Source organism: Nothobranchius furzeri, chromosome 10 (assembly GCF_043380555.1).
Source record: "Nothobranchius furzeri strain GRZ-AD chromosome 10, NfurGRZ-RIMD1, whole genome shotgun sequence".
Classification (NCBI taxonomy): Eukaryota; Metazoa; Chordata; class Actinopteri; order Cyprinodontiformes; family Nothobranchiidae; genus Nothobranchius; species Nothobranchius furzeri.
The window spans coordinates 56,894,273-56,965,906 of record NC_091750.1 but is presented as its reverse complement, the minus strand read 5'-3'; the positions used below and the strand labels follow the sequence as shown (position 1 = coordinate 56,965,906).

At 41.0% G+C, this 71,634-nt stretch overlaps 3 protein-coding genes and 1 long non-coding RNA gene across 6 annotated transcripts; 2 read left to right on the top strand and 2 right to left on the bottom strand.

The window, feature by feature from the left end:
* Nucleotides 1–17,371: 17,371 nt before the first annotated feature.
* Nucleotides 17,372–48,603, bottom strand: septin8a (septin 8a). 3 transcript variants are annotated; one of them, XM_015961385.3, is made up of 10 exons: nucleotides 48,446–48,603; nucleotides 40,049–40,163; nucleotides 39,684–39,879; nucleotides 37,139–37,325; nucleotides 31,584–31,745; nucleotides 30,959–31,055; nucleotides 24,550–24,718; nucleotides 24,245–24,377; nucleotides 23,957–24,126; nucleotides 17,372–17,643 (listed from the first exon to the last, which is right to left on the bottom strand). In XM_015961385.3, the coding sequence occupies exons 1-10, from the start codon at nucleotides 48,473–48,475 to the stop codon at nucleotides 17,475–17,477; spliced, it is 1,428 nt and encodes a 475-aa protein (XP_015816871.1). In that variant the 5' UTR covers nucleotides 48,476–48,603; the 3' UTR covers nucleotides 17,372–17,474. The 3 variants fall into 3 exon arrangements, with proteins under 3 accessions (XP_015816871.1, XP_070411454.1, XP_054586701.1); XM_054730726.2 differs by lacking the exon at nucleotides 17,372–17,643 and adding an exon at nucleotides 22,515–23,153; XM_070555353.1 differs by lacking the exons at nucleotides 37,139–37,325; nucleotides 39,684–39,879; nucleotides 40,049–40,163 and having other exon boundaries at nucleotides 48,446–48,579.
* Nucleotides 48,604–49,016: 413 nt separating this feature from the next.
* On the top strand, nucleotides 49,017–57,036 carry LOC139072107 (uncharacterized). The gene is made up of 4 exons (XR_011521714.1): nucleotides 49,017–49,112; nucleotides 52,557–52,646; nucleotides 52,829–52,879; nucleotides 56,906–57,036. It is a non-coding gene; the product is annotated as an uncharacterized lncRNA (long non-coding RNA).
* LOC107386773 (ankyrin repeat domain-containing protein SOWAHA) lies at nucleotides 49,368–50,975 on the top strand. Its single transcript, XM_015961384.3, has one exon. It carries the CDS (start codon nucleotides 49,476–49,478, stop codon nucleotides 50,823–50,825), a length of 1,350 nt encoding a protein of 449 aa, XP_015816870.3. The 5' UTR covers nucleotides 49,368–49,475; the 3' UTR covers nucleotides 50,826–50,975.
* shroom1 (shroom family member 1) lies at nucleotides 56,611–66,311 on the bottom strand. Its single transcript, XM_015961382.3, has 8 exons — nucleotides 63,592–66,311; nucleotides 63,310–63,493; nucleotides 62,849–62,901; nucleotides 62,089–62,709; nucleotides 61,403–61,906; nucleotides 60,891–60,999; nucleotides 59,994–60,266; nucleotides 56,611–57,094 (listed from the first exon to the last, which is right to left on the bottom strand). Exons 1-8 carry the CDS (start codon nucleotides 66,165–66,167, stop codon nucleotides 56,840–56,842), a joined length of 4,575 nt encoding a protein of 1,524 aa, XP_015816868.3. The 5' UTR covers nucleotides 66,168–66,311; the 3' UTR covers nucleotides 56,611–56,839.
* Nucleotides 66,312–71,634: the final 5,323 nt, after the last annotated feature.

Genomic DNA, 71,634 nt, shown 5'->3' with positions numbered 1-71,634 from the left:
GAAACAACAAAAAGGATTTTTGGAGGTCACGGTATGATTTAAGGGATAAGAGAGGGCAAAAACAAGAGGAAGGCTAGATGTTTCCTTCATCCTCTACATCGAGGTAATTGCCCTCAGACATGTTTTGTTCCTACGAGTGTGCATTTGTACGTTCATGTGTGTACTGAGTGTACAGACAACACAAAATAACAGGTTGGGGACTATAAAAATGTCACCCTTGGTTTAAAGGACCATCATAGAAACACTAATTAATCGTCTATGACAATTTATTTAGATGAAATCCCCCAATGCAAAACCTCTGACAGGTTTAAAGCATGCGTGTGAGTGTGTGTTTTAGTCCAAGATACAATTTGACTGAATTACTGCCTTGTCCTGCTGCTGTTGCATTTGATTCCATCTGGGAAGTTTGAGTTTCCAATATCCAACTTGGTAAAAAAGGATTATTAGAAGACCATTCTTTTTTATTGAGTGACTCAAGTAAAACTTCAGAAACAATATGTATCTTGTGCAAAAGTGATATGCAATTTTACGTTGTCTGTTTAGTTTTCACTTTTAGCAACATCTGGCAACTAAAAGAAATAAAAAGTTGCTGTAACCACCCATTTGCAGCCAGTTTCCAGGCTTTTAGTTATTTTATTTCTGCAAAAAACTTAATATTCTTCAGGGTCTGCCTTGCATTTCCTGCTTAGCTGCAGTCCACCCACATATGCTAAGTATTACAGTAACTCATTATGCACTTTGACTTATCTTTTTTAATCTACTAGAAAACTTTTCTGTTTGAACTTAAATCATTCTTCAGGATTTGTTCTCCAAATCCCTCAGAACATAACTTAAAAGCAGCCTCCCCCATAGACATGAATACGTAGATGCCCCATTGGGTGCTGAAGGGCGTAACAATGTAGCTGTCATATTAGGTGGGTTCCTCACTCTCCAAACCCAACTGGAGTCAACACAGAGTGAGCAACTTGTCATGGTCTGGGGGATACGTCTAACCCAAGACATGCAGAAACAACAACTCACGGATGGATGGTAAAAAAAATAATATTTATTTTTAAAGCGGGAGCTGAAGGTGCACTGGTAAGTCCAGTGGGGATCGAGAAATGGGAGCGCAGCGTCTGAGGAGGGGAGAGCAGATACAGGTGAGTCCAGGGAGGTAAGTCTTGACCTGGTGGGTGCAGAGAAAAGACTTACTGGGAGATGGGGAAGCACCGGATTGAGGGAGGGCAGGTAGAGAGCCGGGGTGTATTCAAGTGAGGGGCCCATGAGAGGGAGCGTGAGGAGAGCAAGAGAGCGGGTCGATAGGAGTAATGGAGAACGGTTCAGAGCTGCGTCCAGAAGTCCTATGGGGAACGGGTGAGTAATCCTGAGGGGTCGCTGAAAACCAGAGACGTCCAAAAACCTGGAGACGGGTAATCACAAAAAATCCAAATTTACGAAGTCCAAGAACACGAGAGTACAAAATCCAAGAATCACTAGGATGCTAGAAACTACCAAGCTGTAGTAATCATCCGGCGTCGAGGTGTGTTCTCCATCCTCCGTATGTAGCCAGGCCTGCTGATTGCAAACCAGGTGCAGCTGGGAACCTCCCTCTCCTGCAACACACAGCTCAAAGGTGGAATGTTGAGAGGAGTACTCATCCCGGCTCATGACACAACTATGCCCGTTTGTGGTGCAGCGGGAAAATGGGGACCCATCCAAGAGGGTGGCCCGCTGCTACGCCAGCTCCAGTAGGCAGTGCCAGCCCGTGAGTTTGTCTATGTATATGATGTATGTGGCCTCCCCTCTCTAGAGAATATTCACACCAGCACATGCAGAACTAAAGTAAAGAACACAATTGATGATGGACCCCACCCATTCAGTCCATGAACTGTTGACTCTATGTCCCTCAGGCAGAAAACTGAGCAACATCAAAGCATGGGCAACGAGTCTGAGAAGTAGCTTAACCACTGTCATGTTTTGGGTACCTAAAGACATTTTAGTTTCGACCTGTTGCTTCTTCTGCTTTCTGCCTTCAGGGGGGTTAGGGGAGGGCCGGCACAAGCCTTTGTAAGGCCCTAAGCAGGCTTTCCTTTAGGGCACCCCATACCAACAAGTCAAAACCAGATGATTTATCATTCCTATACTTCACTACGTGTGTAACACACCTAGTATCATTAACATCCAGTAGCTTACATCATACCGCAGTTATTATGGCTATTGATGTTAACTTTTCATTAGTTGCAAAGAAACAAACATGCTCTAATTAATTAGCAGTTTGAGATGTAGCGAGATTATTTCAATGTGGTTCATTACTTCAACTATTTGAAAGCAACATTAGTAGCAAACATTGAATTTGCAGTAAAAAAGTTAAGCTAACTAGATTTATTCTTAAAATTTGGAAACATTTACAAAGTAAAAACAAGACACTGTAAGACACAAATGACACAATAGAAAATAAAATATAGTTTTCTATGTGTGATATCATTTTGTTTGTATTAAAGTTATTAAAACATTTTTCTCATGCTATGGGGCCCCCAACCAGTTACTCCTATATGCCTAGGGCCGGCCCTGGTTAGCAAAAAAAAGACTATTTGTTGGAACTCATCTTAAAATTGATGTGATGTCTAGTGAGCTCATGTGATCTCTTGTCTTGACCCAAAAAACTTTTAAATTTCCTCCCTCCAGAAGAGCACCATCTCACACTCCCATCAATTGGAAGGAGTGCAGCTGGTTCTTTATATAACATAATTAGGCAAAGCAAGCAGATGAGAAACTGTCTGAGGGGGTTCCTGTGCAGCCTAAAAAATCTAAGCTACTCCTCCTTTACCTGAGTTAAACAAGATCAAAGTTACTTTGATTTTTCAGTTTGGAGATACAGCTCAAGGAATCTAAAAAACTAGCACCAATCATTTAAATTTATTGGGTGTTTTAGACAAAACGGTCCAATTGTATTGTCCATGATGGATGATAAAACTACTAACAATTACCATAATAAGTATTTCCTATTTGAATCTGCAGTACAGAAGGCCCTGGCAGGTATCATGTCCATAATGATACATACGGTGGTGGAAGATTAGCTGAGCATGATTATTATACAGAGGGTGGCTTCAGCAACACCATCTTACGGCATAAATTTTAATTTGTTTAATGTCTGAAGTAAATCCACACTCAGTACTGATTAGTCTTAAATATATTTCTTCACCAAAGGTGCCATACAACTGAAAAGTGATTTAAATGGAAATTTGCTTATTCCATTTTATGCATGAGTCTGGTGATTAGAATTTAATTTCAAAGTGAACAGGTATTCCACCAGAGGCTTAGTCAATCAGAAATAAAAGACAAACCAAATCCTTTTTCTGCTGGAAGTGCAAAAAAAGAGTGACTTTACTGGGGATGTTTGTGATGAGGTGAATAAACCGCTTTGATGCTGTAAATAATTGACTCTGCTTGCACTGAAATAGAAAACGGTTAGAAAAAAACCCCTCTGATTACAAACTCCGACGGCAGCGAAGAGACAGCAAACACAAACTAAACATAGTAACCAGAATAAAATGAAAAGGTTTCATTGTGTTGAGATGCTTCTAATATGATGCTGAAAGGCAAAAAAAAAGAAGCAACACAATATTCAGAGATGGAAACTCAGACAATAAAAAGTTATTACATTTCCAGAAATTCTTAGGCGAGTGCTGCTCTGCTCCCACGACGATTGTGTTATATAATATTTTCCTGTCTTTGTACTCCAGAGCTTTGTTCAATGCTCCCTTATTGAAAACAGCTTTGCTCCTGTGAGATCACACTGCCCCCTATTGATCAAAAATGAAAACAGCAACACTTGCTGCTCCTTTGATCCTCTTGAGGGGCATGCATTTCATAAAATAGAATATCATTATCAGGCATCCTATGCTGCAAAAAGAAAATGTGATTCTTACATAGCTTGGGAAAGGGAAGGACGTGATAGATCGTTGAAGGGAAAAGTAGGGAAGACTTAAAAACCCATGAAAGGTCAGTTTTCACACACACAGTCAATCATACAACTGAGGTGGAACATTTATAGCCGACAAGGGGTAAAAACGCTCCAAGATGTAACCGATTCTTGACTGCAGGGAGTATTTTCTATGTGCTGTTTTACCTTCTAGGTCTTGTTCTTCGATAGCCAAAGAAAATAAATATTTGGATCATTGGAAATAAAAACCTGTTTGCTTAGGATTTAACAACATGTGGAGATCTGAATGAAAACTGGCTCTGGTATTGATTGGGGTAGCCTGACTGCTGTTATCGTGATGTCCTCCACCTTCAGTGCAGCAGCTCTTGATAATGGCATGAAATCAGAGGGAAAGGAACAGGGTGTTTTGTGTTCTTCACACCTGCTTGGGGATGATGGTCAAGCTCCGGGATGCTCTCCCTGCTCCCACCTCCTCAGCACTTTCTTTCATCTCACATAATGTGAAGTCTCTCCCTCTGGAAATTATGCACCAAAGCTTGTCAAGGCAGGCAGGGGTGAAATTCGTCATCTGAGAGGAAACCCAAAAAAAATTCTAAAACAAAAGGCAGGATGCCTCGGGAGAGAGGAACAAAGACAGAAAAGAAATATGGATTTTTTTTAATGAGGAGAGAATGGGTGAGCAGTTCACTCTTTTTTATCAAAGGGACGATGGGGACGGTGAAAAAGCATGACTGGAGTTTAAAGAAAGCTGCTGAGTGGTCAGACGTTTGGATGAGATGGTATGGCCTCTGTCTCCCTCCTGTGGGCACTGGAGGAGCTACGTCCACAGGAAGTGAGCCAGACACCGTTTCCAGTAGGATCTTTATGAGCAACTTCCAGTCAGGCTTTTTGAATGTGCATTATCAGTGGTCGATGAAAAAGTGCAGCTTGCACATCCAGGCCTCCATCTCCTCTAATCCTTGTAAACATTTACTCTTTGTGAGCAATATCTTGAATGCTGAGCAGGAAAAAAATAGATTTAAAAAATGCAACTCCATACAATGCTGCAGGATCAGGGCCCACTTAGACTGTATATTAAAATGTGAACTTAAAGAAAGTCTATAACTGTGATTTATATTGTAATGATGAGACAAGACACAGGGCAACTTGGGTACAAATTACATTGAAACAAAATTGGCAACGGTTTTCAGAACTTTTCCTGAACTGACCCAAAAAAACTTATATTTGTGTCTACAGCACAATTAGACATCCATTAATGTATTTTATCAGCAAAAAAAGGTTGATTTGACGTGACTCGCTCTTTAAAGAAACATTATGGCAAATAGCTGAAGCCAGTTTAATGCATGGCTAAAAATCAATTTTCCTATATTGAGTTTTTACTGAAGATGAATTCCCATGAAATGAGGTGAACCCTTTAGTCTCTTCAGCTGTTATCTATGAGGATTTATTCTGTGAGGTCTGAATTCACACAAAAAATAATTCAGCAAGGGCAACACAGAGGAGACTCTGCTCTAGGGGGCCCTCGAGAGATAAAAGAAAAAGAAAGGCCCTTTGAGTTCGCCCGACAGGCGGTTATCAAAGTCAGAGATTAGATGTGACTTTAGGAGCGTAATGTGCTCGGCCATGTGCACAAAGCTCTCCTGACAGGACAAAGTTGGTTAAGGGTTGACATTAATTTACGGTGTGATGGAGAGCATTCTTTGGTTAGGAGGGAAGAGAGGGGTCATGGGGGATTTGCAGACTCACTGTATGTTCTTGTTAAACTGATCAGAGGCGACTGCTCTCCGACAAGCCCAACATGTAGATTCTCCCTCCGGGCTTCGCACGCAGGATCTGAGGAGCTGAAGCCAACATGGCCCTGAGGCGATGTGAGTGTTTTCATTTCACGTGCAACCAGTCCTGCTTTAGCTCCCATGTGAACATGAGGAATCGTAAACAGCACCACACCATTTGTGATTATTAGATCATTCAGTGCAGCAACAACAAACATGTTCCTAATTTAAAGCTAAAGACTTTCTGTACATTTATAAACAAATACAAAGTAAAATATAAAAAACACTTAACTGAAAAAAGACTTTAAAGTTACACTGAGTAGTTTCCTGCCCCTCTGCCCTGCTGGTTAAAGGTGGAGTTACAACTGTCGTAAACAACCGTGCTGCAGCCTGCTGTAGCCTGTAGCTAGTGCTAACAACAAGCTAACACTAACACGAACCAACTAGTAATAAACCACAAAGTAAAAAAGATCCACACTGTTGGACAAAAGATATTATCACTTACAAGTCCTGTGGCAACAAAGCACCATCAGTCTGTAATTTTGTAGCCTCCTTTAGCTCCCTCAAACTAGGCTGTGCCGAACTCAGGTTCAGAGACTGTCTTGGTCAGCTTGCTTCTCACACCAAACCTTCTGTCAGGAATCTAGGTGTGACCTTTGACCCAGCACTCACCCTGGATTCTCATGTCAGTTCTCTTGTTCGTTCTTCCTTCTTCCATCTCAGGAACATTGCTAAGCTGAGTCCCATTCTGTCCCGCTCTGAACTTGAGACAGTTATCCACACCTTCATCTCCTCACGCTCAGACTACTGTAACTCTCTTTTCACGTGTCTGAGCAGAACCTCCCTGAACCATCTACAGGTGGTTCAGAATGCCTGTGCTCGGCTTCTGACCAAGTCCTCCAAACACACCCACATCACCCCGCTTCTCCTCCAGCTTCACTGGCTGCCAGTCAACTTCAGGGTTCATTTCAAGATCCTGGTTCTGGTCTAGTGCCTTACATGGACAAGCACCATCTTATATTGGTGATCTTCTTAGTCCCTACACCCCCAGCAGGTCCCTGAGGTCCAGTGATCAAAGCCTACTGGTTGTGCAGCACCAGGCTAAAGACCAAAGGTGACAGATCATTTGCTGCTGTGGCCCCCAGACTCTGGAACTCTCTCCCCCTGAGCCTGAGATCAGTGGACTCAGTGGTCTCCTTTAAAAAGCAGCTGAAGACTCACTTGTTCAAGCTGGCTTTTGTGAGACCTTCTTCACCCTCTCTTTATTCTGCTCTCCCCTTCTACCTTCCTCAGGATCCACTGATTTCCCTCTTTCCTATTCACTCTCTCTCTTTCTTAACATTTTTTTCTTTTAAATCCCAATTGCCTATTTTTGCTCATTTTAAATATATTTTTAAACATTTTCTAAATGCTTTTTTATATTTTAACATTTTTTTGTTTTTGTGAAGCGCCTCGTGATTTTTATCTTGAGAGGCGCTATAGAAATGATATTTTCTTCTTCTTCTTCTTCTTCTTCTTTTTTGCTTCATGTCCAAACACATTACTCTCTTACCTTTACTTCCAGGCTCTGCCATGTTGCCAAAAAAGCTAACTTATTTTTCTTCTTTTTGTGCTTTTTATTGACAGTGAACTGAAAAAGCTAACTGCTGGCATTACAGCTAACACAAAGGCACCTACCCACGCCACAAAACTGTTACGTTAGGGTGACCATATGTACTTTTTTCCCCGGACATGTCCACTTTTCACTCTCTGTCCAGGGCGGTTTCCTATACATTGATCAAAATGTCCGGTTTTTCATCCAGGAGAATGGATCGAATTATGGGGGGCCAGATATGTTTCAGGGAAAGATCCAGTTTCTGCCTATATTACAATATTTATGGACTCTCAGACACGCCGTCTCATCTGCTTCTTTTCTAAACTCACAAAAATCTGTCAGTAACAAAACCATTTGAAAGTCACTATTTGTGGATTCTCTGAAAGTTTCCATGGAGTCCATGACAAACTTCTTTTTTTTAAATCATTGATCCTATCATCTAATCTCACAGCTGAAACCAGCATTCTTAATAATCTGTACACGGGAAGCTTACCGATGCTGTTGTAAAACAAAAGGTATACTAATTTCTTATTAATAAAACGTTGTTGCAGCACTAAAGCAGAAGAAAAATTAGATTTTGCAATAAATATTTACATATTAATTGTTTTAGAGCCCTTTTGTTGGCAGAATCTGATATCAATTTTAACTCTTCACCTGGGGAAAAAATGGGTCCCAACGTGGTTTGTGTGGTTTTGCCATTGTGTGACGTAGAGCTGAGCAAGAAATCGAAAATGTATCGTTATGAATATGACTCTTATTGAGATACTTTTTCCCATGCCAATATATTTGATAATAAAAAAATGAAAATATGTGTTGGCAACATTCATGTCCCTTTAAGAAGCTGTACCACCTTGAGTCACGTAAAAATGTGACTCAACATAATACATGTGACAGCCCCGTCTAGTGGACAACCTTTGTCTCTGCACATACCTGTAGTTATCATCCATTTATCATTATCGAGGTTAAATCCTCAATATATTGTGATATTGATTTTAGGAAATATCGCCCAGCCCTAGTGTGACGTCATTGGTAGACACAGATCCTCTTTTTTGGAAATGGAAATATGGTCACCCTATAGTTAAGTGCAGTATCTGGCCAGCAGAGGGCTCTAGAGAGTGGTGTCAGATATGAAACTGGTCAAGTTTCTAACTCAACAATCACTGAGATCAAATTTAAAAACCTGTTTGCGTTCAACAGAAATTTTACTAACGTCTACTTAATTTTTATTTATTTTATTTATACAATTAATCAACTTCTGACCATAAACAGTTCACTTCTTATCAAGTGATAAAACAGTGTGTATAATCATTACACCACATAATTTCATTAACAAATGGTTCTAAAACTTTTGTCATTCTTAAATGTTGTTGTTTTACACATTTACCTCTTCACTTGTTGCCAGTGATGATAGGGAGTCTAATGTGTTTGTTATTTTGCTAAAGTTTGCCCTTCCCAGGAAATTTTGACCCTAATGGGCATCCGTTGGTAAGGTCTTACCCCAACACTAAAAGTATCTACTGTCCCCTATCACCAGGAAAAATATGCGCTGTCACTTTAAAAAGCATAAAATGGTTTGTTTGACTTGCTTCATGGTCTTTTACATCTCAGAGGCTGAATTTAAATAAAAATAAATGTAAAAATGCAACAAGAGCATGAATGTTCAAGGCGTTTTTTATCATGACTCCTCCGTATTCAAATTACAGGAACCAAGGGCTAAATAAAAAAAACTTCAGGAGAAGCCAAAAACAGCCCAGAGATAAAGATAAGACTTTGAAAATCAACAACTCTCAGAGTGAGGCTTCTGTCAGTGATTGAGCCACAGATACACCTGTTCCTGTTTGCAACACAAATTTGTTCGCTCTGGAGAATCAGCACTAGCATTTAGATGTCTGCTGAGGTCTCTTTGCACCATCCTCTCTTTTTTTCCTGTTTGTGTCTCTTTGTGGTCCTTTGAGTCACCATGGTGGTTCTGAGTCAGAATGTTGATTTATTCTGAAACAGCTTATAGATTTTTTTCCTACAAAGTGTTACAACTTTTTAAGTACATTTATAGTCTAACTGTTGGCATTTTTTGCATCCTCATTGAAAAACATAATAAATCCTGGAACCTTTGACTCAGCTCATCTTCTGCTGGTTTTAAGAACAAACTATCACGTTCATCTTCAACAAAATATCCAATCAGATGAAGACTTTGTGCACGTGTGTGCACAGCCTCCTGATCTTTAACTTTTGAAACTATAAACTTTCAGCACGTCTCCAGAACAAACAAGATTTTCTTAAAGCAAAACACAACCTGATCTCTCATGGAACGCAATCACAGCATTCCCACAGCGTTGTACACTCTGTCAACGTGCAGATACACTACTGGGACTGTCGTTTCTTATCAACATTCCTGCCTTGACCTTAGCTCACACGTGCTGGCTTAAAGCTTTTTTTATCTGTCAGCTGAGAGATGACCGAGAGAACAAACACCTTCTCATGTCGAACAAACTCAGATATACTTCTGAAACATTCTCCTGACAAATGCAGGCAAAATAAAAAATGATGATGATAAAACAAAAGCACTAATAGGACACTCTATCATAATGACTGCTGTTACATTTACTTTCTGTCTATCAGATGTTCAGCAAACTGGGTGATATTATGACAGGACTGCTGTACAGTTTCCAATCCAACAAGTAATTTAATCCCTGAATGTGCATCTGTATAAAGAAGCATGAAGCAATCTGTTTCTGCAGCAACTGACAGGTCTTTAACTCCAATTAATAACCAGAAATCAGCATAAATTAAACACTTAGGTTTGAAAAGTCACATACTAACTACAGCAAATATCCAGTGCTGTTAGAGTGTTACAGCTTAAATCTAAATTGAAGCACTTTTGTGATGTTGGTATAATGGAAATGTCACCTTTTCATCTAAAAATTTAGCACCTTTGCATCATGATTTTGATTTATGACTAAATTAAACTGATACCTTATATTAAATGTGTTTACATGAACTTTGTAATATTTACATGAAAATGTAATAATTAAATTATGAAAATGCACAGAATGGAATGATTTTTTTTTCTAATAAAGTAGACACAGAATTTAATATTTATTGACCCTTTGACATTGCGGTGAACCATTTGGTTGAGCAAATCTGACTCCCTTATACTTTACTGAAGCATACACTGAAAATGCTGAAATGAAAAAGATATCTAGGATGACAGACAGATCGGGTTGGAGTCAGGAGAGGCAGAGATAAGGTTGAAGGAGAGATGCTAGATCTAACCTTATTGACTTTGTCCACAAAGAAAGACAAAGTTTTCACAGTCTGCAAGAGAGTGGATGGAGAATGTAAGAGAGGCAGGAGAGACAATATTGCAATGGTGTTAAACAGCCCCTTGGGGTTCCCTTTGCTCTGGAACACCATGTTGGAGAAATAGACAACCCTCGTGTCTCTGACTGCAGAGTTAATGAAGGTCAGAAGATCCTTTAGATGCAGCAGATGAACGTGGAGATGGGTTTTCTTCCACAAGCGCTCAACTTCTCTGCATTGTCGCTTCAGGCTGTGAATGCTGTCGTTAAAGCAGGGCGCAGGGTTCACTGCAGGAACTGATCTGGTACTGACAGGACAGGTGACGCCCAGACTAGCTGTTTGCTCATCAATCCATAAACGTTATCTTTTAGGAAAAAATGCTGTAAATAGATGTATAATCTACAACTACTGAGCTAAAAGGATTTATTATGTCTTCACATAAACATGTTTTATAAATGGTAAAATGATAAACATTTGATGAGGAATGTCAGCAGTGAGTTTAAATGAACAGCTGCCTGTGTCAGAGCAGGTTTTATTAATAGAAAAGCTCTTTTAAAGACACCAGCTGAGCAAACAGCTCGCTGTCTGGACACAGAGACAGCTGAACTCTTCCATTTTCAGACAAAGCTCAGCCATTTCGTGGGCAAAGCCCTGCACGTCTCTGCTCTGACCCACTAACACAAATCTGCAGACAAAAACGCCGGGAAGGGGCGGAGCCTGTGATTTGGGGGCGGAGCCTAGCGCGTTCAAAACACAGCCGACCTCAATTCTTCCTCCTTGTTTTTGCGCTTTTTTTTTGTTCTCGTCCGTTTTTTTAGCTTGTTTCTCATTAACTTGTATCTGTTTGCTCCAAGTTTACTTTTTTTTACTCATATGATGCGGTTGCTTTCCTTGCATCGTCGGAGAGACACGTTTTGTTCCGAGATTGTTTTCCCAGCAGCATCCCGCTGTTTTGTTTGTTTGTTGGCGCTTACGAGGAACATGGACTGATCCGTATAAATGCACTTCCAGCCGAACATACTTCGTGCTTTTGCTATTAAAAAGGTATGATTCCTTTTGTTGTGACGGGGGGGTTGAACTCTGTGCAGGAGCAGCGGCTGCAGGACCGTCCGTCTGGATCTGGTCTGTTTCGTGTTTCATCAGCAGGATTTTTGCAACTGCCCAGTGTTAGAGTTGCATTATCTGGTTATAATGTGCCGAAGTCTGCGTGCAGAAAGTCGGAAAATGGCGTTGTTGTTCTACAAACTGAATGCGCAGTTTCACTTCCTGCTGCGCTCTTGGTTCAGGAGAGTAAAAGTTTACTGCCACTAAAGCAACCAATTTGTAAAAAAAAAAAAAAAAAAAAAAAAAAAGGTTACCTAAGTCTAAGTCGATCTTATTAAATGTATTGGCTGTTTTGTGTCTGACATTGATCTGAGAAACCAAGCAGTTGAAAACATGCCAAACCCTTGGTGGTTTAGTTTAAATTGATTAGATTTCATTGCACGTCCTCCACCAGGGGTGTGTGTCCTGGGTGCAGCCTGGCCTGTGTTGTGGAGGAGGAGAAGGTGATGAAGAACCCAGAAGCTGCAGAGGGTCGAAGGCTGGTTGGCCTGCTGGAGGCAGCTCTGGTCAGAGAGGCTCGCCTCTGGAAGATCCCTATTTTAAAAAATGGATGCATACAGGTATGATGATGATGATGGAGGTAAACAAGCTTTAGGAAAAATCGCAGCATTTTCTTTAAATGTGGATTGCTGTGGTTGGAAAGCAGTCGCATTACTTCATGTGTATTTATAAACAAAAGCAAGTAATGGTGTCTTGTTAAATCCTGGTCCTCATGGGCCAACATCCAGCATATTTTGGGTTTCTCTGATTTTGAAGACTTCTGCAGATTCTGACGTATGTTTATTCAACCATTGAATCAAATGCTGGAAAGCAATTAAAACATGCAGGACGGTGGCCTTGAGGACCAGAATTATTATGAATGGTTGCCAGTTTAAATAAACTGGCAACCATTTTCTGTCTCCTGTAACCAAAAGGTTTTGGTGTTTTTTTATCTGAATAAATTGTGTAGGTTTCTCCACAAAACAAAATTCCATAGCTGTGAATTAATATTCATAAAGTCTTTTTGCTAACCCCGCAGGGTACTGACATCTCTTCACTCCAACACCAGCAAGTGATCCTTTGGCTTGGAGAAATGAGCCGACTGTTTGTGTTCTGTCCAGAGACATATGCACTGGGAGTGTGTGTCCTCAACCGAATGTTGTCCACTGTCAAGGTAAAATGTACTTTTGAACTTTTTTTTTATATTTGGCCAATTTCAGTAGATAACAGTAGTTTCCTGGGCTCATTTTTCTTTTTTTTAATCAAGGCTCAGACAAAATACCTGAAATGTATGGCTTTTACCTCACTGGTCCTGGCTGCCAAAATCAACGAGGAAGATGAGGTAACATGATTTGATTTTTTTTTTTTTCCCCAAAAAACATAAAACAAGTGAAAGCAGGAGAAAAAGTCACTTCCACACATTACTGCATCTCTAAAACAATACATTTTATTTGGCTTCTTGTTTGCTTCTGTAACAGGTCATAGGTTCTGTTAAAGACTTGGTGGTTCAGAGCGGATGCAACTTCTCAACAGCGGAGATTCTTCGCATGGAGAGGATCATTCTAGACAAGCTGCACTGGGACTTGTACACGGCAACACCCGTGGATTTCATTCACATTGTGAGTCACAGATCGACACACTGACAAACAGAACATTTTTATCTTTCCCGAAGCATTTCAAAATGAGTTTGACTTTGAAAAACTTCAGGATCTCGTACATCACAAGCAGTGCAAAAGCATAGAAACCGTCATGCTTCAGTTTTAACACCTCGTCCAGCTCCTTTCTGACTATAGAATTGGTCCAAGGATACGTTGTGCGTTTATTTAATTTGATGTGCTCATAATAAATTTTCTAAACGGCTATTGGTTTTTAATAATCAGTTTGAAAATCTAAATTCAGAATCTTATTGTTTGAATTTAGCTGCACAAATCCCTCAGAGCAACGCTGGCAATTAACAAGAGTGTTCATTGAAATGACTCCAATGTCTTATTTGTGTTTAAAACCACATAAAATCATCTGTAGTATGGTGGATCAGCTGAACTGGTCATTTCTCAGTAGTTTGCAGCTAAACAAGTCAATTATGTGATGGTTGAATGATGAAGAAAAACAATTCTCATCAGAATCTGATAATCTAATTTTTCTTGTATGAAAAAAAAATCTGCATACAAAGCATCCTCAGATTCATCTGAAAGACGTGGGATTGATTTAGTGAGCTAACCAGCTGCACATCAAACCAAGGCACTTCTATCTGAAGTCTTCCTGTAGAAACATAAACCAGGTTTGGTTTTTGATGGTTAAACATTAAGAGTAACAGCAAAATTCAAGCTGCTGATCGTTGCTTCTCGTTCTAACACAAACAAAAGGGGTTTGTTGTTTTTCACTAAACTCCTTTCTGTTCTGTTTACAGCCTGGATCTGTGCACAGTCGCTTAATTTACCAAAACCCTCAAATTCTTTCCCAAGGCAGTAAGCACTGATGGAATTGCCACCAAACAGACACACATGACACCATTTAGTTCCCAGCATGCACTTGGGCCTGGGGCGGTATTCATAAAGCCTTTAATGAAAACCGGGGTCAAGGAGGCAGCACACCTGAGAAGGTTTTATTGAGTTTTTTTTTTGGAGGGGGTCTGTGGTTATTAGTTTTTGTGGAATGATGAATTGAAATGTAAAAACTGGGCTCCATCTGCTGTGTTGATTTGTTGTAATGTGAAATTTCTGCTCCACGTCTAAAAACTGGTTGGATTTGCAGCTGCTTTTTGTTTAAAACAAGCTACGGTAGCACTGTTGAATTGGGTTAACTACGCTGGTCAGGAGCAGATCAGCATCTAAAGACTGATTTGTGAGTTTAATTAAAATCCATGCAGTGGTTGATTAGATGCAGGCAAAAACACTGTTGCATGACCTCAAAGTATAAATTCAGAGTTTGTCTCTCTCAGAGGCACCTTCTAGAGGCAGAAAAACGTACTGCACCTTAAGCTCGTTTCCCTACTTCTGTGTTTTGTTTTGTTTTTTGTTTTTTTGTTTTTTGCTGGAAGCAACGCCTCTCGTTGGTGAACGTACCTCTAGTCGGCCAACTAAACTAAAAATTCTTTCACATTTATCCTTACATTGTGTGGTTTATTCATATGAATATAATTTTTTTTAAGACTTACTTGTCCATAAGAAATGTCACCAAATCTGCATCAGTGGGTACACCCGCAAACACTTGAGATTGACTGTGCGTAATCAGATGTCTAACGCTATTGGCCAATTCTGAGCAGTGCACAATTCAAAATGCACAGGGCCCTGCGGGGCGGGCTTTAAAAAATTGATGTATTGCCTACACAGTACAGGGTACTATCGCATTTACGGATTTTAAAAAAAATAACTCTTAGTTGCTTCTTCAAAGTTGTGGAACACTGAAAAAAAAAATTTTTAAATCTCATTTCAGATTATTTAACTTCCAGGAATCAGCAGAGAACATCTTGACTTGAAGAAGCTAATTGTTAGCATTAGCAACTCCACCACGCAGCAGAACTTCTTCAGGCTTGTGTTATTTGTGGAGATAAAACTGCGTTGCAAGTCAGTGGTTCAGTCATGTTGCTGTTATCCAGTCTGGTGCGAGATGTCTAAATATCAGGAAATAAGACTCCAAATCCTATCGTCTGAAGCTCTGCCATCACGTGACTCACTTCTAGTTCCTGGAAATGGTGCACCGGTGTTTTTCTTCCCCAGAGTACGACTTGCAAGGCGTTCACTCCTACTAGAGACCACTGGAAGTTTGATTAAATGAGTGTTCGACCCCTTTGATAATAAAACGAGCCAGCTGCTGCTTTATGAATACAGCCCAACATTTTTTTCTAACAAGTATTTACCACAAGTCGGATGAAAAAAAGCTTTCTGATATAAATCCCAATCCCCACTTTGTGTGATCTTTATATATAAATCCGTATGCTGCTCCCTCACATCACTAGAGTTGTAGCTCAGCACAGGATTTAGACTTTTTTTTTAAGCCACAAACTAAATTCTGTCCCAAATAAATGTCCTTTTTCCTCTCTGTTACAGGTTGAGTCCATATAGTGTTTACAATACTATTGATTCATTTCAGGTGTTACAAAAATTCAAGAGCTTTAAAATAAAAATACATAATGTAAGAATAAAACTATAGTCAAATAAACACATTTCTCATTATATTCAAATAAATATATTTCAAATAAATACTTTCTCTAAATATCTCAAATTTGCTGTAAATATCTGCCCTGTGTTTCCTTTTTTTTTTTTTAAAGAGTTTTACAAAACAATAATTTGTCACAGACTTTCCACCATGACTATATATGAATAAATGAGGATTTACAGATTCTCCCACTGTCATCCTTCAGTGATTCTGCATCAAGTGAAACTGAGAGTCGATGCGTTGCTCCACAGAGCTCAATCCACCTCTCAGCGCACTTTGGCTTTCTTTTAAACACATGGCTTGTTTCTGCTAGTGAATAAAACACAAAATGCACAGATGGGTGTTTGCAACAAACTACGATGAATGCGGCGTTGGCGAATTTCTTCACCAACTTGTTGAACTAAAGTCTGGTGCAGCTTAAGCCAGTCGTGCTTAACTGATCGGCCTTCTGAATGGATGTATGTCGCTTTAATCATGTCTCCACTATAAGAGATCCATTAAATTTCTGGGAGGGGAAAAATGGCTTGGTCCTCTCAGGCATTGTGTCTCCATACAAAATTGGCGCTTTCCTTTTGTGACATCACTGATCGGCGCCAAAAGGCAAACAGTTATTAATGTCAATGTTTTATTCAGTCACAGTACGCCGTTTTAACCCGTTTAGGGAACTGATTGTGACGTAAAAAACGTTAACGACCAGATGGGGAAGATGGATTCGATGTTCTATCAGATCGTATTGTTAACTACTTTGTACTGCTGCTATAAAATATACTGCAAGGCTTCTGCCTTATACCTGCAAACTTTTGGATAATTTGTGATTCCGATACGTTGCCATCTGTTTCTATGTTCTGTAAAAAAAAAATCAAATGATCAATAAAACCTGAGTATCAATAAGTTAAAAAAAACATTAGCGACCACAAGAAGCAGTTTTTTATGGTGTTCTGTAAGAGATCATGAGGGGGTCACAACCACAGCGTTGTGGGGGATTTCGGCTTTGGTAGTTTAGAAATGGCCATTTTTAAACAACATCAATGCTTTTTTCTTTCCTGTCCATTCTGATTCGCCTGCAACTTCTCCAGTTGTAGAAACAGTTGGCTGTTTTGGCGGCATCTGCCAATATCGTGAGTTAATGAAACATCCTGTCAAGCGGTCCTACCAAGCCATTTTCAGGTACATGCCTCAGTTCAGGAACTTGGGTGGTCCCTGAAAGGGCCCGGGAAATGGTTGGCGCGGTCTGGTGAGCTGTGGGCACACGCATACCATGAAGGTCGGACAAGATTACCTGCAAGTTCTGATAGTGGAGACAGGCCTTTTGTAAACAGTGAAACTTTTTTTAACATCAAGTTCTCACAGACAAAAACTTCACAGATGATGCAGGCGAGAGCTTAATGAGACAAAAACACTTGGGAATGCTCAAACCACTAACCACACAACATCTTGACGGATTTGTCACAGACGTATGTTTGAACACACGTGGGTGTGATGTGGTAGAAGTAATGATTCAGGGATGGTCGTGGCATCACTATGCTAACATTTTGGCCTCGTTTCTCCAGTTCCACGCCCTGCTCGTCTCTGGACACCCCCACCTCATTCCATCCCTCAGTCTACACTCCGGCGTCGGCTCGGCAGCGGGTGCTGCTGATCCCGGGATTCAGAAGAGGCCTCCGGGCCTCCAGGTGTCGCTGTGGACCAGGCAGGTGCAGCACTGTATGGCCTGCCACCAGCTTTGGCAGTTCAAGGGTTCCACATTAGCTTTGGCCATCATCACTTTGGAGCTGGAGGTGGTGGTGGCCGACTGGTTCCCCGTTTTCACCGACCTACTGAAGAAAGCACACGTAAGAGGCCGGCGCAACTTTATTTTCCTGTTTAATATTTTGTCAAATAAGATGAGTTTTCTAATATGTTGTGTTCTCTAATACACAAACATGGGACTCTAAATAATCCCAAATAAGTGTTTGTGCATACTTGCACCGTCCCCCTTAGAACCCTCGACCCAATTCCTGGCCAAATAAACACTTGGATGACATCAGAAATCTTTCATTTTTGAAAGAACAGACCCAGACTCCGGTCTCTTTCCACAGGTTGATAGTGCCGACTTCATCCACTGCAAGGAGATTGTGGATGAGTACCTACACAGCCTGGAGTTCTCCCTGCCAGCTAACGCTGTTTACATCCTGGATGGTTCACAGATCCAGCAGCAATTCTGGAGCCCATCGCTGCACCGCAGGCTGGCCAGAAGGGGGCATGGAGGCGAGGATCGAGGAGAGCTCGACTACTATGATGGTTTTAAACGTTTGTACAATGAGGAGTCAAACCCAGAGTCCGAGGCTGTGTTTGAACCCAAGCAGAAAGGCGTCTCATGTCCACCGCTGCACCCTGCTGTCCACTAAGACGGCTTTTGTCACCGTCCACCTTTCAAGTGCACAGCAGGGTATCTAGATGTTGCTGATTGTTTTTCTGTGGTTAATTGTAGGTGTTTTAGGACCTTTGTCCTCGTGTTTTCATTCACCTCAAATGTTTTTTAATCTTTGTGCTCGGGTTCCTCCTCAGAGGCACAAGGCACTTTAACAAAAACTAGCTTTTTGCTAGGAAAAAAAAAACTTTTTCTACATTTATTATATAACTTTTACTAATGTTTTATTTATCATTCATTTACCAAAAGCTACATTTTACCTAAAAGCTTTACTTTCCTGACTAAAATGATGAAACTGTTTTTCAGCATATTGTTGATTTTTTTTTTTTTTTTTTTTTTTTTTACTTCAACCGTAGTTACATATGCAACGAGAGCACCTTTTGGGAAATTAGTTCAACATTAGAGCAGAATGACAACATTGTGAGATTGGCCCATTTGTGGTAGTGATCTAATTTATTTTTGCAGTATTTTAAAATGAATCACAGGAAATGTGAAATTTGGGATGAAAGTTTTTATTTAAACAGATTTTTTTTTTTATCATGTAAAAACTAGCCAGCCTTGCCAGATTTACAGGATCGTGGTACATGTGAGTGGATGGCAAAAGGAAAAGCGTTTGATGTTAGCTGAATAAGCTCAGCTTGTCCCCCTGGGGGAGGATAAAGCTTCGCTGCCAAACTGCTGAAGCCCAAAGACACGTAAACTGTCTCTACAGTTTTCTCTAATGTGAACTTGTTACGGTCAGTTTTCTAAGATAAAGCTGGACCAAGCTGCTCTGTGACTATTTTTATTGTTTATTTTTCCCTTCATCTACTAAAGGCAGCTATGTCATACTTTGTTCGATCACAGAAATAAAGCTACACCTTAAAACAAATGTGTTTTCATCTTGGTTGCACAAATTTTCAGAGCTGCACCATTATGCACTATATCTGCAAAATAAAACACCCCTGCATAGAACATATCTCCCCTCTGTAAACACTGTACACTGTAAACAATGAAATGTTGAATTAACTTAACCAAGTTACGTCAACTGGTTCTACTCGTGGTTTAAATGTAAAGAGTAATAATTTTTTAAAGGGACTTTATGGAGTTTTGAATTTTTATGCTCGCGATTGCCCCCTCAGGCCAAAAGCGTAACGGCAGCTTCAGTAGTAGGCTTGTGCACGAGGCGCGCATGCTATACGTGTACACTCAACGAAAATAACAGCTGAGACAGTCCCATGTGTGTGTGTGGCCTGGAGGACAGGAGAAAGTGCAGCTAATTAAACAATTTGGTTCTGTACCTTTCTCTTCAGCACAGCCGCCAAAGGTTTAAGATGGGTCAGTCTCCCTGCATGCTCAGATCATTCCCTTCCCTTGCTTGAAAAATTGGTCCAAAATGAAAGTTGAACCCACATCTTTTTTTATCTGTGAATTCAATGCCGTTCGGAGAGTCTCAAATAAAAATTTGGGCATCTTACTGTAAAAAAAAAATATACCATTAATGTAGAAAAATAAACTAAATAAATTATGCTCACATTCAGAATTGATCCCGGGCCATCTGCACGAGAGAGTGACGTCTTAATAGGTGAGCTGAAGCGCCAGTGACATCTGTTGTATCTGTAACTTTTATATCCTTGATGACAGCTGAAACAATGTTCAAAGAACGGTTCGGAGCGAAAATGGCTATTTTGTTGCTAATTTGCAGGAAATATCTAGACGAAAGTAGCTAAGGGTCCTCAGAAATGTAGCTAGGTTCATCACTAGGCGTTAGGAACAGCGACAAAGTCGCTGAGTTGGCACTGCCTCTCTCTCTGCTGCTAAAGCTACTGATAGCAAATGCTACGGGCGATGCCTGAGTGTGAACGCACATGAAGCAGCCTGCTCGACCCGAGCAACTCTTTCTGTGATTTTACAGAAAAACAGGCAATCACAGTAAAAATGCCAGGGCTCATTCTACAGGACCAGGGCATTGCAGGGGAATGTATGAAGAAGAAATTTATTTCTATACATGTTTTGGCTGTCAAACTTCCATAATGCCCCTTTAATGTTCATCTAAAACTAAGCAGTTTTCGCTTATTTTAACACCCTCTAGTGTCCATTTGTAGAACCAACATCAAAACCCATCTCCTTGCTGTGCGTTTTGTCTTTTTAACACCTTAATCGAACAGCTGACATGCCTCCCTAGCCTTCCTTGGTGTCTATAGGAGTGGTTCATCACTAAATTAAACAAATATGCTGTGTTCATAACCTGAAACGTGTTGGAACTAGGCTGCAGCACCAGGTATGTAAGCTCAATTTTTTTTAAGTCCCAGCAGAGCAGACTGCCTGTCTGAAGTTGCAAGTGGAATATTCTGGCCACAGGGGTGAAAGGGGCTGGGTGGCCTTTTATTAACCCTGTAAAGGGTTGTTTTAGCACATTCCGGTTCAAGAAAATGGTTTAAAAATATGAAAAAGTTTCAAAGTATCCCTTTAAAGCACCTAGATGAAATGGCACAGCAGGTTTGGAAGAAACTGGACCAAAATGGTATTTCTAACATAAATGTGGCTTTAAAAGGTTGAGATCTGTAGAATTTATTTCAGAAAAATATAACCTCCAAATCGGCTCATTGCTAAAATTTTCCCTTGCCAGTGAGTTATTTTCAAGGTCATATTTGCACAGAAATTCATCTTTCTCTCCAGAAGGGGTTTTTAAAAAGACATGATTGTATTCCAAGTGAGAATTTGCTTCCAACGGCTCGGGTTTGTAATTTGGTTTGTAGGTGTTCAGAAAGTTTAACAACTTGGGTTTTTCATGGTCATGAGAAATCTGCATTTCTACCTGAATATTTAAGGTCTGAAACATCAATAGATTCCTGAAGGTCCCCATATAGGGGCAACTCTTTTGATTTCACCTGTGATTAATTTTTCTGCAACGCTCGAGATACCTTGCAGCATTGAAGAAGAGCAGCTGCAGCCTGCCGGAGAGCGATTATCATTCAGCTCTGTTAGCACCGTGTGTTCAAGGACAGAACAGAGAGCTCTGAACATATTGTGCTGCTGGAGGAGATCCAGCCAGCTCCGCAGGTGGTGGACAGAATGATAATAGTGTTGGCTCAGTTGGCTCAGGAAACGGTGAGGAAGGATCTACATTACAGATTTGTGACTTCCTCCTGTTGGTTTCTAAACGTGCTGAAATAAATACCTCGAAAATAAAACTGTACAGCAGCGGTGACGGGGTACTGGCAAGTCCAAACCCAAAAAGAAGTCCTGAGCTCCAGGAAAGGTTATAAAAAAAATTCAAGGAACTGGTAATTAATTATAAAATACGTAATAAGAGGAACGTTTTTTTCTGTTAATAGAACTGATACGCTTGCCTTATGGGTTTAGGTACAAAACAGACATGATTTCTCAACAAATGTATACAAAACTTACAGAAAAGTCTCACTAGAACCTTAACTGAAAAGCTAATTATGGGGGTCCTGCTATGCAAAACTCACCTTTTGTGCTGCCATATGGGTCTCTAGAGCCTCTATAAATAATCCAAGTGTGAAAAACCAATCTGCCCGTGCATTTTCTGTCCCCGTTTTGTTCTAGGAATGATGTGCCTAAACGAGCCATTTCAAAAAGTTCCCGTTTGTGATGTCACAAACAGAGAAAGTAGAATAAAACCATCTCTCACGTACAGGAGAGACCAGAACCCTTAAACGACTCATTCTGGAAGGTACTGAAGGACTAAAGCTGCTGAAATTGCTTCATGTGAGGACTTGATGCAAAGAATACGTTTGTATTGACCACAGAACTATTATAACCTAAGAAAAAAAAGTCACAGTATGTCTTCTTTATAATGCAATTTACACAACTCCTAAACATCACTTTCTTTTCGCACACGCACACCTGCAGAGATGGTCATAAAAGCCTCTGGGTTAGACACCGTTAAACAGGAAAGGCCTCGTCTCCAGCTGACAGATGTTTTGCTACCTGCCCGTCACTCACAACAACAAACCAGGGGAGAGGAGGCTTCAAAGTCAGGAGGAAGAGAGGGGTTTGTGTTTATTTGCAACAACAGACAGTAAATACAGCTGCTCTTTTGTTTTGTCTGAGTGTAAACTCCTCTACAAGCAAGTGGAGGCTTGAATCTTTTCCTGAATCTTGTTTACTGGCTTCATAGCTGATTCCACAGTCATAAAACATCAATGTTTACAATAATGTTAAACCACTAACAAACATGTACAGCATCTTTATGGCCTTCTTATATTTATGTTCAATATTTAAAAACTAGAACTGTTTTTGCATATTACTGTAAGCTTAGTAAACTCTAGGAAATATTCACATACTTTTATTGAATTGCAGCACAAGAATGTTGCATCGATTATTGAAACGAGCCTAGATTTTAGGTCGTCGGTACCACAGGTACTCGGTTATTTATTTAAAGGTTTTATTTAGGCTTAATCTAAACGGGAACTAATTCTGCTATACTAGATTATAAAAAACATCTGCGCTATGTACTCCATTACAGACGTTAAGGACAGCTTTTATTTTATTAACATCCTAAATCCAGAATTCAGTCCTATGAAAATGAGCACAATTTATGTTAAAAATACTCAATTTAGCCTGCTGTAGTATCAAGAAGGTCCCATGGATGTGTGGAGAAGCTGATGGTGAAACACAAACAAAACAAAAACATTTAAATCAGAAAACAAAACACACATTTTTTTTAAGTGTCCAAAACGATTCCTGAATGAATGAGATGGCCACTGATGGAAGGTGAATCTCTGCTGTGGCTTCACCATCATCATCATCATCCTCAGTGTGTTTGGTCCATGTGCACAATGGCAAAAAGATGGAATGTCAAAAACAAAATAACACGAAACAGAACCAGATGATGTCGTTGCTATGGTGATGGAGGACAAATCCATGGCCGTGTGTAGATGGATGGGTGTGCTGCGCCCCACAAATTAACTGGAAAACAATGAAACAATAAACAAAACACAAAGTGAATCAATGAGTGATTTGAAAGAGGAAATGAACGGTTTGAATTAGGAAGCCATGGGGGGGGGGGGGGGGGGGGGCAACTTTGTTAGAACATTAAAGGCAAAAAAAGATTTCTGCCTACAGCTGATTCACAAAATGGAAGCTCCATTTCTCAGCAGGCTGGCTGCAGTGTGTGTGAATGGCCACAAGAGGGAGCCACACGTCTGCTTTTAGACTTTGAAGCCCTCTCAACCTTTACTACTAGGCAGCCCTGACTAACCTGCAAGACTAAAACCTGCAGAACAACTCATTTGTGGATTGGATTTGAACATTTTGACAACAGTTTTAAATGTTTCCCTTTCCTGGGCTGCATCACTGACCCGAACGCTCACTGCTACCTGGGGAAGAAGAAGAGAGCTAACTGCCTCCTCCCTGGGTATCTGGAATAACTGGAGCGGAAGGAAGGAGTGAAAGCACAGGAAATGTTAGGGAAGTTTCCACACCACATGCCAGGCCTTTATAAAAACTGATCAGTCACCATCAGCACACTCCGTTAAAGGCTCATTAGTGAGACGCTTCGCTGCCGGACATAGCAGAACGCATTCTTCCTTCTAATAAGGAACGGGGTTAAACAGCAAAGCAAGACAGGAAATGAGGAAGAAATCTTAAAAAGATGGTGTTTTAAGACCAAAGGCACACAATGGACGGAAGCCAGCTCCAATCAGAAGGCTCGGGGAAAAGCAGCGTCCTGTTAGGAGACGACGTGAGTGACCGAGGAGGGACTGCCTTACTTTTTCTTGTCCTTGTCTTTCTTGAGGGGCTGAGATAAGGACAGCGTCTCCACTGCCATTTTCTTCCTGTTGAACGCGTTCATCTCCTCCTCCAGGTCTCTCCGCTTCTCCTCCACCTTCCTCTTCTCCTCCTGGTGCATCCGCTTCAGCTGCTCAAACTTCTCATGCAACTGAAAGCCAGGGAGATCAAATTTCTGTTTTCTTGGGCTAATGTTATCAAGTTAATGCAAACAATCTGTTTAGTTCATTTAAAACATCCATAATCACTTAAAATGTATCTAAACTGACCTCTCTCTCCTTTTCTTTAAGCTCTGCTTCAGTTTCTTTTACTTTGTTAACAAACATTTGCCGCATTTCCTCCTCTTTCCGTTGCAGGTCCCCTAAAAACTCTTTCCTCTTGGCCTCATAAGTCTCTTGAAGGCTGAGGAAGAGATGGAGAAGATACACGGACGTGAGTAAAAAACGGACAAAAATAGACAAGTTATTGTTTTAAAATAATAGTCTTATTCCTGCTGCTGACAGCGGAGTGACTTTGTGGTTTCTTGAGTGAGCGAGTGACTTGTCTGCTCTCCGTGCACACGTCCACTCTGTACCTGAAAGGCTGGCTGTCTGGGTCTGTGTCCTTGAAGCCCATCTCCTCCAGCTTGCAGCGCCGGTACAGCTCATAGTGGCGGGCGTGTGTTTGCTCCCTCAGATCTTCCATGTTGACTCTGATCAGCATCTCTCGGAGTTTCACAAAGTCACAGTGGCTCTCGTTCTCAACTGACAGACAAACAAGCGCCGTAATTAGGACAAAGACGAATAGTTCATCCATTCCACGTTCAGTAAAATTCGGATCGTATTTTTGCAAGTTTTCAACTTCAGGGACAAAAAAAAACAACCTTTTTTTTTATTTTCACTTCTAAGTGGGTGTCACGGTTAAATGACTTCATGAAGGAGAGAGGGCAGGATGTGTGTCCTGTCTGACAGACTGCAGCAGGGGACCAGTGCTCATGCCCCAGGCCGCATTCCTATTCTGATGCAACCTTTACTCAGTGCGTCACTCCTCAGTATAACAAAAAAAAAGAACAAAGATTAGCTTGTTAATGTAGAAATTTGCTCTGTAAGCAGTAGGGGTTGTATCAACTAGTCGACTTCACTGCTCTGTAGTGACTTTTTATGCCTGTCATAGAATAGTCGCTGTCACGTGATAATGACCAACAAGATGCAGTCCTCGGAAAAGACAGCAGGTGACGAGCCCCAGCGCGTTGGGAGGCAACGCGCTGTGCCAGAGCGTCGGTATCCGACGTCCGCCGTAAAACGGACATTTGACCAAACTGTGACGTTTACCCTCTTGCAATTTAACCTTCCCCTCAGCCCCATTCTAACCTTAACCAGCTTGCGCATGCAAAGCTCTGATCGTTGACGCGCTCCACACATCTGCGTCCTGAGCACGGCCACAGTAACATTATCAAATCAGATGTCGCCACCTCAAAAACTAATTTAACACGCGATCGTTCATGTCGGCTCATTTCCTTTTATGTTTTCTGTCTTTTATTCTTTTATTTGTTCCTGATGATTTTCGCCGCTGTGGAGCGGGGCGCATCACCTGTTTTGTCCTCTGGTGACGCACCTAACTGATGTGGCCGGCGAGCAGCGCTCACTCCGCTGTTTTTGCGGTCGGTAGATCTTTTAGAGCTGCAGTTCAAAGGTAACTCATAAGGTGAATATATATGAACCCAGGTAGCAGTTTCTCTTTAGGATTGAGAGGAGATGCAGGAAGATAATAAACAGGCAGGACAGAAAAATAGTCAAATAAAAACAAATTAGTTTTTGTACCTGGTGGTTGCAACAAACAGACACCATTGAAGGTAATCAGAAGTGAGGAACAGAAAATGAAATAATTATTTTAATGTTTAGAGCAACAGGAACTCCGAGAGGCTGCAGGCGCATCAGTGAGTTTGCGGCCGCTACGCGGGGGGAGGGGGGAGAGGGCTGAAGCAGAAACTACCGTTGTTAAAAGAAATGTGTTTAACTTTGAAAATGTGGGCGCAATTTTAATTATCAAAAACTCCAACGAACCAACCAAGGAGAATCCACAGAGTTTATGAAACGTCAGACCTCAGCTACACTGAATCTTCTTTGTAAGGAACATTTCTACACCAGTTTTTCTGCTTATTTTCTAAACTTGATGCTTAAAAGGCTTAGATCCAGGATGGAATAGCATCAGCAGATCATCACAAGGAGAAGCGGGTTAAAAAGAGGACTTTTTTATTTTGTAGAGATCAAAAGTTGCTTTCCTACACAAATCAGTAATGTTTTAATGAAACAGAAAAGCTGCTTTCACACACCTTCAATTAGCATGTCCCAAATCACTTCAACATCAGCAATATATAAACATTAGTCGTGATTATGCTAACCGCAGAACAACTCTGCTAACGCTAGGCCATGCTACTGCTAACTCTAGCCAAAGTACTGCCAATACTCGTTCAAGCTACCGCTAACGCTGCCCTGTGATACTGCTAAGCATCCTTGTTGGATGAGAGAAAAACAGCAAAGAATTTTGGAACACACGTGTGACATTTCAGGATGGGCAGGGAATATCCAGACTTTGGAAGAATGCCAAATAGATCCACAAATCACCTACTGAGTTACAGTAGTCGTGTCCAGTATGTACACGATTGCACACTGAGTTCTAACATCTGGCAGCATCATAGAGCCACTGGGGTACACCGGCCAATCAGCATGCAGCTCATTTAATATTCATGTCTTGGCCTAGTGGGCGGGGCAAACCAGTCATTCCATTTTGGAGCTTTGGGCTCCTGGTTCATTTCGAGCCGCAACAAAGTTTCATAAACTGTATAGAGGCTCAAAGATCCGTATCCTGTTGTAAAAAAGATGTTCTAGTACCTTAAGTGCGTGGAACACTCGTTTAATAAATACATTTACAGTGTTCTCTACTATGAATGAAAGCCTTGTAAGTCGTATTCTGGTGAAGAAAAACACTGGTGCACCATTTCCAGGAACTGGAAGTGAGCCACGTCACAGCGGAGATTCAGACGGCAGGATATGGGAGTCTTATTTTCTGATATTTGGACATCTGGCCTCAGATTGGATAACAGCAATGTGACTCCACCACTGACTCAGTTTGCTTTGAAAGACTGATGTTCAAGTTCTTTTTTTAAACACAGCAAAGTTTTTTTTTTACCTTTGCTACCAGTTTCGATTGGAGAAGGAAGTGATGCCGTCAATAGCGGCTAGCTCTGAAGAAGATCGCAGGAGCAATCGAAACTTTTAGCAAAGGTATAAAAAAACTTTCCTGTTTAAAAAATTACTTTAAGTAGTGTTTAAAAAGAACAACACAGAATGAATATACAAAAAATGAAAAAAGATTGACGTTTTATCTCCATAAATAAAAAAATCTGGAGGAGTCCTGCTGTGTGGTGCAGTTGTTAATGCTAACGTGTAGCTTCAACAAGCTGAGACATTCTCTGCCGTTTCCTGGACGCAAAACGACAACAGCCTTCCCTGTCGTGAATCAAGATGGGTGAATGTTAAGTGACAGTGTGACGTAGATCTGTCAGGATGTTCTAATCCTAAAGATTCACCCTCTGTTTGCCATCAGAAGCTAATGCAGGAGATAGGTGTAGGAGACTATTTTCATGTCCAGCCTGCATGAAAAACTCAGTGATAAATTATAATCAGAAAATATATTTTAAAACATTTTTTTCTGTGTTCCTCGCCTTTAAACATCTCTAACGGCAGCAAACAACGAAAATGTGATAGTCAAGGGCCTTCATGGTAAAAGTGGATAAAATATAAATATAATGTTTATCTTCTGATGAATCCAAGTATCAAAAGTAGAAGCCGACCGATATATTAATTTTTTTCTAAATCGGCCGAAATTTTTTTTAAAAGCTGATTAAATAAATAAATAAATCAGGCACCTGTGTGGCCAACTGTTGCCACTACTAGACTGAAGACTGAAGAAAGGACCCAAAGTTCCCCAACATTTTTTTAATGTTTGGAGTTTGTTTTATATTTGAAGTTCAATAAATATTAAGATATTTACTGACTTATTTAATTTATATTGCACACAGTGAGTGTTCAGTGGTCCTTCACAATCAGCGTGCTGCTAAAACGTATACGAATATCGGCCTAAATAATTGGCTTTAGATATCGGCCATCAGCAACAACATTTGTTAAAAATTGGTATAGGCATCAACCTTTAAAAAACCACCATCGGTCGGCCTCTAATCAAAAGTGGCATCCATTTAATCATTTCCCATGTGGCTAAATTCCATGCATCCTCACACCCCCACATCAGATCCAAAACCATTTCCACGTGTCATCCACTTTCTCACACTGCCATGTGTTTTTAGAGCTAAACAAACACAAAAGGAAAAGAATAAATACCGGGGTCTGTTCCATGTCACGGATGTCAGGAAGTTCAGAGATACCAGAGCCAAGAGATCTGGGAGGACGATAAGTACACACTCTGCAACTCCCCTTCAATTACTCCTATTGTCACTGCACAGTCCTTCCTCTGTCTCTTAGTCAAGAAGATGGACATTTTTCATGAGAGGCCACCATAACCCATGCACACAACATCTGGCACGAGCAAACAGTTTCCGTTGACACACACAAACCCTCGTTTCAGCCAAGTGAAAGCTTAAAAACAGACACTTCAGTCCTCTTCCTCCTGTCCTGTTTGTTGAAAGAATGAGGAGCTATGGTTTCTTTTTCTCTCTTTCCTCGCATTAAACCCCATGGAAGGATACTCTTCTCCATTGTTTTACTTGTTACTAAAACTAGGGACAATTTTTTAAATTTAGGTTTGTAAAATGTATATTAAAAGATCTAAAGCTTGCATTGGTAAAAAGTATTCATAGGAAAATGCATAAAAATCACAGTAACAACCGTTTTTTATTTGCTTTTATCCAATATGTCAAATAACTTTTTATGAACAACAAAATTAAATAGATTGAAGTAAAGCTACAAACTCTTTTGGGAGACTCCAGAAGAATCTGTTCCCTTGGGAGAAGCTTCATAAACAGCCAGAGAGAGTCCTCTGAGGGTTGGGGAATGCAAGTGGTCAGTGGATAATGGAGAAGGGAAAAGGGGGGGGGGGGGGGGGGGTCAGCCAGAAAGCAATTGATGGAGGGAGGAAGGACGAGATGATGGGAAGAAGGATAACTTCCCTGTGAGCAGTAATATTCTCACAGCACATTATTGAATTAAGCTGTTTATCACCACTAACAAACACAGGACTGAGCGCTGGGAAGCTAAACTCCCAGGAAAGCTGAAATCTCTGAAGGAAACCAATCAGACCCAATACTGCACACTAACACAAATGATCTACACAATATACAAAAATAAACACAAATCACATGCAGGCTCTGCCTCGCAGCGGCTATCCTAAAAAAATTTATTGTTCCACTTCTCTTTCCTTTGAGCGTCACTGCAGGAAATCACACTTGCAGCTCCAACAGGATGTGTACGAATAAAGTTGCAAACAGCTAATTGCGGAAGTGTTTTGCATTCAGTTGAAAACATTCACACGTGTGTGTGTGTGTGCGTGCGTGCGTGTGTGTGTGTAGCGTGATTTGCTTGTCTGACCCTGAGCTGTGATTTTACGTAAAAAAATACAATTTACATTTTCCATTTGGCTATGCCCTCGTCCCAAAGAGCCCCATGCAATTTTACATGATCGCCACTCATGCCGCTAGCATTAGCATATATATATATATATATATATATATGTAGTAATATATATATATATATGAATACATATATATATATATGAAGTAATAATGCTGAGCGGTGATCACGTAAAACTGCACTTTAAGTGGTGAACACATCTTCAAGACAATAAGGAGCCTAATTCACGCCCGTCTTCTTTCAGACCGTGGGTCCCCAGAAGAAGGAAAAAAATGAACGCATGTCAATGAGGCTAAAAAATATATTTTCTAATCCCATTTGTTATAAGCCATGGATTACATATATGATGTTCATAGATTTTAAAGTCACATTCAGATGCCAAGAAAGTGCTTATTTTTGAACAGGGGAAAAAAAGTGATTTTATTCTGATTTGTAGTCATAGTAATTGCAAATTTTTACAAGCTGATAAATCTCAAAGTATGTGACAGGTGTGGTCGAAACACAGATCATTACTTTTCATCTAAACTGAGGTCCAACATATGTGCAACTCAGGGTTAAAGGCAAAGTGGATTAGAAAATAGCTCTTTTAGCCCCGTTGACTTCTGGGGACCGATGAGCCGACCCTATAGAACCCCTGCATTGCTAATATCCATCCATCCATTTTCAGCCGCTTATCCAGAGTCGGGTTGTGGGAGCAGCAGCCTAAGCCGAGACACCCAGACTTCCCTCTCCCCAGCTACTTGGGCCAGCTCTTCCAGGGGAATCCCAAGGCGATCCATGGCCAGCCGAGAAACATAGTCCCTCCAGCATGTCCTGGGTGTTCCCTTGGGTCTCCTCCCAGTTGGACGTGCCCGGAAAGCCTCACCAGGGTGGCGTCCAGGAGGCATCCTGACCAGATGCCAGAGCCACCTCAACTGGCTCCTCTCGACGTGGAGGGTTGCATTGCCAATATTGCTAATGAACGTGAACACACTACACCAAAGTGCCATCTTTAATGGTGCATTTGACTCAGACCCAAAATACATGGCTGCACAAACCTTGTCGAGAAAATGTAAAATAATTCTCCCACAAAACACCTAATTTATCATGAAAGGTTTACAGTTTTTATGACTTTTTTATAGTCAGAACTATTTAGACGAACAATGCTTTGATTGGTAAGATTGTTTGTCCTGACTTCACCTTTAACTTAAAACAGTGAATGAAATGTTGTCACGAAATCTATGTTTGCCTTTAGACTCTCCATCTGTGTGCTCTGTCGTAGATAATAAAAATAAATTTAAAAAAATACCTGACCCCATAAACAATACATGGTTGTGTATGCTTGTGAAATCAAACACTGACTTTCTTGTGAACAGTCCTTACCTTGCACAACTCCCCAGGGATACTGCCTGGCCCTCACCGTTTTGTTCCCTACTTTGACCTCTTCCACGCTCCCTACAACAGCGAACGGCAGATGGGCCTGCACGGGAAAAGAGGTCACAATTGTTGAAAAGATCAAGCGCTTCTACGGCTTCTGCATCACAATTAATTTGCTTTCTTTGGCCATCACAGCAGAATGGACACATCCACCATGCCTCTGTCGCTCACCGCGCGGAAAACCTCAAAGTTAAGATGGTGAGCTGAAACCAGTTGGCTGAATAAAGCTGAAGGGAACAAGCTGTTGAGAGCGGGCCACTGATGTAACGGACTATAAATAGATCAAAATATTGTAAAAGGAAAATGCCAAGGGAAAATAAATGTGGTGTCATTTGTCACTGGTGCAGTTTTACATGAAAGGGCATGTGCGGTTGTGTCAGATTCCATGAAAAACAACAGATATTTAACCCAAATGTTCTTATTTACTATAATCATCTTGGATCTGCAAACATCTCCTCCGAACAGTTAAAAAAGAATTAACAGATAAAACACTCGAGTGGTAATAGCACGCACGTTGGGGAATAAACTGAAAGTGACGTATCCAAAAACACATTAGGAGGCTAAAACTTACATTCATGGAGGCGTTGATCTCGCTGACAGCTTCATCGTCCGTTGGGAACTGATATATCTGGACGCCGTTGCTCACAAGCTCACTCATTATCTTTATTTTGAATTTATGCAGCTCACTCTTGGAGACCGTGTCCGCTTTGGCGATGATGGGAATGATACTGACCTGAGGAAAGGACGCCAACATAAATACACGTGTTAAAAATGTTCATGTTTAAAGTTCGTGATCTCTCATGATGCTGATGGGATGAAACTTGTCCATCAGGCTTTTTACAAACAGAAATACTTAATGAGCCAAACGTTTTCAGAGCATCACAGACACAAATTCCTCTCGTCACAAAGTCATGAAGAAGATATTCAGTTCAAATCACACCGCTGAAGTCACAGCAACCATCATAAGCACAAATGTCTTCCCGCATTTCCTAATGTCTACTATTCTGCTACAGAACCACGTATAGCAAATTATAGATTACATCTCTCTAGATGACAACAAACATTGACTCGGCTAGATTTGAACGCCAAAAGCTGCAAGATTTTACAAAATACGTGCAATATTATGACGGCAAAGTGGCAGTCAAAGGATACAACAACTAATCCAGCAAAGCTGAACACAGAATGAGTTTAGCCAGAACACGAGGACATTCCTACAACAGAGCGATTGTGAAAACAAACCAGGCTCCATCTACGATCAACAACAGATGTGCAGAAATAAACAAGTTTGCCTGCAATCCTCCATACAGCTGTTTCACCACAATCAGGATGATGAGATGCACTCATCAGTTTCTCAGTGTGCCTGTGAGCAAAAGCCAGAGCTCATTAGGAGTCGAATTACAACCTCATCATACTTTACTGGATCGTTAATCTGCAACTAGCAGTAACTTATCATGTTTTAACTCTTATTTAATAAACTGTGTTCACTAATCACAGTCCAGCGCCCAACATCAGCGTAGTACAGCCACTGAGGCAGATGGAGAGTGTATGGTTGGACGTAGTCAGTCAGATAGCACTGACTCTGTTCATTTCCCACAGCTGGATTTTCCCAGCACCCCCAAAATAGTTCTGTTTGCTGTGAACAATCAGGACCAACAGCTGCAAACATACTAAAACAGCTTCCGTGTAGAATTAATCACAGAAAAAATGTACCCAATCTACAGTTAGCTGTGACTTAACCTTACAGGGGATGTGCAGGTGAAAGGGTCAGCAGACACATGAAAGCTGGTAGAATCTGGGTGATGTCATAGGAAAAACTAACTTCACTAGTTCCCAGTGTGGTTATTTCTGTTGCCTAATTTCAGAGAATCAGGTATTTGACTCAGATTTTCTATGTAAAGTTTGAATGTTCAGCAGATTCAATAAGCATGCCGTCAAGAAGACTGATGGGTCTTGTGCAAACACACTAAATCATCAGGGGAATGCACAGCTGCAGCTCCAAAAGTTAGGATCTGGCGAAAAGGTTTAATCATTTATGCATGTGAGGAGTTGCCAAGGATATTGATTTAAATTACCTCATAAGCCCATGTGAATCCCTCTCATACACACATGTAAACGTCTTATATGCACATGCGAACACCTCTCATGCGCACATGCGAACACCTCTCATATGTACACGTGAAAACCTCCCATACGTACATGTGAAAACCTCTCATATGTACACGTGAAAACCTCCCATACGTACATGTGAAAACCTCTCATATGTACATGTGAAAACCTCCCATGCGCACATGCGAAAACCTCCCATGCGCACATGCGAACACCTCTCATATGTACATGTGAAAACCTCTCATATGTACACGTGAAAACCTCCCATACGTACATGTGAAAACCTCTCATATGTACATGTGAAAACCTCTCATGCGTACATGTGAAAACCTCTCATACGTACATGTGAAAACCTCTCATATGTACACGTGAAAACCTCCCATACGTACATGTGAAAACCTCTCATATGTACATGTGAAAACCTCTCATGCGTGCATGTGAAAACCTCTCATGCGTGCATGTGAAAACCTCTCATATGTACATGTGAAAACCTCTCATATGTACATGTGAAAACCTCTCATACGTACATGTGAAAACCTCTCATACGTACATGTGAAAACCTCTCATACGTACATGTGAAAACCTCTCATACGTACATGTGAAAACCTCTCATACGTACATGTGAAAACCTCTCATACGTACATGTGAAAACCTCTCATATGTACATGTGAAAACCTCTCATACGTACATGTGAAAACCTCTCATATGTGCATGTGAAAACCTCTCATATGTACATGTGAAAACCTCTCATACGTACATGTGAAAACCTCTCATATGTACATGTGAAAACCTCTCATACGTACATGTGAAAACCTCTCATACGTACATGTGAAAACCTCTCATACGTACATGTGAAAACCTCTCATACGTACATGTGAAAACCTCTCATATGTACATGTGAAAACCTCTCATACGTACATGTGAAAACCTCTCATATGTACATGTGAAAACCTCTCATATGTACATGTGAAAACCTCTCATACGTACATGTGAAAACCTCTCATATGTACATGTGAAAACCTCTCATACGTACATGTGAAAACCTCTCATACGTACATGTGAAAACCTCTCATACGTACATGTGAAAACCTCTCATATGTACATGTGAAAACCTCTCATACGTACATGTGAAAACCTCTCATACGTACATGTGAAAACCTCTCATATGTACATGTGAAAACCTCTCATATGTACATGTGAAAACCTCTCATATGTACATGTGAAAACCTCTCATACGTACATGTGAAAACATACATGTAAATCCTTACACGTACATGTAAACACCTCTCATACGCTAATGTGAAATTGTTTCATACGCAAATGTGTAATTGTCATACACACATGAAAACCTTTTAATATGCACATGTGAAAACTTGCAAATGGTAAAACCTCTTATATGCAAATTGAAAACCACATACATGCACGTAATATGCACATGCAAAAATGTCTCATGAACACATGTGAAAACCTCACACACACAAGAAGACCTTTAACACACATATGAAAACCTGTCATACACTTATTTGGTATGTATATATTCACATATGTGAATACAGCTCATAAATACAAACGTTAAAAGCTTCACAACAGGACACATGAAATCAAAAGCCATCATGAACACATGTGAAAAACTCTGGTTTGCCCATGTGCATATAAAAACTTTTTTAAATTTCTTTTTAAATTCTTCAAAAAATATTTTATTTTGAATAATGTTCCTGGTTGCTACTCATTCGTTAGAGATTTATTACACACAGAGTAAAATATCTCAAGCTTTTATTTCTAGTACATGGCTTTGATTAGGCTCCGTGTGCCTAGATATTATTTGATTGTGTCAAGAGACAGCTGATAAGTGCTGTGCCAGGTTTTGATTGTTCTATTGGCTGTTAAACGTTACACTGATACTCTGTGGTAAGAACCATTGACTCACAGTAAGTCCTGAATTTGAATCTCTGCCTTGTCTCTGAAGTGCTTAAAACCATGACTTCACTATATGAGTCCAAAACTACATTTGTATGTGTTGGGTTCAATTGTTTTAAAATATATTGTTGAAACATTTTGCACTGACTTCCTATAATCTCATTACTATTTTGGTTTATTTAAAAATAAATTTGCCTTAAGTGCATGTCCCCATTATAATTAGGATCAGGCAGCATTTGGCAGATATGCAGCCCTGCACTGATAGCTGGCAGAGGTAAGGCAGCAGGTTCTAGGCACAGGATCGCCATCTGTTTTGTTCTGAATTTATTATCAACCAACTGCACAAAGGCTGCCACTGTCATTTCTGCAGCAGCGCTATCAGTAGTCATAACAATGAATCACTGTAGAGGAAGTAAACATGATCTCTGGGAGCGGGAGGCCATGGATCTCCGTGTTCAGCCACTGTGAGAGTTTAGTAAACACAAAAAACTGCACGTTTTTGGTCTTTAAAGCAGCTTTTAGGACCTAACAACCAACATTAGGATCAACTGCATTCTTATCCGTCATCCTTTTATCTTTGTGCTATGCAAACATGAAAAATAATTCTATGATCTCAACTCTTTGAAATACCCACTGTAAGTGTCATAAAAATACTCGTATTTAGTTCCAGAAGTTAAAATATATAAATATTTGTTTGTATTGTAAATCTGTGTTTTATTTTGGAACAAGTGGTATCTTCCTCACCGAATTATCGCGAGATTTGATGTGAGATGTGAGATGAGACTTGTATGTGCATGAAGAAGCACGAAAACCGCTTTGTCTGAGCCATCCGCAGCACCTGTGCTGCCAATTACTCAAGGTAACTTGTTGTGTTTGTGTGTAATATTGTAAATATTTGCTATGTGTAGTATTGTACTTATTTTGTGTGTTAATTTAGAAACAGGAAGACTAGTTGTACTCAATTTGGACCTCCGAAGTGGCACGCGGCCACTAGGCATTTCTTTTTTCTTGCTAAAGCATATATTTATCTTCAAAGAATGAAGTTTTGAAGCTACTGTTTTTCTGTGTGTAGTTTTCACGGCGTTTAATAAACAAGGCAGAAGCGCCTGTCGTCAGGAAGCCGAGCCACTGTGGTCATTTCGGAGTTACACCCACAAACATAATTAAGTATGAATAATATCACGTCTCTTTTGAGAAATACAAATCCAGCTCCCAGTATTAAGTTACAGTTGAAACTTCAAGTAGACGACTTATTGTTTTTTCAGACACGCCCACCGTCCACTTGTTTTTATGAGATTTGGTTTATAATTGTCCGACTGAAGCAACACCAGCGGTTGTGTTTCAAGTGAGCAACACGGAGCTGCAATATGAGAAAACACGGGTCATGTACCAGCCAATAATATGTGTAGTAATACTCACAGGCAAGCAATAAAAAAGCCACAAATCAATTTGTTTCTGAGGGAGACTATTGACTGGGATACAGCGGTGCACTGAGCTGAAAACATGTCAACTGCAAATATATCCAACAGGAGGTGGAAATTAATTTGAAGGATTTGATATAATTGTGTATTGGAAATAAAATAAAATAAGTTTTTTTTCTTATTTATATATTTAACAAAACTAATTTAAATATTCACTTGTAAAAATTAAAGTTATTTTTACACAGGGTGCAAAAATGATGACTTTCATCAAATTAGGGCTGAAGAGTGAAATAATTTTACATATTTTTTCTGGTTTATTTTACTTTTCTTTTTTTTCTCGAAAAACTTTTGAAATAAACTAAATTGATAAACAGCCCACAGAGCTGACGCCAAAGATGGCTTCTTGTACACACACATAATGCAAAATGGACACTTGCATGTTGTTGTTATTCTTTTACAGACAAGAATCCTTAAAGGAGCCGTTTCAGAGAAATTCCCTAAAAAAAAACAGGAGGTCGGATTTCAGCAACATTCATATTTATCACACAACCAGCAACCAGGATCGAGTGTTTTAGCCAGAGGCAAAGTGTGTGTGTGTGTGTGCGTGTGCGTGCGTGCGTGCGTGTGCGTGTGTGTGTGTGTGTGTGTGCGCGCGCGCGCGTGCGTGTATGTGTGTGTGTACCTTGCTGTCTAGTTTCTTCATTGTGACGAGGTCCAGTGATTTGAGGGAGTGTCCCGTTGGAGCGATGAAATAAAGGCAGATGTGGATCCTGGTGTCGTGGTAGTTAAAAAGCGACCGTTTGATCTTCAGCTCTTCTTGCAGATAGTTTTCAAACTGAGTGTCGATGTAGTCAACAATGGGCTTGTAGCTGGGGAGAGAGCCAGAAAAACCGGATTCATTCATTTGGGTCAAAGCAATACGTCGCTCTTCTCAGTCCTGCATTGGTAATGAATGTGAAGGAAAGTAGGAGCTCGTCACTGGGGAAATAAACAGAGACGGTTATGTTTTTTAGTTTGCCACACTGTGATTGGATGCCAGAGTCTCAGCTTCCAGCTGCACACACTAGGTCTGTGTGATATTTGGGTTCATCTTACTAACGTTTGGTTAAAACTAATCACAGAACAGCAAACAAACAAAAACATTCAGTTCTCTCAGGAGTTAAAACAGTTCAGACTTCAGATTTAATTTTTTTTAATAAACAAAGAAAAATAATAAAACATGAATGGAAAAAGTAAATAAAAAAAACTGGCACATGCTGCAGATTTTCATAAAGATTAGTTTGCTAAAAACAATCCAAACAACAAGAGTCTCATCAGGATCACTGCAATGGAAACAATACCCTTAAGAGATTAAATGGATATAATTATTCCTTTAATCATACCTCAGTTGTTACAATGCCTATCTTTCTATTTAAATCTAGTTTTTGGGGACAAAATACAAGTTTGCATATCACTAAAACTCAGATGAGTCAAACATCTGGTCTATTTTCTCAGTTAGCACCATGTTTACAGTCACCTTCACATCTATCTTCAATCTTCTCTGAGGAATGCACAGACTGACCCTTTGAAGCTCCCTCAGAGCGCTTTTCAGCCTGATGCAGACCCCGTCCTTCAGCATGTTGGCTTTTATGCCCCAAAGAGAGCGTGAGACTGCAGCTTGCTGGCCGCGACACAACAAGTACTCGTCATTCCACAGCTGGATGTTTTTAAACAAGCAGCTTCCTCTTTTACTTTCTCCCACTTCAACTCTACAGGGACGTGAAAAAATGCGATGAATTCTAAAGTGGTTTAGTTTGTCTCTCTTGTGTGTGTCCATCAGGACGATGTCATTTTGGGAAGAGGAAGCGCTGATTGGATGAAGACTGACTGAAATTAACATTTAACTACTCATGACTGAAAAGTGGAGGCACAATCTGTGAAATTACCCCAAACTTTCAAATAAATTTCCTACTGCTTAAAGCAGCAATCGGGAGTTTCTTTCAAGAATTATGGGTGATGTTAGCAAAACAAACATCATACTTAATTATGATAATTGTAAAACAATGTGTGTTTGCTCTGCTGGCTAACTAGAAGCGTGCGTTTATGACTGAGAGGCGTTGCTACCAGCCCTAATCACGGAAGCGTGTAGAGGGGCTTGAAAGTGCAATACATTTTTCTGCCTCTAGATGGTGCCCTCTGAGCAGAAACTCCAGGGGCCTCATTTATCAAACGTTCGTATAAACTGTCCTATATTCCCTCCTACAACCGAAATTTAGAATGTGTGTACGAACAGTCGAAAGACTGATTATGAAACATGCGTACGCACGTTCCTCCGCAATTGTCTGAATATAAATCCCACCTGTGCGTACCCAGGTGCTCGTGTCCGTTCACTGTCATTTACATACAGAAATGCCCTCAATTAACGATATTTGGTCATGCTACATCCTCAGCACGTGAGGATTCCCTGTTTTTTTTTTTTAATAAAAAAAATAAAGGAAAACTTTACTGAAAGCAAGATTGAAACACTGGCTGCCAAAGCGCTAAAGAACTAAACAGGTTGCAGAGGTTACAAACGCGGTCGGGACAGAGGAGAGGTTCCCGTCAGAAATAAATAAAAATGAATCTGATAAATCGTAGACTAACGGGTTGTTAAGGAGCAGCTCTGTGTGGAGTTAGTTTCATTTGGAAATGTTTTCCGAGCGCAGCCTCGGCCTCTCCTGAGCTGGGGAGCAGAGGAGGTTCTGGGGGGTTCTCGTAGTTGTAAAAGAAAATATGAACTGGAATCGGATTGTGCGGTTTATCTGTTGTTCCACAAAGGGTCCCACATCTGAGCATAGCAGAAGGATTTCCTTTGAGATCAGAGCGCTCTGGTAAATCCTCCAATAGCACAGAACAGCCGTGATATAATGCCAGATTACTGTCGGTCACTGGTGTCTTTTGTTGGTTATAGCACCAATTATGCGAAAAGCCGTTTTTCCATGGACATAACTACATACTGGATAAATAAAATGTGTGGACGAGAAACACATTTGGATGACATTTGGTATTGTGCTTCCCCGTTCTGCCACTAGGTGCTGTGCGTACACTCGGTCAGAGATGTTCGTAAATATAGGAACGTTTCTACACACAAGCACAAAATGATTGATACCACACAATGAGTAGAATTGTTCCTACGCCCAACATACGCACAGATCTGTGCGTAAGTGCGTTTGATAAAGGAGGCCACAGATTTCTGGTTTAAAACTCACCTATCCTCTTTGTTGATCTGGTCACCGAAGCCAACCGTGTCGACAATGGTGAGTTTGAGGTGGACGTTGCTTTCTTGGAGGTCGTACGTTCGCGGCCGCAAATACACACCGTTCTGGTAATGGCTTGCCTCTTCATTCTCAAACATTGTGTTGAAAAGTGTGTTCATTAGCGTTGACTTTCCAATGCCTGTTTCTCCTGTAAATGGAGAGAAGCAACAACATAAATAAATAAATAAATAAATAAAAGAGGTAAACTAGTCCATCACCAGGAAGCAATTCAGCCATTTCCATCATCACTTATTTTTACGGAAACTATCACGATCAATATAAAATAAATATGGCATTTCCCACCATTTGTGACTCACCTACACACAGAATGTTGAAGCAGAAACCCTGTGTGACCGATTTACTGACCAGCTGGTCAGGAAGGCTGTCAAATCCAACATGGCCACCCAAGCTGAGGTTGCGCTTCTCTTCATTCTGAGACCAGAGACAAAACATTAGAAATCTGGAGCAGGTGAGGAGGGAAACACAGTTAAGGCTTTACTCAGTAAATTCACACTCCTGTGCAAGTAAACATCAAAGAGCCTCTGTCTGATCTGTAGATGTAACGGCCATCAGCTACAGGCTTCATGATATTCCAGAGCATTCAGTCAGGATGAGCTTAAAGAATAATCTAGCGTAGAGGAAGAGAGAAAATCAGATGGATGCAACCATGGACTTTTAAAAAATAACTTAATGCACGCAGAATGCAGGAAGTTAAACTCAGCTATACAGACAAGACAAGATTGTCACCACAATAGTGAAGAAATTCTGGAAAATGCTTTAAACAAAAGTGGATTTCAGAGAACTACATGCACAAAACAAACCTAAAGCTAGCAGATAAAAGCCCCACTATCCTCGTCTAGGCCACAGCAGTTAGAGAGAGAGGAGACAGCACCTTGGTATGAGCGCAGAAAGAGATTTCATCTGGCTCAACCACATTGGACTGCATACTTGGAAGGCTGATGTCACAAGCAGCCTAGGAGCTGAGAGGTGGAGACGGTCTAAATGTACTAAACCGGATCCAAGTCCACCAAAAAACATTGAGAAAGGTGTGAATGACAGCTGGGTTTTTAGGAAAAAGAGGAATGGGACTTCATAAGTCTGGGAAGAAGTGACAAATCCACCATGAACTGAGTCTTTTTTTAAAGATTCTCTGACTCAAAATTCTGATTTCCTGTTTGTGGCGATCTAAAAGGAATGAGAAAAAGGCCATCATCTCTGGTGTTTACAGTACACTCACAGCTCGGCCAACAGCATTAAGCTTGCTGACTGAAGTATGCAGAGATACTTGGATTCCTGAAGGAGGAGGGCGTGTGTGCCTGAAAGAAAGCCAATGCAGCGACTAGCTCTTTGGGGGAGGGTTTAAATGAGGGAAAAGCTTCATCTCACTTAGACGTTTATAAAGACTGGCACAAAACGTCACATGAAACGCAATAAAACTCAACAACAATTAGCATTAAAAGTGAGTTCTAGAAGAAAAGTACCAATCAAAAATTAAATGTTTTTTTAAGTTACCATTTAGATCAAATTTCCCCGTTTATATAGGATAACATTTCTCAGTTGACTTATAAATTTGACATGTCGAAGCTAAAAAGAAACTAAAAATCTGCCTTTACTTGACCTAAAAACATCAAATCAGATAGGAGCTGTCTGAGGAACTATGAAGCTCCAGCTGGTCAACTGATTCTTCCTCATTTGGAGAAAAGAAAAGCAGAGAAGTGGAACGAAAAACAACAGGAATAAGAAGCTTCTGGTTAACTGTGATGAGACGGCAACTCCCAGGCCAACAGGAAGTGGATGCCCCAAACTAACAATCACTTTTCCATCAGCTGTGGACACAACCTCCCCTCCCCTCCACCCATCCTTTCATCCTCTCTTCTGCTCATCTCACCTTCTGGTCCAGATGTATGATTCCTCTCTGTCATGTTTTTGCTAAATTTCTGCCTCACTGAGCCACCAACACTGTAATTTTTGCTTATATATGACTAAATTCAACAAGTTTGCATCAGACAAAGAAAACACTTAATTTGCTTCCTGCTCTGAGACACAATCTGCTAAAGGGTGTAGACCAGAGCTATTCAAGTTCAGGCCTGGAGGGCCGGTAACCAGCGAGTTTTAGTGGTTTCTCTGGTCTAACACACTAGATTAAGTGGTTGAGTCACATGTGCAGCAGGTCATCAGGCTCTGCAGAAGCCTGGTGATCACCTGCTGATTGAAATCAGGTGTGTTGAAGCAGGGTTAAAACTAAAACGTGCTGGATACCGGCCCTCGAGGCCCGCAATTGAATAACCCTGGTGTAAATGTTCACAATAGGGTTGTGTATTTGGCAAGAATCTGGTGATACGATATCACAATACAGGAAAGACGACACGATACTAAAAGCCAGACGATATTTGCAATGAATTTAATTGGAAAGCTCAGGCCAGCCACTTCCAAGACAAATTCAGAATAATTACAAGGTCTCGTTCCATCAGTATGAAGGCGGTAAAAAGTGCTGCCCACTAGCTGTGGGAGTTTGAATTGCACCACACAAAAGAAATACAGTACAGCTTTGCATGTAAATTCTCATTTAAAGTCGACAACACTACTTCTTAATATTGATTCAGTATCATAACACAAAATATTGCGATATTTAAGTCCATCAATATTGGAAGCTAAAACTAAACTTAGCAGCAATACATGGAGATACGGGACCCGCCATACAAGCTGGTTTACGAATAATTTTATTATTATTTTTGCCAAAAATATATGTAAACAAAAAAGACTGACATCATAACTGCTTCAAGTTTTTTTAAACATCAGATATTAATATACATACATGTAAAACTGTAAAACATTCCCCTTTTGTTCATCGTTATTACAAAAACAAAAACCTTCTACTCGACCCACAGTGAGTCTTAAGCTGGAAATATACTTGCTGGCTGCTGCCGCCTACGTGTGATTAAAATGGCTGTCTGTTGTAACTTGCACTGATTTGAAGCGTAATTTGTGCACGCATGCATTTTTATTATCCTTGGAATTTGGAAAGCCTTGTCACTTACCTGTGGCATGATTGGCTTTGAATTGCGTACTCTGAAGGATGTAGCCCCTGGATTCGAACACTAATAAACAATAAAAAGTCTCAATTTGAATTTTCTAATAAAAAATGCTTGGACAAAGCCATCTTGGTGTGTCGCAAGCTAAGAATGTGCAGATGTCAGTTTGTGGGCTTACTGACAAAGTGCTGAAATGAATTTGGAATTTGTGAGAAGACCGCATGTCAACCACAGTGACCAACCAAAACTCATACTCGGAAGGTTTTGGCTCGTGCTTCCTGTCAAACCACTAGTTAGTTAGTTAAAAAATGTATTTCCTTTCAAAGTGTCAACATTTTCCATAACTCCATTATTATATTCAGAACAAAGATTCGTCAGCCCTAACCACACCTACAGGTTGAAGATTGATGCACTATCCTTTTCGTGAAGCCACTTGTGCTGGCAGTGACGTTGTGATGGCAAAAATGTTGACGGTTAGGATTTGTCAGCCATTAGAAACTCACAGGCACAAAGGGTTTGAAGCTAGTTTCTAGTTTTTAACAATCTAATTGAACACGCTCACTCCTCTGCGTGTTTCCACATTCATGTCATGTTCAGCCTCATCGTCACTCATCTTATCTCCAACGGGAAAGAGACAAAACAAAAAAAAAAGTGAGTGAGACAGACGAGAGGAGACAGGAAGCATTTAAAGAGGCAGAGGCGCACTGAGCTTTTGGAAAACATGAAGTGTTCTTCTGAAAACCGATGAAACGACAAAAGTTTTAAAAAATACTCTTAATGTTACAGGGTATCTGCAGGTTTAAAGGAGCCAAATTTAAGACTTTTTAAGACCTTTTTTAAGGCCACTTTGACCAAATTTAAGCTATTTTTAAAATTAAATTTAAGCTATAATTTCCAGCTATTGCCTGGAAACGGTGCTAACCACGTTGCGAACGTGGGATTAACCATCCAGTTACCATTAAACTTGCACTTCCCCATGGCGCAAGCTCCCACTAGCTTAACCAGCTAATGTGCTCATCTACAAATAGCCCCCTTTCACAACCAACTGAACGTGTACGGTTCCGCTTACGCCAACATCGTACACAAAAAATTCAGAACACTAGAAATTCACGAAAATTTTATAGAAATGAAATAATCTTGTTTATTTGGTCTTTGGTCATTTAAGACCTTTGGAAACTGGATTTAAGGATTATGTCATTTTTAAGGATTTTCAAGGCCTTAAATTTTGAAAAGCAAATTTAAGACTTTTTAAGACTTTTTAAGGACCCGCGGATACCCTGTGTTAAACCAGATTGACTTTACTTTTATTATACATTCAAATAATAAATCTAGATCTATGAGTACATAATGTCACAGAATGCTGTTGTTAAACCAATAATAAAAAGAAGAATATGGAGTTCTATTCAAAACCATGTTACCTTGTGTTTGTTGAATATAGGCAGCTTGGGGTGTCTACTGTAACGTACTAAAGAATCTGTGCCATCTCTGACCTGCTTTCCTGCATAAATTAGTAATATAATGACCAAGGAGAAACGGTTAAGTCTTAGAAAAGCTGGTTTACACCTTAATAAGCTTAGACATACCAGATGCCGCCTCAGCTTCGCAGCAAATTGGTGGCATTGTTTTATAAAAGCAGCTTTTAATGTTTGCTGTAAGGTTATGACTGACTTCATTAATTTGTTTAAAAAGTGCTGCATTTCACTGAATGTCCTTGTTACCAACCAGCATTTAGTTTTTGTTTCTTAAGCAAAGTGCCTTTTTTCCTTATTTTCTACAAGCTGAAGTTCAATAAAAGTTGTTGAATTAGCCATTATCTTCATCGGCTTTATTTTTAGACCGCACATGCCACTTAGAGAGACAACGGTTAGTTAGAAGCTAATGATGGTTATTAGGAATGTAAGAAAAGATTGATATGGCAATATATCGCAATTTTTTTCCTGTGATATTATATCAATATTCAAAAGCCATGTATCGAATTTTTGGAAGAATTTACAAGCAATCATTTGTGTATTTTCTTTTCTTTTGCTGCAATTTCAACGCCGACCACTAGTTAACAGCAGTGTGCAATGGGTTTTGTTTCCACCACTGAAATATAAATCCCTCTATAATGGTTCAGATACCTCATGTTAAACATGTTACATATCAGTTTGGACTGTTTATTGAATTTTCCTACAATAATTTCAGTCTAAAAAAATCGTTATTTTCGTCTGGCTGAATGTATCGCAATCTATTGTGATAAATGGTCTCCCTTGTAATTGTGATACGTATTGTATCACCAGAATTTCACCAATACATATTCCTAATGGTTATATTAGAGTAGCTGCATGTTGGTACTATAAACTACAATTTACATATGATTTGATTAGTTCACTAATCGCCAAAATAACTGGGTATTAATTGACTATCACAATAACCGTTTATGGTTGCCCTGGAACACATGTAGCATTCCAGCATGTGCTGGGAATGTCCAGACATTGAATGAATACCGAAATGATCCACAGCTTCCCTCGAGTTATCTGTAGGGATGTCCTGTTCTGATATCGGAAGAAATTTGATGTCGGCCCAAAAACACTGTATCGGATTATATCGGACGGCATCAAAAATATCCAATATAAACAGTTTCTTAAGGTTCACATTATTGCAACCAATGGCTACAAACGTTTCATTTTTTTCCACACTTACTGTCATTGGCTCTTGTTCTCCGATTGTCAAGCTTTTCATACATTCCACACTACAAAATAGGTTAAAGTATGTATGATTTGTGCTGATATCGTATCAGATTAATATCGCTATCGGTCAATACTGAAGGCTGCAATATCGGTATCGCATCGGAAGTGAAAAAGTTGTATCGGGACATCTCTAGTTATCTGGATACTGTACATGGCTCTACACAGTTGCTAGCCTCAGGCAGCATCATAGAGCCACTCGGATAAACTGGCCAGTCAGCACACAGCTCTTTTAATATTCATGGCATGGATGAGTGGGTGGGGTAAACCAGTCTTTCCATTGTAGGGCTTTATTATGAGGTTGTATTTGGCCATTAATTAGGGCTCTTGAGTCATTTTGAGCCCAACAAAGTTGATCATGTTACACTGAGGCTGAAACAAAGGTTTCCAATTTAAAAAATAAGTTGTTCTGGAATCCCTTTAATTGTACCGCACAAAATATAAAATTTGGAACCTACCTGATAAGGGGGAAATGCTTCCATTGTTTTAGCTGCAGTAAATTACCATTCAAGTTGTTTTTAGAAAAATTTAGGAAAGACAAGCAATATTCAGATATGCCCACTATTTTACTACCCAGGCAAACACTAAACTATCAATAATATATAATGCAGCTCAACGGCAAAAACAGCTTTTTAAAAAGAATCCACTGTTACGAGGTTATGAAATAGTATCGAGCCTCCAAGCTATCCAACAGCTGATGAGAGTGATGTCATTTAATATTTAACATTCAGACATGCATTTTCCCAGGAAAGCAAGTAAAATAAAAAAAATCTAATTTCACACGGGGTATCTGAGCATTTTGTTCTTGCTAACGTTATTCTGAGAGGTATTTAATGCTCAGTGAATCTTTTTTAATATACATGCTGATGCTTAGATGGATTTGACTCATCACCACAGACGCTGCAGCTTGACTGTCATTATCCATCCATGTTACAGGGTTGACAAGCTAGCCTTAAGGCAGCTCTGGATTGTATGTTCTTTATGTAGCTAATGACACGACACGGAACAGTCAGTAACATGATCCACAATCTGCCCAAGGCTTTTCCCACTAAAACTAGGATTTATATAAAACTCAGAGTTATTTTTCTTTACATCTCTAAATAAACATACTATAGTGTCTTTAATCCCTGCTTTTTGGTTCGAAGCACTCTACGAAGCTGATTTAATTTTATGCATGCAGGACTCAAGGGACAAACCATGTACGTTGGAGTCAGCAAGCACCATTGAAGGCCATTTCGTTTCACAACAATTTAAATAAGAGTTATTTTATGGAAGAATATGATGTGAGCAAACTGAAAACAATAACACTTATTAGGCTATCTCATTGATTGCCTTGTGTGTATCTGGCCTAGAAAGTCGTCCCAATGCAGCCTCCAGACACGATCGATGTGAGCCAACGGTCCAACTGATCTCCACTGAAAGCTGCACGTAATTAAAAGCTTCATAAAAACATCCAAGGGAGCATGTTTGTTTATCGGGATCTCACTCACTTCAGAAAGTTAGATAGGAAGCCAGGCAGCTGTATTGCTGCTAACACTGGCCCGTTTCACTGCATTCTCAGCATTTTTTCTCAGGAATCAATCCTCTCATTCTGTATTCCAAAGAGACACTTTAGTTAAATCCAGATTTTGGACCCAATCCTAAATTAGGAGTGCTAAGAGTGCAAAATCAGCTGGATCCTCTGTTTTGGATCCTTTCCTTTCTTTAACAGCGTGTTGCACTAATAAGTAGTAGGAGTGGCACGGACTACGTTCTTAATCTCTTTATCCCTGGATCTCTATGCTGCCTACTGTCCAAATTCAGGGACCTTTTCGAGCATGGAACTGGCAAAATGTTCATCTTCCTCTTTAAATCCCCTCCAACATGTATGGGTTGCTGCACTACTAAAATATGACCCACATTTTCTTTTTTAGGGGGTATTAATACCATGCACACAAAACCTTTTGCTGTCCCACCGAACTGATCCTGCAAGATCAAACCTGACTGACAACATGGTTTCTCACTGAACAAATAATAGTTGGATTCCACTTAAATCTGATCATTTGCCCAGCCTAACGCTGTCATCATCTATGAAGGAAGGATGAGCATCTGGCTGTTAATTACTCTTACGTGTAATGTAACACGTTGAGTCAATGCGGGGGAACCAAATGTGTAGTTTTATGCCCCTAAATTTAAAAATGCAACATGATTCTACTATCAGATGGGTATGTGGAAGTGTGTAGGGTTTGGTACAAGCAGATTATGATCTAATCCAGATTAAATGTAATAATCAAAAAGTAAGCAACTGTAAAAAGGTGTAATCTCATTATCTGTCAATAGTTATCAATAATTTTGGCTTAATATAAGACTGAAAGAAGTTCAAAGGCATTTCAAAACAAATTTCGCAATAACTGACAGTTTATTAAATTGTGATTTGTGACTTTTTTTACCTTGAAAAACTAAAACGTGTCCTTCTGGAACTGCTAGAACACAATTTTCTTGTTTGTATTTCGCAGGAAAATCCAACAATATTACAGTATATTAAAACAAAACCCCTCGAATGGATTTCAGGTGCATTTATAGAACAAAACGGGGAGTTTAAAGGAATTATTCCTCACATTATCAAAGCTAGTACTTCCATCTGCTAGCAAAACAAATATGACAGCGTAATTACTCTGGTTGCGTTAGCGCTACGCGTACGAGCAGCCACACTTGAGTGGATAGACGCATTTGAATTATTAAATGTTACAAGGCACGACTGGTTTGTCTAAAATAAATATAAATTATTCCCACCGTGTTTTCAAAGCCCACATAGCTTCAGGAGGAGGGGGTGGGAGGCTTTACTACACACCCGCACGACAGCTAACACACAAACGCACATTGCACACTAGAAATCTTGAAGCTGCACTTTCATATCTTTACTGTAATCAGTTCCAAAACACGGAACCAACAAAGATGAAATGTGTCGTTTGCTTACCGAAAACACGTCAACGTCCGTGGCAGCCATGGTGGGGAATGTATGGTTTCGGCGTGCTGGGCAGAGGCGAAAGGGAACAGCCCTCGACTCTCCGTGCAAGCCTGCTAAACTACTGAGGTGAGCCGATAGAGACGGGAAGAGGGAGCCACAAGGCGGAGAGGAGCTAGAAGCTCAGGGAGGCAACTAGCTAGCAAGGCGACAAGATAGTTCCCTGTTACTTCGCTTAATCTTTGTTCTTCCGCTCAACCGAGGCTTTGTACGGTGCAGTTTTACCAGAAAATTTAAATTAAAACTTTAAAATCTCTTTGTTTTTTTACTACAGGAGACAACTAATAACTAACCAAACAGAAAACAAATGCTTTAAAGTAAGCAAAAGACAAAATAAAGGTCTTCTGATCCATGCGCGTGCGCACTAAATTAAGCACCAATCAGCCTACTCATTTTTAAATAGCTGATGGTTTTTTCTTTTTGTGTGTGTGTGTGTGTGAGAGAATTGTTTGACGTCACGAGTAGCAGCTAAACGCCCACTGTGAAGTTATGAAAATATATCTTGACTCTAGTTTTCATCTTTGTTTCAACATGGCCAGTTCCTGTCAGAGAATGAAGTTAGAGATATCAGCTATCATTCTGTCTATCGGGCACTGTTAGGCACTATATTACTATAGTGGTAAGTTTATGGCCATTTTCACAGCTTTTATTCTGTTTTATCAGTAAATAAAAAAGCTACATTTACGTAAGTTTTGCGCAGGGACAGCTAACCCCAACAACGAGCTTTAAGAAAGCTTTTATTTTGAATAAGACACTACAGGTTATGCGGACTTAAATTAGATCAATATCATTAGGAATGATTACTTCCTGCTTCTTTTTTCCCCCTTTATGTAAATTATTTGCATATATTATTCAAATTGCATCTACGTCTGCACACACTGGGAAAAAACACTCCTACAGGTAAGGAGAGCAGTGAGTTCAGGTGTCTGTGTGCGAGTGGACACGGCTGTTGAGCACAGACAGGTTAACTTCTGTTGCATTCATGGCTTTTACTCAAGATTCCATTGTTTCTTTGCTGGTTGCGGAGGGAGGCAAAGTGAAGAAATCCGAGCTGATGGGGAAGTTTAGAGCTGTCGTGGACTCCGTGGATCCCGCGGAGAGAGAACGCAACAGGGAGCTCTTCAAGACTTTTGTCAACAACGTCGCATTTGTGAAAGAAGTCGACGGATTCCGGTATGTTGTCCTCAAGAAAACGTATCAGCACTTGCTTGGAGGTGAGCAGACTGCGGATGTGGAAAAGACTGAAAATGAGGAAGAGGTAGGTGAGCAGCAGCGCCCACCTGAGCGGCACGCAGAGGCTGAAAAGTCCGAGGATGCGGCTGGGTCCGTGAAGGGAGCACATGAGGCTGTCAAAGAAGAGGTAAATGACCCTGGGAAATCACCATCCCTCATACAGCTGGCTCTGCAGAGGAGCAGATCTGATATCAGGTCCAAAAAGATGCTGAATTTTGACATCAACAAGGGTGAAAGAGATGCAGCCCCTCTGCAGAGCAAACCCTTTGCCTTGCCTCTTAGAGTGCCACCGAGTGTCACCAGGGTCGAGATCCACAAGCTGAAGGAACAACCAAAAGAACCTCCTGAGGTCTCAAAATCAGAGGCCTTCAAGAACAAGAGGAGGCCGTCTTCAGCTGAGACCGGCAGGGTGGTGAAGAAGTCTCCAGAAGAGCCCAAGTACATCAGGTCGTCCTGCGTGTATTCCCTGGAGCAAGCTGAGCACGAGTGGCTGGTGAAGTGTGCTGCAGGACTCTGGAACCAGGTGTACGGCCTGCTGCTGAGCGACTGCCATCTGGTCCAGAAGAAAGACTTCATGTCTGGGTTCACGGTTCTTCACTGGGTGGCTAAATGTGGCAACAGCCAAATGCTCACGAGGATCATCGACACATCCAGGCAAAAAGGAGTCAATGTTGATGTCAACCCAAAATCCCACGGTGGGTACACTCCTCTGCACATCGCTGCGTTGCATGACCAGGAGTGCATCATGACCATGCTGGTGGCGGAGTACCGGGCCAACACCAGCATACGGGACAACTGTGGGAAGAAGGCCTACCACTATCTGCCTAAAGGCATCTCCCCGATTGTTAAGGAGATGATGGGAGAACCCAAAGTCCAGCACGTCCACCCCTCTCAGGATAGGGTCGTTCTCCACAAAGAGGAGCTGGACACCATCTCAGATGCGTCTAAGGGCCTGCATTCAATAAGCCGCCTCTTTCCGCCAACCATCATGGGCAACAAGAAGAGGAAGTCGGGGCTTTACTCTCTGAACGAGGGCAGCGAGGAGCAAGAACACAGCAGCTTCAGACACAGAACCGTATCTGATGCGTCAACGTGCTGACTCAACTTTTTTCTGACATTCTGCTGGTTTTGCTTTTAGAATTGTCATGTTCTTGTTGGTTTCTGCCTTGCCGATAAAATATAAAAATACCAGGAATGTTTGCTTTTGCTTTGAGAATAATACACAAGTTGTCTTTGAAACAGTAAGGGGGAAAAGATGTCCACGGATGGAAGCTGAATCATTCAGACATGCAACCCTTCACTGGCTCGAAGCTTGTTTTGAAATCCATTTTCTTTCTGAAGAAGAAATTACTGAGATCAAGACCTGTCTTGTTTTTTTCTGAAAGGAGATACAGACCTGGAGTCTTTAGAGGGAATCCGACTCTTTTGTAAATTAAGAAATCAAAATCTGTTGAGAGTTTCTTTCATACGGACTTTAAGGGAAACCTCAGTAAAGACGGTACAAAGTGTCCCAATAACGACGACATGCAGGTGTTCTGTAAATCATTTACACACCTCCGTGCCAAGATTCCTCATATATGTGGTGAATTCCTTCGCTGGCTTGTTGAAACAGCTGTGACTCAGCAGCAGACTGGGATTAGGCATGTTCACGTGTGTGTGTGTGTGTGTGTGTGTGTGTGTGTGTGTGTGTGTGTGTGTGTGTGTGTGTGTGTGTGTGTGTGTGTGTGTGACATCATCGGCTCCTTCCAGCTCAGAAACACAAAGTCAAAACCTAAAAGAACAAAGTTGTGCCTTTTGTGTTCAGCGTCTCGCTGCTTGTTGTTCCTTTGCCCTCTGTTGGTTTTGCTTCTTCCTTGTGCCTGAGAGAGAACTGAGGGATGCACCATCATGTCAGGGCGATGTGTCATCTCCCAGCCTGAAGGTTTTGGTTACGTAAATGTTCTTCTGACGCTGCTGCGAGGAGAAAAGGTTGGCACGAGGTCAGGAATAAGAAGTGGTGGAAAGAAGCACCAGAGCATAAAATCTCTGCACAAATTGATGGAAATAGAAGATGGGAAATGTTTGTTTTTCTTTATTTTGCCGGACTGCATGCATGCAACCTTTTTGTCTTCAACGCCCAAAACTGATAATAAAATTTACTAAATTTATAAATTTGACTTTGTTATCTCTCTACAGAGGGGGATTAGGGACACTGAAAAGAAAAAAATTCTGACTTTTTTTTTCTCTGAATTCTGACTTTATCTCAGATTACTGACTTGAATCCTAATCTTAGAATTCTGATATTTATCGTAGATTTCTGACGTTAATCTCAGATACATTTCTGGCTTGAATCTTAATCTTAGATTTCTGACATTAATCTCAGATTTCTGACTTTATTCTCAGATCACTGACTTTAATCTCAGATTTCTGACTTGAATCCTAATCTTAGAATTCTGACATTTATCTTAAATTTCTGACTTTAATCTCAGATTTCTGACTTGAATCTTGCTCTTAGATTTCTGAGTTTTATCTCAAATTTCTAACCTCAGGTTTTTGATTTAAATTTATTCTTAGAATTCTGACTTTAATCTCAAATTTTGACTTTAATCTCAGATATCTGACCTTTTGTTCTTATTTCTGACTTGAATCTCAGAATTCTGACTTTAATCTTGTAATTCTGATTTAATTCTGACTTTAATTTCAGAATTATTGTTTCTACTCAGATTTCTGGCTTTTCTCAGAAGTCAGACTTTTCTGTGACCCTTTTTCCTCTTCCCTATCTTCCTGACTGGGTTGAGTTATAAATAGTAAGGGTTGGTTGCTGACTGAAGGTGTGTTGACATTTTTGCAGGTGGAGGGTTCAGAGTTCATTTTGAAATCTGCCAGCATCAACAGCAGCAGCTCTGTGATCTTCAGGAACCATCCTACTGTAAAATCTCTGGTGAAGTTGCTGCTTAAAGCGGCTCCCTGCTTTGTTGTGTACTCTTTACACATTCCTGCTATTGACGCCTGTCTGTCTGGCTTCTGTTGAGGAAAATCACTCATCTTGCATCTCTACTGCTTTTTTTACACTCCCATTGTAATTGTCAATACACTTTTTGATTTGCTTTTATCTTTTAGTAGATATTTACTGCGGCTAGAAAACCAAGAGAGGAAGGAAAGAAACAAGAGAAGGTATGGATTAACACTGACTGCAGAAATTAATTGTGTGAACAGTGAAATCTGATCACTGACCGGGCCAGGAGAGGGCTTGGCTAGCTTCTTGGAGGCCATTAAAACCACAAAATGTTATGCAAAAATGTTTAATCTTAGATTTCTTTTCAGATCTACTTTATGTGGCTATATAATCAAAATGCTCAAGTATCTGGATAAAATATCTCTTTATTCGCATATATCCAGACTTTATTCAGATATTTTAGCCTTCTGAAAAGTAGAAATATCACCTATAATAAAAATTAACTAAAACCAATGAACAGAATCTGTTAATTAGACAATACCCAGAAAAAGGCCAGGAACAAGAGCTGAGAGGTGCGTCATCCTGGAGTTTAGGGACGTGTTTGTGTATGAATGATTGACAGAGTTGAGCAGCTTAAAGCACAAAAATGAACAAAGAAAACGACTCAAGTCCAAAGAAAAGTTGTGAGAACCTTTTTTTTCCTCCAGTTACTATTTTTTTGCCTCCTTTGTAAGAAGCTCCAACAGACACAAGAGAACACTAAATGTCTGGATTACTGACGACCAGGGACCGGTTTAGGACTGAAGAAGTTCCAGGGCTTAGCACAAATGATTGTTGTTGCTTTTTTTTTTTAGCTTGTGCAAATGATTGGTGCTTTTTTTAAAGACAAAGTTCACAGAGAAATCATTTTTTACTTTTTATTTTTTGGAATGATCAGTCACTCCTAGATTAAAGGCACACTTGGCAGTTTTGCTTGTTTTTAGCACCCTCTAGTGCCTGTTATCAATTCCCTGTGGTAAAACTGAAAACAAAACCTCTCCTCGCTGTGTGTTTGTCATTTTTAACACCTTGATCTAACAGTTCAAACATTTCCCAGCCTTCCTCAATGTCTACAGGACAGCTTCATCTCTAAATTAGACAAATCATCTGTGCTCGTGATATAAAACATGCAGGAAATGTGCTGGAACCCGATTGCAGCGCCATGTATGTCAGCTCAATTATTTCCAAGTCCCCAAAGAGTGGCCTGCCAGTCTGAAGTTGCAAATGTGATACTCTGGCCAGAGGGCGGTAGGGGCTGGGTGGCCTTTTATTGATATTGTAAAGGGTCATTTTAATACATACCGACTCAAGAAAATGATTTAAAATATGAAAAAGTTGTCTAGCATGGTTTTTAACATGCAGGCAAAACATGAAAATAATTCCTGCATTAGCATCTGATGGGAGGGGGGAGGGGGGAGGTGTTTTGCAGCCGCTATTCAGAGATGTGTCTCAACAATTTAAGCTAACAAAATAAAACCTAGAGATTTAAATATTACCACTTCAGATCCTCTAACATATCTGTGTTCAGATGACCAAAAAACAAACATCTCAAAGATAACGGTGTTTAGCATAAAGCTTCCAGATCTGTTTGAAATAGCTAACAAGCTGTGAGACAACCATGCTCTTCAGAACCGGTCGCCTGTTCATTACAGAGAAATCTACAATTATACACAGCTGGAGCAATGAAGGTCAGTCTTTTCATGCATGCATCAGAGGGTCAGACTGTGGCAGGCTGCATACAGGCCACTTTATACAACAGCTGCTTCTGGTAGATGTCAGTACTGCTGGTACGTCCAAGCGTTTTTTTTTCCCCTCTCAAAGGAAAAATTCAGATTCCGAGCTAAATCAGAAAACATCTGGGGTTTGAGCCCAAGAAGCCACCCCCTAAACCCACCCCTGTTGGGTTGGAAGTTTAATCATCTGCAGAAACACTGACGACTGCAGCTGTGGGGCATGTCGGTGATGGCCAGCAGCAAAGCGGTTTTACGGTCACGTCCTCTTAAATGTAAACAGAACTAATGCAAAGATGAAGTATTTTATATGATACACGGATGACCCAACCTTCACCTCTGATTGAAAGGTCATTCCCGCTCAGAGCAATATACTTTTATTTTTTGCCAGCTCAGGACACACAATTAGACAGAAATACACAACCTTTATTTGTCCAATGTTCCACCTTTGTGAAATACATTATGGTGGATATTCTTGTCTCATTTTGCTTTTAAGTTAATAATCAGCTGCATCACTTTAAATACTTCTTAAGGCATCTGCTCATTTGGAAAATATGAATTTAATATTTTATATTGAGTGTTGCTGCCCTCCCCAAAACATTTAATTAAAACAAAAAAAAATCTTTAAAATGGTTAAGCATATTTTTATTTCATGTTTGTAACCTTATGATCATCTTTAATACTAATGATGAAAATAATCTTGAGAAAAATGAAGTTATAAGTGTAATTTACTCATCTGCCTGTAGAGGGCAGATGCGAGCTTTAATTGGTAAAGTGAGTCTTCCTGTGAAGCCAGAAAAAAAAATATTATCCAAAATTTTCACAAACCTTATCCTTTGTTTCGTTATTAAAGCAAAAAAGATATGAAACAAATTTAGAAATAACACAAAAGCTTAATTAGCTAAATTAGTTTCTTTCTGTACCTAGAATCAAAAATAAAGATATAAAGAGAATAAAGTCCAGCAGATTGTCCAGTGAAAGCTTAATTTATTCACATTACAAACATCGTGGAGCCTTAAACTGCAAACAGACACAAACCAGCAAAACTCCAGAGGAAATAAAGCAGAAAACAAGGATTTTGAACCATTTGCCCTCATTAGAGGCAACTGGGGTTGAAGTGTCTCTTCCCATTGGCTGTAACACAAGTACCCTGCATGCTTCAACCTCGCTAGTGTGCGAAATACAATCTCCTTTAGTATTGTTCTGTGTGATGCCCCATTGCGGTGTCATTTCCCGCACTTTCTCCACCATACGGGATTTTTTGCATAATTTAGGAAATTCCAGCCAGCCTGCAGAAAACAACGAGAGTCCTTCCAGCCCTTCAGCCCTGCATCGGCACAAAAAGACCAAAATAAGCAAACGTTCGTTCAGCAAGAGAAGAAGGACGGCGTCCACAGAGAAATGTTGTTGATGGAGGTGGAGGAAAAACACAAAAGTATATTTTTAATAATCTCACACAACACAAACGATCCCCTCCTGGTTAAAGGGGAAGTCGATAAACTATAAAAGCATTATAATTACTAAAAATAAAAGTTATTTGTGATTCAAGTGTGTTTAACACAACAGGTGTGTTTAAATGTGTCTAAATGGGTCCAGGCTGTGGAGGTAAGACAGCTTGAAACGAGTTTAAAACACCTGACATAAAGACTTTATTTTAATAAAAATAAAAGTCTTTCAAGTATTACATGTCAATTCTGCAACAGCTAAAGAGGGAATGACTGTTACCGATAATCTGGTCGAGTGAAAAGCAGATTCAGCAAGACGTCGTCTAAAAGTTGTGATTTTGTAGAATCAGCTGGAGAATAAAGAACAGCCTTTTATCTTGTTTCCTGTTGTACCATAAAATACATTCTTACTAAAACTAATGACAAAATAAAAGAGAAAAATGGAAATGTTGAAGCGGATGGAGTAAGGCTTAGAAATGTGCATTTGTGTGACTGTAGAAAGTGCTTTTTTTTTTGGTTTTTAGTGCCTTAATCTGAAAAACATTTGAAAATAAGACCATTAAAAAAACCACTACATCTACAACACACCCCACCCTCCGCCAGGCCACTGCTCGGACACAATCTTAAAGCTTATAGAAGGTTTCCACGGGCGCAGGGCTGCAGGGCTAACGTCTCCCTGAAAAATGAAGGACAGGGACTGATTTCTGCACAGCAGCTCCAAGATAAAATGTCGACAATGCCAAGGCACACAAAGGAAGCTCACTTCTATTCAAAGGAAAATGTAAAGTTTTATGACAACTTTTAATGCACGTAGTTTGGACGGTGTTGTGGAGGAAAATGTTCTCAGAGGTCTTATCCAACAGCTATGTTCGTGAGTGGAGAGCAGGTTTCTGCAGGTCCCTCCTTTAGAGAGCCACAGGTGATTCTCCTTCCACTCAAGTCAAAGAAAGTTTTGTTCCTTCTTTCACAGATTTAGACAGTTGGAAAGAGCCTCCAGCTGCTCCTCGCCTAACTTCTGCTTCTCCTCCAGGTCCTTCTGCCGGATGAGGAGCGAGGCCTTGGTCTGGACAAAGTGTCGGTAGTCCTGCAGCTGCTCAGCTGACAGCTGGCGAGACAGGAAAGTGGAGACCAGGTTCTCTCTGCGGTCCAGGTTATCCTTCAGATCTTTGGCGTCCTCCCTCTGTTTGCACAGCAGACGGTGGCGACTGTCCAGAGATTCCTGCAGAGGCAGAGAGCAAAAGAGGCCACTATAGCTCATATGGTGATACAATGATTGTTTAAATGAAAAGACAAAACAAATCCTAAGTGTTTTTCTTATTCAGACAGAAAATTGAGGTCACATTTGATAACAGAAAGCTGTGAAAGCCACAGGACGGGGCGCTGCAGTGTGTCCTTAAGTCAACAGAGGGCAGGGCAGACGCAAATGTCATCGAAACTGGGCTGAGGTTTCGGTGAGTCAGTGTAAACAGCAGCGTCGCTCATAACAGCGAGATCATAAATGATCCTGTAGCAAGCCCTCTGCATGCAGCATGCACAGCCACGGGTGAAAAATGTCGTATTTCCATGCAAACTTAGGATGATGCTGATGACACTGACATCCTATCAAACTCTCAGGATGCTAAAACACTTAAATTCATGAATAATTAAAAGGAAGTCATAAAAATGACGCGATGGTATCCACTAATGAGACACATTATAATAATACATGAATAAAGCACATGTCAGTGCATTCAACTCTTCATGAAAATTACTCATTTGCTGTAATCCCCCCCCCCCCCCGCCCGCCAGATGACTTTTTGTTAAATACATGTTTCATTAATTTCTTCTTATTTTTTAATCCTTGCATATGTGTTACAAAGTATTATGCACCCATTAAACAAGTTAAACTGCAATAAATCAAAAGTTTCCTCTAAATGTCTAATAAAGTATTGAACACAAACCCAGACAAGCCATTAAAGGCAGATTAACAGCGTTTCTTGCATTCCACTCGCTTAGAAACCTTGACTCCATTCAAAGCTGCCCTTCAACTCCTCCCTAACGGTGTGTTTGCTGTAAGTAAACAGAAGCAGAGCACAGCCAACGCCATGTGCTTCAGCGCTCGTGGTCAGCGTTGTGGAGAAGGGTTGAATCGTGACATCTGTGGGGTTATCTAACATAGCGTGTCCTCAGGAGAACCCACGCTTTCACTCACACATTAGTGTCTATGTGTAAACAGCATCAGGGGGAAAGGCGTAGAAAAGGATGATAACTGACTTGAGCACGTGCTAGTGAGTGAGGAGGAAATAGGTCATTCTAATCACAACGGATTTCACTGCTTCAGGTGAATTAACGTCCTAATCAGATGAAACATTCAGCTCTTTTCCCTTCGATTAATGTATTTTTTATGTGAATGTCAAATTTTGACCAGACTGCCACAGGTGCTGGTCATAAAATTAGAATATTTAAGACAAAGTTGATTTGTTTCAGTAATTCCACTCATAAAGTGAAACTTGTATATTAGAACCTTGGTTTGGAAGAATTGACCTTGGACCAACACCAGCAGATGACACGACACCCCAAACCATCACTGAATGTGGAAACTACTCTGGACCTCAATCAATGTGGAATCTCTGCCTCTCCTTTCTTACTCCAGACTCTGGGACCTTGATGTCCAAAGGAAATGCAAAACGTATCAGAGAACATAACTTTGGACCACTCAGCAGCGTTCCAGGCCTGTTTGGTCTTTACCCCAGGTGAGACGCTCCTGAAGCTCTCTTGTTCAAGAGCGGCTTGACACAAGCAATATGACAGCTGAAACCATGTCTTGCTTACATCTGTGTGTGGTGATTCTTGAGGCACTGACTCTAGCTGCACTCCACTCTTTGTGAATCTCCCTTACATTTTTGAATGGGTTTCATTTCATAATCCTCTCCAGGGTGCTGCTATCCCTATTGCTTGTACACTTTGTTTCTACCACATCTTGTCCTTCCCTTTGCCTCTCTATTAAAGCTCTTGGACACAGAGCTCTGTGAACAGTCAGCCTCTTTAGCAATGACCTGTTTCGACTTGCCCTCCTTGTGCAAGGTGTCAATGATTGTCTTTTGGACAACTGTCAGGTCAGCAGCCTTCCCCATGATTGTGTGGCCTACAGAACTAGACCAACAGACCATCTAAAGGCTTTTGAGTTAAATAGCTGACTACAACTAACAGGCGTCTTCGATATTGAACCTTTTCACAATTTTCTAATATTCTGAAATACTGAATTTGGGATTTTCATTAGTTGTTATGCTCATCAACATTTGAAATTAATCAGTCTGTGTAAAGAATGAATCTAGGGTACAAGTTTTACTTTTTGAATGGAATTCCTAAAATAAATCAACTTTGTCATGATAGTCTAATTTTATGACCAGCACCTGTACAGTTTACGTAACAAAGCCTAAATAGTCCATGTTTTTGTGCAGTGATGGGATAAACAAAAACAGAGATGACCCAAAATACAAATAGGCCGAGGGGCAAATGTCTAGTGAACGACTAAAGGTTAAATTTAGATTTCTATCCACCATCAGCTTATTTAAAGAGGAGGTTCACTGAGAAACCATTTTTTAATTTGTTATTTCCTGCATTAGCTGCTAATAGAAAATACACGGGGAAACTGCATTCATAGGCTCGCCCATCTTGGCCAGCAACAGAGGAAGGCGGAGTTGATTTAGCATCAGAGTGAGCAAAGCACACCTCGGCTAACAGTTAACGTTAGCAACTCCACACCACAGCAGAACTCCAAGCTTGTATTATTTGTGGAGATAAAACATTGAGGAGCAAACTGAGTCTGTGGTAGTCGCGTTGCTGTTAGCCAATCAGTGATGAGATGTCAGATTATTATAAATAATAAGATTCCAAATCCTGTCATTTTTTTTGCCTCCAACTCCTCCAACTAACTTCTACTTCCTGAAACCGGAACACCAGAACTTTTTTCCCCAAAGACTGACTCACAAGTCATTCAGAGAGACCACTAACTTTTTTAACTGAAAAAAAGAGTGAACGAGAGCTTTAAAGTATTCACAATCTGAACAAAATGACTCTTGAACCCAGACGTTCCCAGCTGCTGACGATGGAAGAAACAAAATTATCTGGTACCCCACCTTCTCCTCGGCATCTGTGTGCTGGTCCACAATACACAGAGCGTTCTGCACCCTGGCCAGCCGTGCAGAGAGGCACAGCAGCAGGTTGACCACCCTCTCCAGATCTCCGATGAACAGGCTGTACCTCTCCAGCTCCACTGGCTGACATCGCTCACGCACCAGCTGCTTCAACGCCTCCCCGCGGGTCGCGTTCTCCTCCAGCTCCCTCTGCAGGGCGCCACGAGATTCCTCCAACGACTGCAGACGCTCTTTGATGTAAGAAACTAACAAATGCTGTAAACGATGGACAGAAATGTTACAATATGATTAAATCAATGCCAAAAAATGTCTGTTATCATTTTAAACTACAACCGAGTCTATGTTAAAAGCTTTTTTCATGTTTTAGTGGATCCTGGTAGAAGATCAGGAGACATTAGGTGGGTTTGTTGCTATGGCAAACATTAGATAGGCTGAAAATGCTGATAAGAGGCAGACAGTACATCATGAGTCTTCTTAACACAGGATCCGGATGGCATCAATATAAAAATAATCTGAAAATCTTGTTTTTTGCCCGTTTGGTTTATGGCTTCTTTTACTTTCTCATATTGAGATGATTTTACAGTTTTTCTTTTAAACGATTTAAAAAACATCAACAATTTCCGTCACAAGCTGGTTCATTAGATGCAAAAATACTGAAAAATAATCAAATAATTATTTGGCCATATTTTTTTACATAAGCAAAAACAAATCTGTTGCTTCTGTTAGTTAAATCAAAGGCCAGTTAATGAAATAATATTTTGTTATTTTGTATGCTCCACTGTTTTGACTGTGGAATGACATGTTTTTAAACTTATTTATAATGATTTTTTTCCCAGTAATCCCATATTTTGCAGCAAAATATGTGTAAATGATTTTTACCTTCTTCTTAACAAGGTCAGCCTTGCTTTGCTGGTCTGCACACTGAGAAGCCTGGCTGTCAGAAGCAGGAGGACAAGAAGGTGGTTCAGGTCCTTCAGCCGTTTCAGTGCTACAGACCAAAAAAAAAAAAGTTTTTATCAGCACGACTCTCCACGTTTCTCAGTCACAACATAAACATCTCGCGTCTTCTATTGGTTCTGTGAAGCGGCCTCTGGGGGTGTCTGAATATTACAAAACACAAGTGCACTCTCTTTGAGTATCTGATTACCAAACAGGCATCCCAGAGTCTTCAGCGGTAATCAAATCAGCAGGTGTGTCTGAGCGAGTGGTGTAACAAAATGTCATACAACCCTGGTGGAATTCAGCTCTGGAGCCATTAGAAACCCAGATCAAGTTTCATGGAAGCACGTTATCCCAGCGAGCCTCGTTAACTTGAACTGGTCTGACCTCTCTACTCCATCGTCTCTAGAATAGTTTAAAATGTGATGAGAAAAATAAACAACTAAATTCACCTTTCTACGTCTCCTTTCTGCTCCTGCTTCTTTTTGTAGTGCTCCTCCATCAGTAGCGTGTCCTCTGACAGCAGCTGCTCCATCAGCATCAGCGCCGTCTTACGACTGGCCAGAGGGAAGAGGACCCTGGCCAACGACTGGTCAGCTTTGACCACTGCGCCAACAAGCTCCTCCCACTTTGGTTTCTCCACGGGCTTTTCTAGGCTCTCCGTCTCTCCCTCTGGTGTTCTCCTGTTCTCCTTCTCCTCCTTTTCTCCCTGAGTGTCAGCTTCTGTTTCCGGATCCCTCTGCTCCTCCGTCCGCTGACCGGCGTCCGCCTCAGATACGGACGTGCAGGGAGACACAGAGCTTTCACTGACTTTCTCTTTAGTCTCGTCTTCTGGTGGAAGAATCCACAGTGCAGGATCTGTGGTGACCCCGCAGCTCAGAGAGACCTCGTGTTTGGGGTCGCTGCCGAGCTCATCCACAGACTGCTCGCTCTCTGGTCCAGATGAAGCTCTAGATCTAATAGGAAGAATTATTTTGAACTATTTGAGTGATTCTTTATCTTTAGCAAAACCACAAATACCTTTTACAATGACTTTAATATGTGAGAAAAATAAAATTTTGTCCTAAATGAAGACTTTTCATATCTGGGAAGTTAAATTGGCCTCACAGAAACAAAGAACTACACAGTCAGCTCTTACCTGGAGCAAGATGTGCTTTCACTGAGATGCTTTGTTCGACTGGGTGTGGATGAGGTGGATTTCATCTCCCTTTCATTTATATTTTGGCCCCTTGGGGAAGGTGGATTAGAAAGACTCTCACTGGGTGACCTTTCAGACCTGAATTCATCTGCGATGGCTACGTGAGATCCAAGAGAAGCAGAGCAAACTCTGGCCCGGGAAGAGGATGTGGAGGTTGGAGAGCTGGACCGACTGGAACTCCTTTCTCCTTTTGTTCCTTCCTGACCAAGCTCAGAGCTCTGTTTCAGCAAGGGGTTTCTCTGGATTTGGTTTTGGACGTGTCCCTGAGTGTTTTTCTGACCAACAACCTCTGGTTCTTTGTCCTTCTGATTTTCTCTCTGCTGGAATTTTCTTTCCTCAGCAACGTTCGAAGCACTTCTTTCTTGTCTTTCCAATCCCAAGGACCAATTTCTGGCCAGGTTATCCAGCTCCTCAGAGCTTTTACTCATTGCTTCTACTTTAGCTGGCTTTGACGCTCCGAGTTCCTCCATGGACTTTCCTCTCTGTGCTACCTTTCGCGCGCGCTGCTGCCCCTCTGGGATTTGCTTCACTGAAGATTTCTCAGCTTCATTCTTGAGAAAACTGAAAAACAAATGGTGAAGTGTTGTTTAATGGACCGGGGGGGCGTTGACGTGTCAAGAGCCACGGTGAATTAAGCTGAGATGTATGGTGTGTGTCATGGTGCTGTCATCACTGGCATAAAAACACTGGTGACACATACCCTTCAGTCTCCATGGTTTTAACTGGCAGAAGATTCTCCTCATAGTCAAGTGTCTGCAGAACCAAAACAAGCAATGAAAAATTAACACGTAAGGTCTTTTTTTATTCTTTTGATCAGTGGTGCCCCAAAGGGGTAGCCACGGGGGGCCTTGGTCACAACTGAAAAATTGTTGGTCACCCCACTGGCCCCCCTGGAGAAGACCACCCCTAACCCCATTAATAAATCACATTCATGTTAACATAAAGCATGCATTCATCTTCCTCAATCAAGACATTAATGTTTACGCCAATAAAAATGTGGATATTTGTCAAGCCAGGAGAAGACAAATTAAACTATTTTAAATTTCTAAAAACAATAACATCTTAAACAATAATTGAAATCACTTTTGTAAAATGTGACTGTCATCTGATATATTTGTGTTTCTCAAAGTTGAGGTGAATGTGTTGGATGTACATTAGTACCTGAAATGCATGCGGTGAGGATGTGGATCGGTTTCTGCAGAAACTAGTTGGTTCTCGCTGGTCCAAAAGACTCTCTGCTGAGGCAGACTTTCCCTGAGATGGACCTTTACTCACCCTCATCTTGGATGAACCGTGCTGGCCAGGATACTGACCTGAGCAGGACTGGGCTGAGAACTGGGCATACCTGTTTTGGGAAAGTTGAAACAATTAAAACCGGTGATTTTACCCAGTTTAGTACAAAAACAGAAGCAGAAAGTCTATGTTTGATCCTCTCCACTGTACCTGATAGAGCTGCTGGAGGAATCCAGGATGCGGCCAGCAGAAAGAGGTCTGTGGTGCTTCTTCTTCATACCTTTGCCGTCATGATTCCCTGATACAGCACGAGGACCCCATTCGAATGGTTTCTCCCCAAGAGAGTGCCTCTGTCTGGATGGAGCTGGTAACTGCAGCACCGGCTGCTGGGACTCGGCCACTTTCTGACCTGTCTTACGCTCCATGTAGTCCACCAGGGCCTTGTGTTGAAGATGCTTTAGGTTTGTCTTTGAAGCACTTGAAACCGACTGAGCACGTCCCCTCATCTCAAATATCTTCCTTCGCGCTGCCACCAGTCCTTGCTGCTCATTCCCATCTCCCTCACACTCAGCTCCGAACAAACAGTCGCCTTCGTTGCTGAAGGAGCGGCAGGCCACGTGTACAGGTCCACTGCCAAGCTGGTTAAGTTTTTCAGGCTCGGAGAAGCACATCTTTTTCTGGTCCGCTGTCAGCCTCTTCCTTCCTCCAATGCGAGCCACCTGGGGCTGTGCCACATTTGCCGGCCTCCCATTTTCCCTCTCAGTTGCTCTATTATTCTCCCAGGGTTCTTCCTTAATGCTGCCCTTCTCTGTCTCCTCAGATGCAACAGAAGGAGTGAGTGTGGCTTTGGAAGACTCGGAGTCCTGTGATGGAGAGAAAGTGTGAATCCCTGTCGGCCTGCACTCAGAATTTTGCTTCATGGAATGAAGCAGCAGGTCCCTCCTTTTAAACGACGTCTCCCTAAGGACTTTACACTGGGCATCCTTCAGCTTCTCCTTGTAGTACTTCTTAAACGAATCATCTAAAGTGTTACAAGCCACAGATGTAGCATCTCTAGCAGTCTTGCAAGTGTCACCTGGTGCAGGTCTCTCAACATCACTTACTGCGATGTCTCCTCGGTCTGCTTTGCTTAGAGCCACTTCGTTGCCTTTTATAAGGCCGGTCCTGCTGGCCCCAGTGAGGTGGTACAGAAGTGGTGTTGTTTCTTTGTTTATCCTCTCACTGGCAACCTCCCCCAATGGCTGTTGCTTCTCTCTTTGTGCATGATCCTCTCTCTTGTTGTAGCTGGGGTGTTCACTGATGGGCTTCTTTCTATCAGTGGCTAAATGTGGTGGGCAGCTTTTGTCAGGTCCACAGTAGAATATAGGGTTGTTGGCAGAGTGGCGGCCAATCTCACCAATGTGCGTCATGTCGATTTCTTCTAACTTGTCAAAACTTTGAAAAGACGGATTCATAATGTGGGGTGGCCTGTGATTCTCCTGGTCCTGGCTCTTGGAGGTCAGGTCCTTTCCCTGAGCTGCAGGAACGAAAACGTGCCCGTCATCCTGAATCGTACCACCGGAGCAGTGAGAACTAAACAAATTATCCATTGTGCTGTGACATCTCTCTTTATCTCTGTGACGGTGTGTCTCTAACATAGTAGATGCCTCCCTTTCAGCCTCAAAGTCACTCGTGGGTGCAGATGTTGTCCCGGAACCAGATTCGGACAGTTTACAAACACCTGTGACAAAGTAGAACTGCCCTTTATGCTGAATGCTGCTGCTGATAAAACTCTGACTGGAGCTCCATGGGCTACCAGCTCGGGCTGACTCTGAACAGAGACAGTCATAAGCAGAAAAGGCTCTTTTGCGCCCACTTTCAAAATGGCAGCTAGATTTTCCATGATGGTCGCAGTTGCACCCAGCACTCTCTGATGGCTGTCTGGGCGTCAGGTGCTCAGACTGAGTTGTGGGAGGCGAGTGGCTCAGGATGCTTGCTGACCTCTGCTGTTCAGGGGCAACATTTTCATCACTGATTAAAAGCTGTTTTGCGTTGACTCTGCCCTGTTCGTGACGCTGGATGTGCATTCGGTAACTTGGTAGATAGTGTAACTGTGGCTGTTCAGAGCCCCTCCACACGGAGTACACCGAGTCAGATTTGACTCTGTCTAACTTCGAGCTAGCTGTCTCAGATTCCAGATTATGCAGACTCCAGGAAGGAAGACGACTGTAGGGTTTAGGCTGCAGGGGATGAAATTCAGTACCGTGGTGGTGAGTCCTGCTGTTCTCCAAGTTTTTAGTAGCTATAAAACTATCGAGGCGAGTTGGGACTGGAGGGGGTTGGGAGGGACTCTGAACACTTTGGGATCGAGTCCTTGAACGCACCTCGTCTTTAGAGTGTGCCTTGTTATTGGTGTGGTGGCGCTCATTACCGTTGTGTCTGTAGTTGTTATTAGAATATTGCTGGGGGATGGCTTCAACTGAGCAATAAAGCTGATCCATGGCCTTTGAGTCGGACGGCAGAAGCTGGGTCGGATGGTAGTATGATTTTACATGTTTAAGGTCAGCATAGTGGCTGAAGGAACTGGATTGTAAGTCATCATGGGTAAAGGGAGAGGGGTAATCTGGAGCGGTGGACCCACCAGAGAAGGAGCTGTAAGCGGAGTCTCCCTTGCCGTGTTGGTGGTGGGTAAGATGGTCGGCGATGCTGCTACTGGACTTGTCTGGTGAAAGCCGGCTGACAGGCAGGCACAGAGGATGCAGGTCCACGTTGCTCATTCTCTCAAAATGAAAGGTGTAGGAATCCATGAAGGAGTGGAAAACAGCAGGAAAGGAAGCGCAGAGTTTGTAAAAACTGTGTCTGCGTCTGTGCAGTGATGCATGTGTCCTCCTTCTGGGTAAAACTTGGTAGCTATCACCAGGATGCCTGAGACACTTGTCCCAGAATTAGGTCACTTTCTGGACCCTCTTAAAGCCTCTTGGAACAGCCAGCTCCTGGTGGAGAGGACACAAACACAGCACACTTACAATCCTCTCTCAGATAAACAAAATATGGGTTATCCAATTCCCCAACTGTGACTGGAAAAATGATCAGACATACCGCGGTGATAATTTGATAAAAACATTAATATTTGGTGAGACTCTCAGCCTGACACTCACGTGAACTTCCCTAGTTTCACTTTCTCGTTTTTACATCCTTCACAGGTGATCTTATTTTTAGTTGAAGAGTGCCAGAAGAAAATAATTCTCCAGTACTTAAAAAAAATGCTTTCCTTCAACATTTTTAGGCCATATTTCACAATGGAGCGGTTTATCTCCACCAAAGACGACCCCACACATTCCTGAATAACGTTTCCCTTTTATTTTGCAGAAGGATGAGGAGCAGACAGGCTGGAGCTAAAAACTGATTAAAATTCAATCAAGTTCATGTTGCATCATCTCTATTTGCAAATCCAAAGCTCTCAGAATTTCTAAAACAGGTCGTTTGAATCAAAATGTTAATTTTAGGACTGTCACTATGAACCTTTAGTAATCAAGTACTTTTCTGAAGATCTAATAATGAATAAAAAACCAGGAGAAACAGTTTCAGTCTAAAACATTCAATCAAAACATTTCTTATAGCTGCACCTAAACATAATGTGTCATTTTTTTGTGTTTCAGTGTTCAAATGGTTTCCAGCAGCTCTGTTTTATTGGGCAGCACCATTATCCACCTGCTGAAGGAGGTTGTTTGGTTTTGCATCAATAAGCCCTCTTATTAAGAGCTTAAAGATCGGCAGTGCACGTTGCAAAACACATGAAAAAATGTCAGGAATTTTTTTAAATATCTGGGGATTAGTCATGTGCCATGTTTAATGCACTGTAGTACAGCAGGTAAATGCCTTTCCTGTTATGTAAAATTCATTTTAGGTGTACACTGCTATACTTTTAAGCTTTCTAAGAGAAATAAGATTTCTTGAGGCACCTCTCCTCCTAACTGGAAACCAAAGACATCCCACCTGTAAAGTTAATCTATAGTGAAGCTTTAGATTAAAGAAAAATCTCTTAAATGATGAGCTAATTAAGCTAAATCATGTTTTTAATGTACAGAATGATTAAAAAGTCTGTTCCAAGCATTCGTTTCATGCAATCATCCGCTGTAATGAGCTGCTGCGAGCTAATGACAGGTTTAAGATGATAATAACAAGACTCTCCAACAGCTCACATGCCTTTCCTTGACTTTGTCATATCGTTTGAAGCTTCATTCATTAAGCCAAAGTAAATGCTGCTACTAAAACAAAGACAACCCAACCAGATAATACATGATGACAGAAGAGAATTAGGCCTCATTGGTGATGGGAACAGCAAATAATCTTGCTCACATCCTGAATCAGTTGATTTTGTGTCTTTTGATATTGGTCAAGTTCTCCTAGTTATACTAAAACTAAACCAACTACAGAAAACTTCTTCATTCCTACTTTGTTGAAAAACTTGCAGAGAACCCTAACCCTAGGCTGTCCTTTTGCACACACACCCCCACCCCTGTTTATGAGTATAAAAATGGGATTTTGTGTATTAATGATGGACCTTCTGATCCATAGTGTGCTCCTGTGTGTGCGTGTATGAGTGTAGTTTTCCAGCTTTCCTTGCTTTGAGAGCAGGGAGAGGCTCCCAAACAGGGGAGTGCTCAAGTGGAAGTGATGGAGGGGACAGGCAGTGACAAAATGTACAGAGAGGAGCCAAACAGGGAGAGAGGGTAAGGCTGGGGGTGACTGGTCCAGACAAATACTCTCACACGCAAACCACAACAACAAGGTGCAGGAGAAAGGAAAGACGACAGCCGGGAAGCCAAGCACAAGTTAGGAGATTGGATCAACAACCATAGCACACTAGGTACTACTCGGATATGAAGGCCTTTAAAACTGGGGTGAAACATCAGGCAGATTCTTGGCTGAAAAAAGGGAAAAGGAAAACTCACCCAAACTTTCTCGATCCCCATCTGAAAAGGAAATGTGCCTTCCTCTTTTAGCAGGCAAGCCGAATGATTTCTGTCCTTGTGTCTGTTTCAGAACATCGTTCTTGTTTTACAGAACGACTAGACCAAGTTACCAGGAGAGCCAGATATTAAAGGAAAGACTTCCAGTGGGACCCTCTCTCCCCCACTGAGACCCAAGGCTGCCTAGTGGGAGCCAATGACTGGCCAGCCGATGACGTCTGGCTCTCCAATGCACAATGAGCGCAGCGGAGGGAATATTTCACTGCTGCAGATAGCTGCTAGTGCGACCGGCTGCCTGAACAACAGAAAGAGAGGGGCAAGAAAAAGAGGCCTCGCATTCCTAGCTGGCTTCAAAGACAGAGCAGAGCCGGGGAGCCATTCATTCCCAAGGCCCTGAGCCCGGCACATGGAGACTAGCCAAGGAAGGAGGGAGGACAGAGAAGGGGAGGAGGGGGATAATGGTGGCAGGGCGAGTGGGTGTATGGGTGACCTCCCAGCCTCCATCCCGAAGAAAGAAAGAAAAAAAAGTCACGGGACCAGCTTTTTCCCCCATAATCATGCTGATTTTCCATTTTTCCTTTCTATTACTTTCATTTGTGAAAGTTTCTTTTCATTATAGCTTCTAATTACCAACAAACTGCAGTAATATATTGGAAAAGTGTACTTGATCGTAGGAAACAGTTTATTTTCTGTCACATAAATGAATTATTTTGCTTGTTTGAAGTTTGCAATCTGTAACAAGAGTTCAATGGAGAGCCAAACATACCTTTAATAAGCATTGATGTCAAACTGGAAACACCAGTTCATCTTAGCCCACAAACTGGACACAGACCAGTCCAGGACATGGGTCAAACCCACTCTCAATTCACATATCTGCTTTCAGAACTTGTGTGATTGTTTAGTGTCCAAAACAGACCCTCCATGTTTTCACCATAGCACCAGAGCTCAAATGTGACTAGCCAAACTTCCTCAATCTGCTGATAACATGTTTGTTTATGATGGTTTAATGCTTTTGGAAGAGGCAGAGCAGATGAGGTCTATGCAAACTTCTGCTTTGAATAACAGATTACACAATACAAAAAAGAGGCCAGGCAAGGCCAAGTGTTCTTTTTTTACACAAGACTTGATTCACAAAAGAAAAACAACAAAAACAACTACAACCACCAGCACACGGGGAAAACGAGGCGAGCCTGTCCTAGAATGGGTGGATATAAGAATAGAAGGAGGGTGGAACATTCTTTCAATTTTTTCCTCACTTTTATCAATAAGTGTTCCAGCATGACCCTAACCATGCAGCCGCAAAATGGGACCACCAGGAAATTGAAAACCTTTTGGTTACACAAGTCATCTTCACCGGTCTGGAGTAAAACCTTTGTTAGCCAAAATGAATCCGATGATTTGGAGGCTGGTTAATTTTTAATTCTTTGCTTGGCAATGGTGAGTTGTCAAATCCTCCCCAAATCACCAGGGACTCAGAATACCCTTTATTTCTTTTCACTGACTATTTGAAACATGAATCTGCTACCAGGAAGTTACCCTTCGTGCCCGAAGGCCCTCTAATTGGGGGTCAAACAGGTGTAGCAGCAAATGGCCTAGAGCCCCAAAAAATGGGTCTGCAATTTTGTCTTGATTTTAATTGTTTAACAATTGTTCTCATCTGTTTTTTACGCAGTTTTTTTTTTAACTTTTTTAAAAGATGCAATTGCCTGTTTATTGTTGTGTTCAGCACCTTTGGTTTCTGCTAAAGGTTGCAGAAGATGCTCTATAAATGAATGAATGAATGAATGAATGAATAATCTGTACTTTTTAAATAAATGTGTTAATCAAAGTTCTGACAGATAAAAAAGATTGAGAGGTGTATGAGTATCACCTGGCCTTTCCACCGGATGCATAGGTGGCACATAACGTAATAGATATGTGTACCAGCAGCGCCCTTCCCACTGGAAATCTGCACATGGTTTTTATTTTGAACGTTTCCAGATGTTTTAAACTGCTTTCATGTTTGACTGCCTGCCTGGCCTGATCTGAACTGCTGAGCTTGATGCATTCTGGAAGCGTAGCATGTAAAATAGACTCAAAGTGTAAAATTAGCGAAGCACTGCTACACTAATTGGACGCGTCTAAAACACAACACTTTGCTGTTGGTGGACACACACTCATCAACTATAGTGGCGACCAATTACTGCGTGCTACACTTTGAGAATGTTACAAGACGCGTCCGATGGAAAGACCCAGTAAGGAATTAGTACACTTATTTCTGCTCTTATTGAATAGATTATATCTATCTTACATCTCCATTGAAACAAATCACCAAAAATTTAAGGAAAGATGTCTTAAATTATTAAATAATTTATTTTATATGTCCAGCATCAAAACTGTTCGTTATCATTAAAGGTTCAAAGAAATCAGGGAGCGCACAGTGCCTGCTCAAGGTACACTTTGAACATGTGCAACTGATTTTTGGCAGAAACCTAAAGATGGCCATCTTTAAGCTGATATACACACCTGCACTCTTGGTATTTAAACTCCAGAATAGCCCAAAGTCTCCTCACAGCACAGCATTTTTTTTAAAGCTGCATCGAAGCTGACAGATGAGGCCGGTTATAGTGAAACAGAAAGAGATCGAACAGAGTGAACAGGTTTGAGTCAACACAGAAAAGCCTAAATGTAAAAGAGCATATCTTCTCACAACAGTGCATTTAAGCTATCTTCTGAACAGGATTCGAGTTATTCCACTGACTTTGGTATAACCCATGAAGGCCTTCAGTCGACTGATCCTAGTGAAGAGATGGAGTCTCCAAAAGCAGGATGTGATCTACAGCTAAGACCTGGTCAGGAACACCCCATTCCAATTGTCCTGGATGAAACCAAGAGGAAGCTGAATTTGAAAAAAACTGTGGGGCAGCTTTAGCAGGGAAGGGAAGGGAAGGCACAGACACCTGCAGTGTTATTCCACTTGTCCGTGTGTGTCAGAAGGACAGCTTGGATCATGTCTACGTTCAGCGTAAAGGTGAGAGAGACACGGTGGCTGCATGTTGCTGGGCAGTGCTCACATCAGAGTCTAAAATCTCTAGCTGACCAAGACAAGCGGTCACACTCTAATAAGCTCTGCATTCCTGCCCTGATCTGGCCTAAATAGCAACACCAACCTTTACTCTACTTTATTTTATGCTTTTTTTCTCAAAAACCATATCCTGCACCAGGAATTTGATGTGTCTGCACATCTATTTTCAGTGACTTTTAGGACATCATTTTAGGACAAAATGTGACAACAGGGTCAACGAGAGTCTATTAATATTAT

What these genes read in the sequence shown, in the direction of transcription:
- septin8a (XM_015961385.3), bottom strand. Translation starts at nt 48,475, where the DNA reads ATGGCTGCCACGGACGTTGACGTGTTTTCG. An exon ending in CTTCAACATTCTGTGTGTAG is followed by an intron (nt 39,880 to 40,048) that starts GTGAGTCACAAA and finishes CTCCATTTACAG; the next exon opens with GAGAAACAGGCATTGGAAAG. An exon ending in CAGATCAACAAAGAGGATAG is followed by an intron (nt 37,326 to 39,683) that starts GTGAGTTTTAAA and finishes CTCTCTCCCCAG; the next exon opens with CTACAAGCCCATTGTTGACT.
- LOC107386773 (XM_015961384.3), top strand. Translation starts at nt 49,476, where the DNA reads ATGGCTTTTACTCAAGATTCCATTGTTTCTTTGCTGGTTGCGGAGGGA.
- shroom1 (XM_015961382.3), bottom strand. Translation starts at nt 66,167, where the DNA reads ATGGATTCCTACACCTTTCATTTTGAGAGAATGAGCAACGTGGACCTG. An exon ending in AAAACCATGGAGACTGAAGG is followed by an intron (nt 62,710 to 62,848) that starts GTATGTGTCACC and finishes TTTGTTTTTCAG; the next exon opens with TTTTCTCAAGAATGAAGCTG. An exon ending in GAAAGCACATCTTGCTCCAG is followed by an intron (nt 61,907 to 62,088) that starts GTAAGAGCTGAC and finishes TCTTCCTATTAG; the next exon opens with ATCTAGAGCTTCATCTGGAC.